The sequence below is a fragment of the Sceloporus occidentalis genome, unplaced genomic scaffold (genome assembly GCF_023333645.1).
Source record: "Sceloporus occidentalis isolate IW3139 unplaced genomic scaffold, rSceOcc1.0.p SCAF_53, whole genome shotgun sequence".
Taxonomy (NCBI): domain Eukaryota; kingdom Metazoa; phylum Chordata; class Lepidosauria; order Squamata; family Phrynosomatidae; genus Sceloporus; species Sceloporus occidentalis.
In genome coordinates, this window is record NW_028317033.1 from 5,784,619 (window position 1) to 5,856,707 (window position 72,089).

Genomic DNA, 72,089 nt, shown 5'->3' on the forward strand with positions numbered 1-72,089 from the left:
GTGAGGATACCCGTGAAGTGTACGGCCAGCCAATAAGGTCTGCAGACTGCTGCTAAGCAAAGGGGTGAGTAAAGATGGAAGGAAAGGGGGGGGTGAAGAGGTTTGTTTGTGAGTAGGGCTGCAACTAACGATTATTTTCATAATCGATTAGTTGGACGATAATTTTTTCAATTAATCGATTAATCGGGTAAAAAAAAAACCAAAATGCACATTTTTTGTTTATTTAAAATAAAAACGTATAATTTACAATGGCATTTCATGATTTGCCTTTTTATTTTACTGACATAATAATTAAAGCTATATTTTAACAAGAACCCCAAAAATACCAAAAAAAAGCTTTACTAGTAAATATTCATGTAAACTATTTTTGCCCAGTTATGCACATCTCACCCCTAGCTTGCCTCTCTGTCCCAGAAATGCCTTATACCCACTATATGCTACTCTGCCCCTATATATGCCTTATACCCTCCTATATGTCAGAGATGCCACTGTGCCCCCTTATACCTCCTATGTGCCACTCTGTCCCCTGATATGCCTTATACCCTTCCTGATATGCCTTATAGCCCCCTATATGCCACTCTGTCCCCTAATATGCCTTATACCCCCTATATGCCACTGTGCCCCCTGATATGCCTTATAGCCCCATATATGCCACGGTGCCCCCCTGATATGCCTTATAGCCCCCCTATATGCCTTTTACCCTTGATATGCCACCATGCCCCCTGATAGGCATTTTACCCTTGATATGCCACCATGCCCCCTGATATGCCTTTTACCCCTATATGCCACTGAGATGCCACCGTGCCCCCTGATATGCCTTATAGTGCCTTCACGCCACTGTGCCCCTGATACGCCTTATGGCCCCTTTATGCCACTGTGCCCCCTGATATGCCTTATAGCCCCTTTATGCCACTGTGCCCCCTGATACGCCTTATAGTGCCTTCACGCCACTGTGCCCCCTGATACGCCTTATAGCCCCTTTATGCCACTGTGCCCCTTGATACGCCTTATAGCCCATTTATGCCACTGTCCCCCCTGATATGCCTTATAGCCCCTTTATGGCACTGCCCCCCCTGATACCACTGTACCCCCTGATATGTCTTATGCCCCCCCCATATAAGAAAAACTGACATCGCTAAAATAGTTTTTTTATATTTATTAAATATAGACAAAAAAAATAAATACACAATACAATATAAATATATATAAATATATTGACAATATAAACAATAAATCAAATATTACAGACATCAAAAAATAAAAAAACACAAATTAAAGAATGCACATAATTAATAGATCCCGCAAAAATTCTACCTGCCCCAGCAAGGGTTAATATATCAACAGAAGAACACAGGGCAAATGAGCATAAAAATAAAGATAATACTCACCCAGTGCTGCTTACTTGTCCTGTTTTTCTTCTGTTGATATATTAACCCCTGGTGGGGCAGGTGGAAGTTGCAGTGAGATGAAGTAGCGGAGGTTGCGCACATCGCACACTAAAATCCAAATCCCCTGCAGCACTTCACGGGACCTGGATCCTCTCCGGCAGCCGGTAGGGGTCTGTGCGATGCGCGCAGACAGCCGCTTCTTCCCTCCGCTTCCGTTGGGGCTTCCATGATGGAAGCCGCACCGGAAGGTCACGTGACGACGGGTTCAGTAATAGAAACCCCGGCGGAAGTGGAGGGGAGAAGCGGAGGATGTCTGCGCGTTTTGCACAGACACTCACTGGGTGGCAGAGAGGATCCAGGTCTCCTGCAGCTTAGCGGGGGGTCTGGATTCTAGCGTTATAATTCCTTTATTTGGGTTCGTAGTCCCGTATTAAAAATACGAATATATTTTATACTTTTTTAAATAGTAAATAATATGATACAATCAAAACAATGTCATCTAAAGAAAGCCCTTCTTGTCCTGAAAAAAAAAATAATATATAACTTGTGTGGGTTCAGTAAACGGGAAAGAAGAAAATCACAGCTAAACACGAGCAGCGCAGAAATGTTAAAAACAGCCATTGTCACGAAGGGTACAAAAAATAAAATCAGCCTTTGTCACGAAGGGGTTAAACAACGTGAGTGTTGATTTAGCAGTATGCTTAGGGTCATTGTCCTGCTAGAAGGTGAACCTCCGTCCCAGTGTCAGATCTCTGGGAGACTGAAACAGATTTCCCTGTATTTAGCGGCATCCATCAATTCTCACTAGTTTCCCTGTTCTTGCCGAAGAAAAACACAGCATGATGCTGCTACTATGCTTCACTGTGGATGGTTTTCTCGGGGTGGTGATAGGTGTTGGGTTTGCTGCAGACAACGTAATGTTTTTCTTGATGGCCAAAAAGCTCAATTGTAGTCTCCTCTGATCAGAGTACCTTCTTCCCTATGTTCGGCAAGTCTCCCACATGCCTTTTGAGAACAGCAAATGTATTTACCTATTTTCTTTAAGCAATGGCTTTTTTTGTCCGCTTTTCCGTAAAGCCTACCTCTGTGGAGCTGTCCCCATCTTATGAGATCCCCAGGTCCCCTCTACTCTTACCTCACGTTGAGGTAAGGGGAAAGCTACGGGTGAGGGATGCTTGCTTTGAAGCGCTCCCTGTGCTGGAAATATGCCACTGCCGCTAATATATAGTGGCAGCAGGTGCGTTCATGTGTGTCCAGCAGGGAGGCGCTGCGTGTGATGTCTGCGCAGTGGCGTGGCTTAAGCTGGTGATCTGTACTTTTCTGCAAGTTTGTCGGTGACCTGTTTGGAAAGTTCCTTGGTCTTCATGGTGCCCCTTGCTCAGTGGTTTGCGGACTCTGGGGCTTTTCAGAACGGGTGTGTATATATAGTGAGATCATGTGATAGATCAAACAGGTGGTCTTTGATTATGTGACTTCTGAAGGTAATTGGTTGCACCAGAAATTTTTGGGGGGCTTCATAGCAAAGAGTTGAATTTGTATGCTGCGTGCACTACTTTTCCCTCTTTCGTGTTTTAGAATAATTTTAAAAAATATATTTTCTTCATTTCACTTACCAATTTGGGCTATTTTGTGTATGTCTGTTGCATGAAATCCAAATAAAAATCCATTTTAATTACAAGGGGGTGAACACATGAAACCCCCTCCCAAAACGCAGGTACTCCAAATCTATGTCCGAGCTCCATGGTAGTTAGTCTCTGGTAATTGGGGAAATTGGGAAGTAGTTCCAACGAAGCTTTGTACACACCACCCTGAAAATAGAACCCCTGCGAAGGCCAGGGCCTGTAGTCTGTATGGAGGAGGCCCCCCTTAGGGGCACTGAGGCTTCAGCGACAGATGCGTGCGTGTTCAGGCTGTTAAAAACAAACAGCAGAATAAAAAAAAAAAATGCATTTCTTGTTTTTATTTTCCAACCTGCCCCCCCAGTTATGCACATTTGAGAACAGGCTTGCCACACTGCCTCCCAGATATGCCACATACTCCCACATACGCCACTCTGCTCTCCCCACATATGCCACTCTGCCCCCCTGATATGCCCCCCACAAAGACATACCCCCCGTGCTCCAAACTCCTTGGTGTCTAGTAGGGGCAGCCGGTGAACGTCTGTGCGATGTGCGTAGACAACCTCTGCTTCTGGCTGGCTCTTTTGCTGGAGCTTCTAGGACTGAGCACAGGAAGGTCATGTGACACCGGTGCTCCATCATAGAAGCCCCAGTAGAAGTGCCGGCAGTAACAGAGATTGTCTCCACGCATCGCACAGACGCCCACCGGCTGCCAGAGAGAATGATCCGGCCCCTCTGCAGCACTGCAGGGGATCCTCCTTTCTGGCAGCTGGCGAACGTTGCGCAAAGCGCGCAGACCACCTCCGCTGTGCTGGCTGATACTTCTGCCGGGGCCTCTATGGAGGAGCACCGGAAGGTCATGTCAAGCTGGTGCTCCATCATATGCCCAGGCGGAAGTGGAGGACAGTAACGGAGGATGTCTGCACGCATGTATGTAGTGTGTGTGTATGTTGATGTAAGTGCGTAAGTCTGTGAAAGTATGTGTGTGTTACTGAGGGAGAGGCCAATTACAATAATGAGTATGTAGAGAGAGAGAGAAAGGAGAGATATGGGCAGGAAGTAGATACTGAGACGGGGAAATTATGAGAAAGGGGAGAGAAAGTGTGTGTTAAGGCAAGGACAAGTGTAAGCCAGGATGTCTATGTGTAAGGCAAATGTGATTGTATGTATGTGTGTTTATGGGCAGGCAGTAAGAGTAGTGCATCTGTTCCTGTTTTGGACCTAAAGGGTATGCAGTAAATCAATGGTGCACCTGAGCCAGACTAAGAGGAGACCTGAGCAGCTGAGGAGACCACTCTGCGTGCAATATAGATGCTGGGTAATTCTAGTGGATGCAGCCTGGGCAAGTGTCCTGCCTATGTGTAATCTGGTTGCTTGGGCAAGTCCTTATGTGTGTAATACGAATGAGGACCAGTCAATACACTCTAATACACAACCCTTATCAGGTGCCAAAAAAGCAGAGACCAGCTGATGGGGGACGGGGCAAGACAATTTTCACACCAGGGCTCTGTGTTTTCTAGTTACGCTTCTAATGTAGAGTCCCCATCCCTGACCACTCCCTGCTACATGATAGCTCTGTAAGAACTAATGTGCATTAAGTGTTACTTTGCAATCACGGCCACCTTCGGTCCCCACAGAGATTTGTGGGGTTTTCTTTTGGCAATTAAGAAATGGAAATGGGGTGTTCTGAGATTATCAGTAGGTATACTTTTTGATTCATCTCTGCAGGCCATTCATTTTTGCTTTGAAACCACTTTGCGCACACATGATTTTGGGGATTCTCATGGCTGTAACACTGACGTACCACACTGTGGTAGTTCTAATGTTTTTGTTCTTCTTCCAGGTTAGTTAGGATCTACTCAAATATGCCTGGAACAGGAAAAAGTTGAAAGAAAAGAATACAAAAATCACATGTTCTTACAAGATTCATGGTTGCTGCGAGCCATATAAAAATGTAAGTGGGGTGCCTTTGAAATCTTCAAGTAGCATTCTTTCAAGCAATACATAGTGGGGGTTATTTTGGTGTTTAGCCGTAGTTAAGCCCCCAAATCACAAGGCGTATGTTTCTTGGTACAGCTGCTAAAATATCTTGGCTTGAAACTACTTTGCATACTCATGATTTAGGGGCATGTTGTCTGCCAGTTTGACCATTTAATTTATCACTTGTACCCTTGTTCTAAAAAAAAAATAAAAAAATATGATGAGTTTAGTTTCCCTTATTAAGTACATACGGATAAGGGATAATTTCCTATAATGTATCTGGTGTGCCAGTGTTGGAGTATGGTGGGTGGGGGGATGTATTACTCCTGTTCTCCGCTCTCTGGCCAGTTGTGTACAGCATCGCGGCAGAGAAGCTGAAGAGGAGGCTCTACCAAGTACAGGAGTGGTTAGACACCAGCAACAGGAGCTTTCCTCTCAAGCTGAACTGCCCTTATCTGCAAAAAAAAAAAATAAAAAAAAAATGTGATTTCAGATAAGGGGTTCTCAGATAAGAATAAGATACTTAACTTGCATTACCGAATTTTAGTACATGTTTATAAAACCTACATTTAACCACATTTCATTACAATATACTCAGAGGATGTTGTACTCTTTGTTTAAATCATCCTGTAGCTCTCTGGGCTGACTTCAAATGCAAAACTGAGTGATCTGCTGCCTATGTTGCTGCTGTCGAGGAAGGGTATGTATTTTGGATATCAATCCTCTTTTGTTTGTTTTTTTCCTGGCTTGGAGTGATCGTGGGTCTTAAAGGGGAGATATATATAAAATTAACAATGGGTAGACATTGTTAATTGGAAAAGTGACAGATCTTCTTTAAACCCCTTCAGTCCCCTATGGACGTACCGGTATGTCCAAAAAATGCATCCCAAGAATCTCCTATGGACGTACCGGTACATCCTGCCCTTGCAGCGGCAGGGATGTGTCCCTGCACGGGAGAGCAGGCATCGCCAGCTTTCTGCTGTCCAATCTGATGTAACAGCTTCCGGCACAAAAGCCGGAAAACTGTTATATTTTTAAATACCGATCGCACGATCGGGCATTCCCTTCCGGGTCGCAGACCCTGCAGGGGATATCCTGTCCTCCGATGAGGCACAGACTCTGTGGGGACTTGCATAGAGATCACAGTGTGATCGGTGTAGGGGGATCGCAGAGAGGAGAGTGAGAAACCATGTTTCTCACTGTTCTCCCATGCTGAAACAGAAAACTAAGGGGAAAAAAGTTAGTGATTGGGGAAAAAAAAAACCATAAATAAATCACCAAAACAATACAATAAAAAAATAATAGTGAGCTAAGTGATGACATTGTGACATCACTGGCATTAATAACATGTTCAAGAGGTCCCTAACAATTTTTATATATATAAAATATATATATAAAAAATATAATAATTAAAAGAAACAAAAAAAAAAAAAACCCTTACATCCCATTGCCCTAACATTTACCCAGTATAACCCTCCTGGCCCCCATTCACAACCCCCAAACCCGTTAAGCCGTAAGCATAAAAATTCTACGAATCTTGTACACCTTCTAGTATGTTTCCTATAAGTACTGGAGAAGTATGGAAAATCTATATAAATTAGGTATTTCTGAAATCAGGACACCTGAATTGATAAATTTGGAGGGGATTTTCCATCACTTTTACCTAATTTTGTGAGGATTCAGAGGGGAAATGTAAAAAAAAAAAGTTTTTTTTCTAATTTTTGCTAGTTTTTACTGAATTTCTCATTCTAAATTTTCACCTAATCATCCAACTTTGGTATCAAAAGAAAGCTCTATCTCTCCTTGAAAAAAAACATTACATGGGTACACTATTCGCAGGAAAGGAGAATAATCGCTGAACCGGCATAGCGCAAAATTGCTCTGGAACTTGAGGTACCAAAAACCCCTGGGATTGAAGGGGTTAATATGGCCTTGGGTGTTGCTCATAAAAAAGTACTTAATCTCACATCTATTTTGTGGCTATGAAGGAGAGAGGTATATGTGGATAATAGGGAGACATAGCTATCTGATTACATTAATGGCAGAACATCAATCTGCTCGACACAGAAATGAAGATAAATATTTCTGAGAAGGACTGGGATAAGCTGAGTTTACATCATAGAACAAACACTGAAAAATAGTTACCTGCGCACTATCCCAAACACCTGTGCTTATTTAGACAAATGGAGGTTTTTAGTTTCACTCCAATGGCCATTAAAATGGAAGCTCGCCTGCCACGTCACGGCAAACCTCTAAAGGTAAAAATCTCTAATGAGACAAAGAGGGGTATTCTCTAAACCCCTACACATTTATTAGCCCTTAATAGGGACCACATGGGGTGGGCGGCAGCAATAGCACCCTGGCTGTGAGATACAAAATTGAAACACAAACACACAGAAGAAAGCCCTGCGCTCAAACTCCCATCATTCTTGGGCGGCAGCAACGGCTATAGTATTCATCAGCCCAAAATACATAGAAAAAACACCGAAAAATAGTTACCTGCGCACTATCCCAGGTTGAATCGTTGAATCGTTGAATCGATTTTTATAGTTTTATAATCCATTTCACTCAGTGTGACTCACAGCAGTTACTACTTACCAGTCCCTCCCTGCAGTCACTCTGACGATTGGCCCCACCCCTTCTTTCTACCAGTCCCTCCCTGCGGTCACACTGAATATTGGCCCCGCCCATTTCCTATAGTGTCCACATGGCCCAGCAATTCATCTAATTGAGTATAAAATTAATATTTGGGTTACTGAAAGTTAGGGGAGGTGGGGGTTAATTTAGGGGCAGTTATGGTTGATAGGGGGTTAGTTAGAGGTAAAGGGGGGGGCAAACTAAGGGGAAGCTAAATCCTGGGGGCAGTGAAGATTATTAATGTATTTATTTATAAAAGTATTGTCAGCTCAGTGCTGTGAGCGAGTCTGTGAATCTATGAGGGCACTATGGCATATCTGGGGGTATAAGGCATACTGGGGTGTAAGGCATATCAGGGGGCACAGTGCCATATCAGGGGGTATAAGGCATATAGGGTATATAAGGCATTTGTGGGAGGCAGTGTGGCGTATCTGGGAGGTAGTGTGGCAAGCCTGGGCTCAGATGTGCATATCTGGGGTGGTAGGTTGGGAAATAAAAACAAGAAATGCATTTTTTTTTTTATTCTGCCGTTTATTTTTAACATCCAGTTATTTTAAATAAATGGAAAATTTACATTTTTTTTTTTATTAATCGAAAAAATGATAGGCCAACTAATCGATTATGAAAATAATCGTTAGTTTCAGCCCTAATATATATATATATATATATATATATATATATATATATATATATATATATATATATATATATATACGTGGAACAATCAAAAAGTTTCCGCACTTTTATATTTTCGTTGGAAACTGTGAAAGTGGGAGGAGTAGTGATTGGTCGTGTCTTAACGTGTCATGTGACTAGTTCTGTCTGTCAAACCAGCTAATTATAAATAGAGCGTGTTTTTGTGGTCTGTAAAGATCATAATGCGGGTTTCAGACTCTTCTAGGTGGTCCCGCTCATCTAAGGCAAGTTTTACAAGCAATAATTGCTGATTGCCAACACCATAGTTTGGTAATGCAGTTTATAATTATTATTTATTGTTTTATATAGCGCCATCAAATTCCGTAGCGATGTACAATGGGTAGACAAGACATAACAAGTAGTATGTAACATAACAAATTGACTAACAGAGACAACAGGTGAGGAGGGCCCTGCTCAAACAAGCTTACAGTCTAGATAATTGGATACCTCCTAAGCACTGACTTCTAGAATAAAGGTATCTGAAGTATCAGGGCGTCTTAGAATAGGGGGCAAACTATAGACGTACCGGGACGTCCAAAAAACGCCCACTAAGAAACCCCTATGGACGTCCCGGTACGTCCAGCCCTTCGTGCAGCGTCAGGGACACATGTCGTTTGACAGCCTGGACTCCCCCCTGGCAGCAGAAGCCGGCATCGCCGGCTTTCTGCTGCCCGATCTCCTGTAACAGCTTCCGGCATGAAAGCCGGTAAGCTGTTACATTTGAACTGCTGACGTAACCCGGAAGGTCATCGGAGGACAGGATATCCCCTGCGGGGGGAAAAATTAAAACCATTTAAATAATGATATAAATAATACTAAAAAAAATTATAATGTGAGCTGTGATGTCATTGTGACATCACTGGCATGTTCAGGAGGTCCCTAGGAGGACCTTTAACCATTACTGTGTAAAAAAAAATATATAAAAAATACAAAAAAATGTAAAAAAATTAAAATATATATAAAAAAAGATAATAAAAAAATTCTTAAAAAACCCTTACTTCCCATCGCCCTAGCATAACATCTAGCCAGTATAACCCTCCTGCCCCTGTTCACAACCCCCAAACCCGTTAAACCATAGGCATAAAAAGTATACAAAATTGTACACCTTATAGTATGCTCCCTGGTGCTGGGAAAGTCTGGAAAATCTATATAAATTAGGTATTTCTGAAATTAGGACACCTGAATTGATAAACTTGGAGGGGATTTTCCATCACTTTACCTAATTTTGTGAGGATTCAGAGGGAAAATGTAAATAACAGATTCAGTAGCACTGTGTCATTTGTGGGAAAACAAAAATAAACATAAAATGAACACATGAAAGTGAAGATGTACTGTTAGAGTCCTGTTTCATGAGTTTACAGTCTATTAGTGTATAGCCCATGTAACAACTTGGGGTTCAAAAGGCGATCTTATGTCTCTATTTCCACTGGCTAGAGTTCTTAAGGCGCATTGGAAACAATGCAAGGTTTAAATTCACACAAGGATTGTTATGTGTGACTTGTTTAATTTTATTTTGCTGGCCATATTTAATATTTGTTTTGTTATCTCTAACCGTGTTGTTTTGTTCTATAAAGGGATTTGTATATCTTGTTCTGTCTGCCAATTGGAGAATGTATCAATTAATGTGGGGTTGTTCATTTGGCATGAAGCAAGGCTGTAAATTCTTACTGGAGCTTCAGGCATGTGCCATATTTGTGTTTGCTTTGCCCAAAGAAAATACTAGTCTGACAGCAATTTGGGCTGTCTAAGAGTGAGTAAGTACTGCAACACAAGTAGCCAAATACCTCAGGAGAGTGCTAAAAACCCAGCCTAAAGTCTGTGGTGACTGGGACTTAATGTGTTGCTGTAGGACAACATGCGCTCAGTTTACAATAAACATCGCTTATTGTTAAGTGGGGATGTTTATTATTACTTTTTGGTTTCTAGTCCAGTAACACATAAAGTGGGTTTAAAGAAAAGCCATGTCAATAAAAGTTTACCTTTCACATACTGTATTTGCTCAATTATAAGACAACCCCCCAAAATTTGAATATTAATTTAGAAAAAATGAAAAAAGGCTGAATAGACTATTCTATAAGAAACAAGTTTAATTAGTAAATATGACTTCACATGTAAACTATTTTTTCATATTTAGTAAAAACTGATTTGCTTTATACCCCCCCTGTATGTGTCCCCCAAGTTACTGATGCATCCCTAGACTTGTCCCCTGTGCTCCAGACTTCTGTTGTCTAGTGGGGGCAGCCGGCGGAGGTCTGTGCGATGCACGCAGACAACCTCCGCTGCTGACCGGTACTTCCGCCTTGGCTTCTATGGTGGAGCACTGGAAGGTCATGTGACGCCGGCGCTCCAACATAGAAACCCTGGCAGAAGTGCCAGCAGCAGTGTAGGTTGTGTGTGCATCGTACAGACGTCCACCGGCTGCCAGAATGACCTATCCAGGTCCCTTGCAGCGCTGCGGGGGATCTGGATCTTATTCTTTTAGTCAGACCTCTATTTGAGGTCTGATTTATAAGACGACCTTGAATATAAGACGAGGCGTATTTTTCACTGCATTTGCTCTGAAAAAAAAATTGTCTTATAATACCACAAATACAGTATTTTGTTTTTTTTATTAAAGAGAAAAAAACCTTTCCTGTATCTGCATTCTATTGCTTTTAGTTGATGCATTGATCTGCCCTACAAACGGCAGTTGGATGGCAATAAACACATGGGCATACGTACCACGTCACTAAACTGTGTACTTGGCATCCAAGACTAAAAAAAGGTGTGCCAAGAGAACACATCACTGCTTTGTTATTAAATATCTTCATGCTACCTGTCTTGATTATTCAATGATTAATCATTACTAAGTCTTACTGGTTGCCTTGACCTTGTATTGCACTGTCCCAACTGCTTTACCGTGTAACTCTTGGTACTTTGTTTCAGGAATCTGGGCCCCCATGCCCATCTCATTCTTGCCTGGGTTGCTCTGTTTCTCTTCAGAGACATTCAGCAGTAGGACTCCATCCTACAATGGTGATCCAGAAATCCACACCCAATGTCACGTATCAGTAGACTTATAATGCCAAAACTTACTGTGGTCATATTGACAATGAGAAAATCAAAACAACCACATCATATCCTCATACAAAACTTCATACATGGCATGCTGCTAATAATAGCCTGCCGGTTTGCACCGTGTGCAAGTACCTACGAAGACAGGTTAAAGGAAAGACTACGGAATAATACGCTGCCATTGAAAGCAATCGGAGGGCAAATCACAATAAAAGGAGGAACTATGCTCTTGCAAGACTGTAAAGTATATCAAGAGAACATATTAATGTCTAAAATGCTCACTAGTGATTCAATTTAGGCAGAGCATTGATCTACTTCTACAGCTGTTGATGAAATCGATCACTCGCATCATAAAATGGATTTTAACTTAGAGTACTACTGGGATTTCATACTTGGATGTGCTTAATTCCAATAATGCTTCAGATTCACTATCCAGCAATGCCTTCTGCAAACCTACAAATAGGAACACCATGCTTCATGCTACCGGTCATCATCCAGACAACACCTCTTCCCCGACTTTATAAGGTAGCAAGGAGAGTTAGTGACCGTGCAGTAATAAAAAGTACACAGTGAATAGAAATTGGTATCTTCCCTCCGTGGACACTTTTACCTACTACTTTTCATAATAAGCCTCTCTATTGCTACAAAAGGAGTCACAACTTATAGTCTTGTGAAAACTGACCCTATAAGTGCTTATGCACAGTACAAATACAGCCTAAACCCAGGATGTTTACCCACACACCAGCATATGTGCTTACACACAGTAACATACTAACCTACTTACACACATACAGTAACATTTTCACACAAAGTTAAATAATTACACATGCTAACACACACACATGCTAGTGTATACTCACACACAGTAACATACTTGCACACACATACTAACACACACAGCAACATACTTAAGCACACTAACATGTTTATTTACACACACACAGCCTACATTTGTTGTCTTATCCCAGCTCTTCTGCACCCTCAAGGTCCTCACACGCTATGTCAGAGCACGGGGAAATTATGTTACAGTAAAAATACATCATTATATATAAATGTATTAGCTCTAATACTAATATCTCAACGTTCAACAAGGTCCTTTTGAACGCATATTGTTAATTACTTACATACAGTATTTACCTCTTAATTATTTTTTTAAACTATAGCAAAAGGGGGCATTTCGAGGCTTTAAGCATTTGATTGAAGGCAACAAACTATCTGTTAAGGGGAGCTTTGCAAATTGTGTTTTCTGAAGGGTTAAAGCAACAAATCATACAAGGTCCTTCAAAAAATGAATTGCCCTTCTTGTACTCGCCTTTGGACTTTTCAATTATTGTCTAAAATATGTATACATATAAAACACTTTGCATTACCTGTAAATACCTACAAAGTAGGTAGTTGAAATCTTATTTAAAAGAACGGACAGAGTTTTCATTATCTCCTTGCTTGATAATAAAGAGCTGAGGAATATGACAGTCAACAGTCAAGATTAGGATGCTTGAGGCATATGTGGCATAAAGGTTTGGAGTATTGGAACATTCATCCTGGGTTGCTCAAGGAGTCGCTAGAATACAAGAGTTTTTTCACCAGTAAATAAAAGTGTGCAGAGAAATGTGAATACATCCAAAATTGGTTTGGGGCCACCTAATTCCCATGCACATTGTAATTAAAATTGAAAATGAATTAGTTACCCACTTGAACGAAAGGGAACAGAACTTTGCCCTTGTAGATTAGATCCTTAAATTGTCTGCAGTATAACTATCTCTGGGGCATTTAAACAAAAACATGTTCAAACACATATTTTGGGGAAATTATTGTGAAGATCAGGTTTGCCTCCAAGTTTTTAAGAACTATGCACCAGAATCCATGCGCCTGCACTGACCCGATAATGTTATTTTGCTTTGTAAAGAGCGGACACACCTGACACATTTCTATGTATATTTCCTTCATTACATACAATACATTTTATTAAAAAAAATAACCAAAAAAACATGAACGCGAGTTATGCGAGAAAAACATATTCAAAGATACCAAAGTCTATTTGAATGCAAAAAAACAGAATGTTGCAGAATCTTGTAATACCTTTTTTATTGGACTAAAAGTATTTAAAATAATAGACGAGCTTTCGGGAGTCCTCCCTTTATAAAGTCAAAAGCATTTCTGACCAAGCAAGTGAAAAACATAGTTTAAAACTGACCGGTACATGTTCTGATACAGGGTTAAAACAGGGGTTAAAACAACACGGTAGAGAATTTGCAGACAAAAAACTAAGAGGGTCGTAAATAGTAAATAGTGGCATATACTGCACAGATAGGGCTGGGGGGGAGCAGGGGTAAGCGTGTAGGAGAGAGAGAAGAAGAGAAAGAAAAAAAAAAACACAGGTTATAGGAAGTTTTGATAGTGTGCTAAGAAGCTCAAATCCACATTAAGTCCTCTGTTTTTACAATCATAAAAATGTATCATTTTGGCTTCAAATGTCTTTCTTTCTTGGGTGTTTTTGAAATTACCTCTCAGTGTTTTGATTTTAAGGTCACATATGGAGTGACCTGTTTGGGTGAAGTGGTGCCCAACTGGAGTGCAAAGGTTTTCTTCATCATGATGGTTGATGGAGTATCTGTGCAGATTCATCCTTTTATTGAGTTGCTGGCAGGTTTCACCGATGTAACACCCTATAGTACATTTGGTGCATTGAATCATGTATACAACATTTTGTGAAGTGCATGAGTACGATCCTTTAATATTGTATGTCTTGTTGTTGTGGGTGGCTGTGTTGCTGGTACAGATGTGTTGGCAAAGTTTGCATCTGGCTTTGTTGCATGGTTTGCTTCCATTATCTGTGTGTGTTGTTTCAGTATGTAGTTTGCTACTCACCAGCTTTTGTTTGAGATTAGCTGGTTGTCTGAAGGCCAAGATGGGGGGTTCAGGGAAAATTTCTTTTAACACCACATCCTCTGCTAGCATTGGCTGCAGATCCTTGATGATTTTTCGGATTTCTTCTAGGGCAGGATTGTATGTGGCTACTAGAGGTATGCGTGAGGATGTTTGTTTGTCTGTGTATTGCAACAGGTGTTCACGTGGTGTTTGTAGAGCAGAGTTAATTTTCTTATTGATGATCCTAGGTTTGTATTCCTTTTGTTTGAGTGTCTCAGACAGTGTTTTTAGATGCATGTCTCTATCATTAGTGTTGGAGCAGATGCGGTGGTACCTGGTGGCTTGGCTATGGATGATGCCTTGCTTTGTGTGGGATGGATGGAAGCTGGATTTGTGCAGGTAGTTGGATCGGTCTGTGGGTTTTCTGTATAGGGATGTATGTAGTGTGTCCTTGTTTATTGTGACAGTTGTATCCAAGAAGTTTACACTTTCTGTGGAGAAGTCCATTTTGAGTTTAATAGATGGGTGAAATGTATTAAATGCGTTATGGAACTCTCTGAGGTTTTCTTTTCCGTCCGTCCAGACAATGAAAATATCATCAATGTAGCGATAATATTTGTAGGGTTTGTGAAGTTGTGTTTCCAAGAATCGTTGTTCCAGGTCAGCCATAAATAGATTGGCATATTGTGGTGCCATTCTAGTCCCCATGGCAGTGCCCATGGTTTGCAGATATATATTGTTGTTGAAACTGAAGTAGTTGTGTGTGAGGATGAATTCTATGAGTTTAGTAATGGTTTGAGGACTGTATTTCTGGTTATGAGTATGTTCTGAGAGGAACAGAGAGCAGGCCTCAATTCCATCTACGTGTGGGATGTTGATGTATAGAGATTCCACATCCATGGTTACAAGTATAGAATTGGCAGGCAAGTTTGTAATTTTACTGAGTTTGTTAAGGAAGTCAGTGGTGTCTTGTATGAAGCTCTTGGTGTTTTTAACAAAGGGTTTTAAAATATTTTACACTAAGCCTGAAATTGGTTCGGTTAGTGTGTCCATACCTGTTATTATAGGTCTTCCTGGGTTCCCTGGTTTGTGGATTTTCGGAAGCATGTAGAATGTCCCTATGTTAGGATTGGTGGGTATGCACGTTTCCAATCCTTTTTGCTGTTCCTCTGGGACAGATCTGATCAGCTTCCTCAGTTTGGTAGTGTATTCCTTGGTGGGGTCTTTGATCAGTTTCTTATAGTATGTGCTGTCTGATAATTGTCTATATAATCTTGGGTGTTCATAATAACGACTGCTCCTCCCTTGTCCGCTGGTTTGATTGTGATGGTTTGATTATTCCTTAAATCCTTGATTGCATCTCTTTCTATTGGTGAGAGATTAGCTCTGATTTTATTATGGTGCTGCTTTGTGACTGTTCATTGAGAAAGCATTAACATAAGTTTTGTATCTTGTGTTTAGGGCTGTAGCAACTAATCGATAAAATCCATAATAATCGATAATGAAAATCGTTGCTAACGAATTTCATTATCGATTAGTTGAATAGATTTTTATCGATTATAAAATTAGGGTTTTTTCAGAGCTCTGAAAAATACCCCTCATTATATAATCCGTTACAGTGACTCACAGCAGCAGTTCCCACTTACCAGTCCCTCCCTGTAATTACTGTGACCATGGGCGTAGGAACCCCTAAAAATCTGGGGGGGATAGCATGTTTACTGGTAGGGTATATTCTTGTTCAGTAAACTGGGAATTGTTCATGGCAAATTTTATATAAATGTATGTGTGTGTGTATGTACAATTTCCTCACAAAAAAAGTATCATGTTCAGTTTTCACAGAGAAGCTCTTCATTAAACAAACAGGTCAAAGAAAATTAACCAAAAGTTTGGCCTATATTTCAGTTATTTCACTTAGAACAACTGGTAATAATACTTTAATGCACAATTGCCCAAATTTTAACAAAAGATCCTACAGAAATACAATGATGCAATTAACCCTTTCCGCATTTGTGGTCTGGGAGCAGACAACACTTAAATACTCTTATAGAAATATTTTATTAACTGCAGGCAGAGTAAGACCCTACAACCAACGCACTGTAGTGGTTATGGTGCAAAGTAGCTGTTTTGCACACTGGGGCACAGTCATGATCCCAAAAACTGCTCCCACAAAGTTAGAAGCATAGTGTTGTCCAAAATGTCTTGGTTTATCACCTTCAGCTCATAAAACGTTCTACTGGATGAATGGGAGAAAATTCCCACAGAAACTCACAAAAAAAGACAAATCTTACAACCACAGATGGACCCCACTGGACACGGCCACAGAGACTACTATGAACTACTAGGAACCATCTAAGACTCCTAACACGTCATACACACAGGAACATATCCACACGCTTAAACACTTGAATAACATACACAGGCATGAACACACTTACATACACACACACAATGGGTTAAACTTGTGTTACAGGGAATCATAATCTTCCCTTTAAGTACAACATGCCTGCTCATACACACATATGCACTGCTCTTACGCATGCCTGCCCACAAAAACACACGTATACGCTGCAATTGCCTGCACATACACACTTGCCAGTACTCACACATATGCACTACCCTTATACACGCCTGCCCAAACATACATAATCTGCTCACACACACAAACGCCTCCCCATAAATATACACTGCCCTTGCACATACTTACAAAGACGTATACACTATAAGACAAATACACTCCTTATATACACACATATACACTGCCCATACAGACGTACACATATACACTGCCCATACAGACGTACACATATACACTGCCTATGCAGACATACACATATACACTGCCTATACACACGTACACATATACACTGCCCATACAGACGTACACATATACACTGCCTATACAGACGTACACATATACACTGCCCATACAGACGTACACATATACACTGCCCATACAGACGTACACATATACACTGCCCATACAGACGTACACATATACACTGCCCATACAGACGTACACATATACACTGCCCATACAGACGTACACATATACACTGCCCATACACACGTACACATATACACTGCCCATACAGACGTACACATATACACTGCCCATACACACGTACACATATACACTGCCCATACAGACGTATGCACATACACGCACATATACACAGCTGCCCTATACACATATGCCTGCCCAAGTGCCCATACACATGCCTTACCATATGTATATGCACACACAAATCTACCATCAGACCCCCCACCTTCGTTCTCCACATCAGACCCCCCCACAACCTTTGTTCTCCACATCAGACCCCCTCCCACCCACCTTCATTCTCCACATCAGACCCCCCTAACCCACCTTTGTTTTCCACATCAGACCCCCCCCACAACCTTCGTTCTCTACATCAGACCCCCCCACAACCTTTGTTCTCCACATCAGACCCCCCCAATAATCAACCACCCACCCACCTTGGTTCTCCACAAATCTTACCTTTTCTTCCTCCTTTCTGCTTTCTCTTCCTTCTTCCTGCTTCCTCCTTTCTGATTTCTGTTCTAACTTTCCTTCTGTTTGCCGCTCGCAGTCTGTGCAGTGCGGCTGCGCACAGCTGTTTCTGCTGAGCGCCGGGGCTGGATATAATCGTCATATCCCGTCGCCCGGCGCTCAGTTACAGACAGCTGGTGAGTGTGACCTTAATGCAGCTGCAGGACTGGTTGGGGAGATCACGGATTTCCCTAACCAGTCCTGCAGCCTGCAGCTGCCGATCGGGCAGCTGTGAGCACCCTCACAGCTGCACCCGAGTGCACTCACCCTGGGGGGGATTTCTATATTATCGGTCCCCCCCGCATGATTTCCTGGGGGGGATCCGTCCCCCCCGGTTCCTACGCCCGTGACTGTGACAACTGGCCCCGCCCCTTCCTTCTCCAGAACCACATGGCTGTCACACTCATCTAACTGTAAGTATAAAATTAATATTTAGGCTGCTGAAAGTTAGGGGAGGTGGGGGTTAATTTAGGGGAAGTATATAAGGCATATACGGTATATAAGGCATATGTGGGGAGGGCAGTGTGGCATGTCTGGGGAGGACGTAGTGGTGTATCAGGGTGTATAAGGCATATCTGGGGGTAAAGTGGAGTGGCATATCTGGGGGTAGAGTGGAGTGGCATATGTGGGGAGGGCAGTGTGGCATGTCTGGGGAGGATGGAGTGGTGTATCAGGGGGTATAAGGCATATCAGGGGCCACAGTGGCATATTTGGGGGTAGAGTGGAGTGGCATATGTGGGGGTACAGTGGAGTGGCAAGCTCAAATGTGCATAAATTGGGGGGGCTAGTTAGGAAATAAAGACAAGAAATGCATTTTATCAGTTTTTTATTCTGCAGTTTGTATTTAACATCATTTGTTTATTAAATTATTTTAAATAAATGAAAAATTTACATTCATTTTTTTTATCCGATTAATCGAAAAAATTATCGGCCAACTAATCGATTAGACCCCCACCGGCTGACAGAGAATTGAGGTCTCCTGCAGAGGATCATCCTCTGTCAGCTGGTGGGGGTCTGCAAGATGCGCACAGACAGCCTCCATTACTCCCCTTTACACCCCTCTGCCTCCTCCCCCTCCCATACACCACTCTGCCTCGCTACCCGACACCCTGGTGTCTTGTGAGCCTCCGTTGCTGACAGGAGGCAGAGTGGTGTATGGAAGGGGGGAGAGAGGCAGAGTGGTGTATGGGAGGGGGGAGAGAGGCAGAGTGATGGATGGGAGGGGGAGAGAGGCAGAGTGATGGATGGGAGGGGGAGAAAGGCAGAGTGTATGGGAGGGGGAGAGAAGCAGAGTGGTGTATGGGAGGGGGGAGGCAGAGTGGTGTATGGGGAGGGAGGAGGACGCAGAGTGGTGTATGGGGAGGGAGGAGGACGCAGAGTGGTGTATGGGGAGGGGGAGGAGGCAGAGTGGTGTATGGGAGGGGGAGGAGGCAAAGTGGTGTATGGGTGAGTTATAGTGGTGTATGGGGGTATAATGAAGTTCAGGGTAGCAGAGTAGTGTATAGGGGTGTAATGTATTTCAGGGAGGCAAAGTGGCATATCTGGGGGAGTTAGAGTGGTGTATAGGTGGAGGTAGAGTGGTGTATGGGGGTATAATGAATTTCAGAATGGCATATCTGGGGGAGGCAGAGTGGTGAATCACTCAATATAATGAATTTCAGGGTGGTCCAGGGCATTTATGGGGGGCGGAGTGGCATATCAGGGTGCACAGTGGCATATTGGAAGTTATAAGGCATATCAGGGGCACAGTGGCATATAGGGGGTATAGGGCATATCGATATTAGGCATATCAGGGGGGCATGAGACATATCTGGGGGTAAAAGGTATATCAGGGGGCTCAGTTGCATATCACTGGCACATAAGGAGTATAAGGCATATCGGGGGGCACAGTGGAATCTCTGGCATATAGGAGGTATAAGGCATATCTGGGGGCAGAGTGGCAAGCTGGGGGTCAGATGTGCATAACTGGGGGCAGTTTGGTAAATAAAATATAAACAAGGCTTTTTTCTCATAGTTTTTATTAAATATAAAAAATAGTTAACATATGAATTAATATTTACTTTACTTTGTATTAAAACCTAGTTTGAGAAACACTGTGTTTGGGTTCTTGTAGCTTTTATTATGTCAGTAAAATAAGAAGGTGAATAGAGAAATGCCATTGTGATAAAGAGATGGAAGTGTAAATTGTAAGTTTTTTATTACATTATTTTAAATTAAAAAAATCGATTAATCGAAAAAATAATCAGCCAACTAATCGATTATTAAAATAAATGAATTATTAAAATAAAATGAATCCATTGAAGTAATCTCCTTATTCCATGTCAAATATTAAAGGACAAGAGCCAGACACACTTAACACATTTCACACTAGGTGTTTAATCAGTTTTTGATTATGCACATAGTGCAAACTGCAGCAGGTTCCTTATGGTACTGCTATGTCATCTTACCAGTGGATTTTTTCTTGTTTATTGCTAAAAAAAATATATATATTTTAAACATGTTAGTTTTCCAAGGTTACAAGTGTTTACATTTTTTGTTTTGAGAATTTAGATCTGGTTAATTTTGACAACACAGCCAAGGTATATTAATGTTTTTTGTTAACTTGTTGAGGTGCCTGGCTGACAAATGTCAGGTTTTGTTAAAATTGCAATTTCAGGTTTTGTATGTTTTTTGCTATGTTTGTATCCTAATTATATGTTTAAGGCTAGGTTTCCACTTGGTTTTTTTTAGCTAAAAACACCCATAAAAACGCCAATAGCGCCACCTGGCGTTTTTTTTGTGAAAAAACGCAGCAGCCAGATGTTAGCTGTTCTTCAATAGGAAATCGCAGAATGCCATATCCACTTGGCGTTTTTTTGTTTGGCGTTTTTTCAGTCCTCTTTGGCGTTTTTCTGCTTTTTTGGGGCTCTGTGGCAGTTTTTCAAAATCGCAGCATGTTGACACTGGCGTTTTTTGCAAGGAAATCTTGGCGTTTTTCTCCAATAGAAGTCTATGGGAGAGAAAAAACGCCATGAAAAAGCCATGTGGGTTTATTGCCTTGGCGTTTTTTATGGCGTTTTTTCCACAGTTACAATGCAGAGGATGGACCCAGTATCTGTGTGTCCTACGAGAAATAGGCTGGAAACAAACAGTTTCACACAAAACAAAGTTCATATTGAATTCTACACCATTTGGAACAAACATGCCATTACAAACAAACATACACGACGCATCAACTGGATCCTGCGTGCCAAAAGCAACAGCAAACAATTTGCACCATCATTTGGGGCCAATCTTCCTAGAGGAGCAGACATTCGGAATAAAGCAGGCCTTACAAACCACAGAAAAGTGACAAAAGGGTCCGCCGGGGCGTTTAAGTAGAACTCTACCAAGTAAATGACATCAGGGGGCAGATACTTGCCATTTATCCTAATCCCTTTTAGCTGGGTGAAACTTCTAACTTGTAAAGGCTGGAAAAACTGCCTAAGGTCAAAAAAAGCAATTTCCACAGAAAGGCTAAAACGCCAGAAAAAACTCCAGAAAAAAACGCCAAAACGCAGGAAAATGCAGTGGCAGTTTTCTTGGTGTTTTTCATCAAGAAAAAATACGCAGGACAAAAACCCAAGTGGAAACCTAGCCTCACTGTAATGCCTGAAAATAAGACATGTTCTAATGCAATGTGTGTGTTTTTCTCTCTCCATGAAATGTTGCAAAAATAATTGTTACAACGGCTCGGCTGGTCCTTTATTATACATAACCAAATCAATAAGATTTCTTAAAAGATGCCTGACGGATTGAACTTCTCATCCCTTCTCATGGGAAATGACACGGGGTATGCCATTCAAAATGCAATGTGAAGTGAAAACTACAATACTTGAAATCTCCATTTTAGTGAATACACCCTGGTATGGTGATCAGACTAGTGACTGGTAATATAATTCCATTAAGAATGAAACCTGTGCCTTAGTCAGAACTGATCAGCAGTGCCGTATATCCATCTTTATCTAGAGATCCCTTGTAACTGGTCAGCTAAAGACAGACTCTGTCTGTGGCCGTTTTACAATCCGACCTCAAATAAAGGTCTGACTCAAAGACTAAGATCCAGATCCCCCGCAGCGCTGCATGGGACCTGCATCCTCCTCTCCAGCAGCCAGTGAATGTCTGCACGATGCGCGCAGACAACCTCCGCTACTGCTGCCCGGGGCGTCTATGACGGAGCGCCGGCGTGACATGACCTTCCAGTGCTCCATCATAGAAAATGGAAGTGCTGGGCAGCAGCAGAGGTTGTCGGCGCACAGACGTTCACCCCGGTCCTGAAGGTTTAGACATGCATCGGTGGTACAGAGAGTAAGGGTTTTCTTAAGTTTTGTTTCTTCACAAATGCTTCTCTGTGAACACCTCTATCACTCGATAACATGCATCACATATGTAAAAAACATCCTGCCTCAGTATTAAACATCCCCACCCTTCTTTTTTAATGTTAGCGGTTGGTTGTTTGACAGTTTAGAACACATGCATTTTTGTTTCAATTTGCAGTTTTTTTCATCATCCTACAAGGTGCATAAGAGATTGGAATAAGTGCAATAGAGTTAGCTGGAACAGTTTCTCTGCAAATAAGTTTTAAAGCTTTAAAGAAGTGTAATTAAATACTGTGCTCTGTGTCCAGACAGGAAAGGTGATCATCTAATATCTTCCATTTATTATTTTATGTTTAATCCTTAATCCCATAGTCCTACCTATATACACATATAAGTAGCCTTCAGATCTGGTCTAATTTGGTAATAACTCAACGTAGTTTAAGAACAACTGGCTATATTCAACTGCTAGTATTTAACACAGATGCAGTTATTGTATTTAACCAAAAACAATATGAGGTAAAAGCGTTAGCTCAAGGTCATTGGGTTGACCTAAAAAAATACTTATTCTATTGTTACCTAGGTAGGAGTCAGGTAGGTATAAACCACCTTCAATTTCTAACCTAGTAGTAGATTATGCATTTACAATGCTGTGTCCGAGCACCTAATACTTAATCCTTCCATGACAAATTGGTTCTATTGTTTTTGTAAGTGGCAGAGTTTACCTGAATTCCATGCATATTTTGTCCAGTCTAATGGTGCAAATGATTATTATTTGATTCATATGGCACCGTCATATTCTACAATGATATATGTAAAATATATTAAATGGCGTACCTTTGCTGTCACTAGTGCTTCTACTACTGCTTCTATTTAGACTAATGGGTGGGGGTCAATTATCTACTTTTTCTTGCAAATAGATGACATCAACAAGCCTTTATTATAATCATTTTTTTTTTTGGTTCCACCTGTGCAAACATTAAACATTTCTTGCCTTCCTCCACAAATTCAAAGAGGCCCACTGGAGCAGCAGCCGGGGAGGGAGAAACAGTATGCTTTTTAGAGTAGGGTTACTTGGCTCAGAGAGCAGAAAAAATGCCTGGTAGTCAGGGGAGTGCAGCCGAAGAGGTTTTATTTCATTCTGTAGTGTTTAAGTCTGCTCTCGTTCCCTCTAGCCGATGTACTCTCCTTCACTCTGGAAGCTGCTTCTTCACAGGCAAGTCCCATTCTGGACAAATAGACCGTTTGCATGCTGCAGACTCAAGGTAGTTTACTTTAAACATGTATTGCAGCTATGGTTAGTTAAAACTCCAGCTGCTAAGTCTACATTTCCCATAACTCTTAGCCAGTCTGGTACAGGGCCGGACTGGTCCACCGGGATACCGGGAAATTTCCCGGTGGGCCGGTTGGCTCGTGGGCCGGGAGAACAAACTTTACAACCACTGAGCGGCTGCAAGCGGGATTGAAAGCGGCACCCGGGCAGCCCTGGAAACATTTTTAATTAAAGGAGGTGGCGTGCACACGCCGCCCAATGGCAGTGCCTCAGCACTTCGTTCCACGTCTTAAAAGGGGTGGGACGAAGAGCTGAGGCACGGCCATTGGGCGGCGTGTGAACACCGGCCCCTTTAACTTCATGAATGCCGGCCTCCACCCGCTGCCCTCACCAGACACCAGAAGCAGTGGTAAGTGTGTGTGTGTGTGTGTGTGTGTGTGTGTGTGGGGGGGGGTGTTATATGGGGGCTTAAGGCTTTTCTGGAGGCAGAGTGCCCCATGATATGCCTTTTAACCCCCTTTATGCCACTCTGCCTCCAGAAATGCCTTTTAACCCCCTATATGCCACTCTGTCCCATGATATGCCTTTTAACCCCTATATGTCAGAGTGGCATATAGGGGTATAAGGAATTTCTGGAGGCAGAGCGGCATAAAGGGGGATAAAAGGCATATCATGGGGCAGAGTGGCATATAGGGGGTGTAAGGCATTTCTGGGGGCAGAGTGGCAAGCCTGGGGGCAGATGTGCATAACTGGGGGGCAGGTTGGCAAATAAAAGGAAATAAAAACAAAAAAAATATTCTCAATCACAGCTTTTTTTAAATATGAAAAAATAGTTGACGAATTAATAAATAAATAATTTGTCAGGGGATCAAATTATTTTCCTTCACTGTATACATATTAAAATGTGCCAACCTTTTCTAGAAACCTTCATTAATACTGACATTTATTTTGCACTATGTTAACTGAAAGAGTAGCCATCCCTCTGTATCTACATAGTCTCATCATCATTTGTAGAGCAGTAGATATATCAGGTGTTATCTTTCAGTCCTTGAAATATGATGAATGGACAATTACCACCTCTTAGGGTTGGTCATAGTTTGTGTGACGGAAGCCTCCATCACTGGGACCACTGGAGAGGCCTGACTGCCAGCCTCCTCCCTATTGACTATGGGCCCTGGGTTTGTAAAGGCTTCTGTGGCTACCCCCAGCAGTATCATCTCATCACTGGCTGAGGGGATTATCTCCGGCAGACAGCCAGGATCTGCAACCAGGGAGTGACTGCCACTGTCTTAATTTAATATCAGACCCATCCACCCCATGGTGCATTATTATGTTGTGTAAATCAGTCCCCCCCCCCCCATTGTATTGTTAATCCCGTTACTGCCCCTGTTGTCTCTGGGAGGCAGATTAAGGGGGCGGTTTGTGTCCCAATATCTTGTTTTATGTTAATGTGTGTTTTGCTGGATATATCCAGTCCTGTGTGTGAGAAATAAATCAGTCTTCGTTTGGTTTTACCCTACACTGAGTCTCGGCTAGTGACTGGGGAACCGGGGAAAGTGTGTTGTCCCAGGCTAAGGGAGCAGACAGCGGAGGTAGTCGGTCGGACTAGCCAGCTCCGTGACAGTTTGGTTACTAGGTTGCTAATTGGCACATGACTACTTAATTTATTGTATTTTTTTTTTTTATTAAAGGTGCTCCTTTTACAGTCCTTACTTTGAAATAAAAAAACAGTATGTGAACGAAGGTATACAGAGGAAAACGATTGCTGTGGAGGAGCCCGTTGCTTTATAATGAACATTGCTGACAACACAGGCTGTGAAGTCATGAAATTAATCCGTCCGTGCAAACAATGGGTATTTTATTGGCAATGGCCACTGATGGCCCTTTCTAAGAAAGTAATAGAAAATGTGTTTGGACTCACTCACCAGGCATTATTATTATTATTTTATATAGCTCTAACATATTACACAGAGCTGTACAATGGGTTGGGAGATTAATATTGTCTGCCAAAGTGTTTTGGGCTTTTATTACTGGGTCACTGTGGTGTAATTGCCCATCAAGTTGAATGTTGCCAACCTTCTCATGGTATAAACACCCCTTTATATTACAAAAAAATGCTATACATGCTGGTACAACTACGTAAAGGTTGTTAATGCTTAACCATAAACATTATTATCAATGTGCAAAAGTTTATAAAACTCTTATATCTCAATAGGAAAAGTACTTTCACAGGCATCTACTCACTAAAGTACGAATGCTTGCGAAATTGGATAAAAGTCTAACCTCGCAAATTCACCAAATCCAAATCGCTTTAGTACTAGCAAAAAATAAAGGACTTGCATGCAAAAAAGCAGTTACTCAATAAGGTGCGAGTTGCCTGCTACTTTAAATGCAAAAACTCACAAACGTCACATTGCAACCCAAAAGAGAGGTCCCTGCCCCACTGCTACATTGATATAAAAAATGGGGGTGATAACTGCCCCACTTCCCAAACATGATGCAGTATTTAATTGTGTGTGTGTTTTTAATTCTCAAAATCTACATTTATACAGACCACTAATATCTCTTTTTTTCAGACAGCTTGAAGTGCAGGCTCCTCCAGTTGTCACAATTGGCTGTGTTGGCATATTTGCCTGACAAAGTTTACCATCCAGAAAGAGGCAAACTTGCTTCAAATCTCTGGCCCACATGTTCGTTGCAGATGTTGCAGAGATATCAACCTTGCGCTATTACATCAGCAGCTGTCTATCTGGCATCTCTTCCTGGATGGCCTCTCACCACCTCAAGATAAATATGTCTAAGACTGAGCTCCTTCCAATCCCTCCCTCTATCCCTCCCTTTTATCCCTCCCACCAAATCACTCTCTAAATCCTGCCACAACCAACTACGCAACATTTCCAAAATTTGTCCATTCCTGACTGCTAGCAGCGCAAAACAACTAGCCCACTCCCTTGTAATCTCTCGTCTAGACTACTTACCGGCCTCCCTCTTTCCCGACTACCCCCCCTCCAATCTGTCCTCAATGCATATGCCAGACTAATCCATCTCACCCGACGGTCTGCATCTGCCGCACCTCTCTGCGGCTCCCCATCCATAGCAGAATTAAAATCAAAATACTAACTCTATCCTACAAAGCTCTCACTAACGCCACTCCTCTCTACCTATCCTCCCTCATCAGCAAATATACTCCAGCCCGCCCTCTAAGCTCCAACAATGACCTGCTCCTTGCATCTTCACTTATCACCTCCTCCCATGCCCGCCTACAGGACTTCTCTCGCGCAGCACCAACCCTCTGGAACTCTCTTCCCCTGTCACCAACTCTACCCTCCTTCAAACTTCCCTAAAAACTTTTCTCTTCAGGGAAGCCTACCACTGACATAAACATCAAAACTTCCCACTCACAACCCTTATCTCGCCCTACATTAACATCATTCACTACCACGCAGTCCTTGTTACAGGGTCACCGTACCCAAGGCTGGGTACCCCTGTTTGAGGGCTGAGGAATCACCAGTCAGTCCCTCATACGGATAGCACTCAGCTATCCCCGGATCATCCAGACCACCATTCGTAGTAAACCAAGAAGAACTCTCTTTATTACAAACACACAGAACTTATATACAAGCTCAATGCAATGTGTACCGAACCCAACCCCCAATCCCATCAGCCACATCCCATCACAAATCCCATCAGTATACAGGGGATGTATCAGGTGAGGGGATTAAGGGATACAATGGTTTCCCCCACCTGTGTTATCCCCCCTGTAGTGCGGGTGCCGTCTGGGCAGACAGGGCTGTGTTGGCTGATTAAGAGCCCCAGCCAGATTATAGGATCGTCTCTTTGAAGGCTGGGGCTGAATCCACATCAGTCTCTGGGCCGGTTACACAATAAACACAATATAATATATTACCGGGTCACGGTATACGGAACCGGACACAAAAGTGCTCCGTGACCCGGCTAAACTTCATATGACACATGAGCCAGCTAGCCTGGCCCTGTCACAGATCTCCCCCTTGACCAACGGTCCGGCAGACCAGGCAGATCCACACGGGTCTGCTGCAGGCTGTCCGAGTGGACAAAGTTCAAAGGTGCAGGCCTTAGTTCATGGCCCCCTTTGTCAGAAGCATCCATTGAAGGTGGGCCAGGGCCCTGGTCGCCCAAAAGGATAGTCAATAGTCCTCTGTGAATTGGAGGACGGTCCCAGCTCAGCCGGGGGCACATGGCTATCCCCCTCACCGGGGTAACAGGGGCACGTGGAGACTCTTGCTCACTAGTCTTGGGAACTGAGTCTGGGACAGCTGCCAGGCCAGGGTGGTTGCATGGAAGGAAAACCCTGCTGATCGGGCCGGGGGCACTCGGGGAACCAGGGAAACACGTAGAGGTAGTAAGCGAGGCCTCTACCGGGACACTGGAGTGACCTAGGGGACACTCTGGGACAGGAACGGGTGCCCTTACAGGGTTATTGGGCGAGCTAAGCAGCTCTGCGGGGTACTCAGGGGACCCAGGGGAATACTCCTGGGCAGGGACAGGTGCCAATACTGGACCACCGGGAGGGTTAAGCAGACCCTCGATCTTCCTCTCTGGGACAGGTGCCTCTGCCTGGGCACGGAGAGAGTCAGAGGAACACTCTGGGACAGTGACCTGGGCTTCTACCAGGACACTTGGGGAATCAGGGATCACTTCGGAGAACACAGGGATAGGAACCAGGGCCTGCGCCAGGCTACTGAAAGGACCCAGGGAACTCGGCAGCCCCTCTGGCGTCCTCGCTAGGTCGGGGAACGGTGCCTCTACCGGGTCACCGGGGACTTCATAGGGAACCTCTGGGGCAGTGACCCGGGCTTCTTCCAGGACACTCGGGAAATCAGGGGGACAGTCTGGGGCACTGGCTTCTACGGGCATAGCTAGGGGTTTGGTGAGGGGGATTGTGCCACTTACTCGGGAGGTGGGGACAGTCATCTCTTCTGCCGGGGTAGAGCAGCCAGGGTTGTTGGTGAGGACTTGGGTCGGAGCTTTTGGCTTCCTCCTCCGCTTCTTCTTGCTGACGAGGACCTCGGTTCTTCTCGCCAGGGCAGGGGCCGCGGAGTAGGTGAAGAGGACCTCGGTCCCACTCCTGCAAGTTGTAGTACCATGCTCCCAGTCTACTTGTAACTCCTGAAGCTCCACTCTCCGCAGCAATTCTTTATAGTCCCTCTCGAGCTTCCATTCCTCTTGGACCAGGCAATCCATAACAGCCTCCAGCTCGGGGGGAAGAGCATAAACCAGGACTTCTGCACGGTTGTCCCAGATTGTATCCCTGCGGTACTGGCAGGGGCTTCCGAAGGACGAGTCAAATTGGAAGGCATCATATATCAGTCCTGGGTCGACGGGGCAATACAGCATCAGAGGGTCGCTGTGGTCTTCACCTGCTAACTGCTGGGAGAATCCCTGGTAGCGGCTCTGGAGGTCGAGCTCTGCATATATGAAACCCCTCAATTCTTCTTCCCACTCCGGCAACGGGTTCTCCCCCAGGAGTGGAACTCGTAGATCCCACATTGTCCAGTACTGTGCCCAGTATGATTCGAAGTGGGGATGGGAGAAATCATCCCTCCAGTCTGCAGGCGCAGACTCTAACTGCCATTGCTGGTGTTCCAGCTCACACACCTCGGCTGTAACCCGGTCTCTCTCATCCTCTGGTTCTCGGAAGGGTTGGATATCCTGGTATGATATTTTGGGGGTCTGTTCCCCTAGTCTGGGAGATACAGACCCACTCTGGCTCAGTTCCTGGTGACACATTTTAATCACCGCCGTCACTTGCTCCGATGTAGCCCCTCCTGGGTACAGGGATAGGTGCCATAGAATGTTCTTTTGTAGAGCACTCAGTCCGAGGCTCTCCTCTGGGGCATCCTGGTGCCGGTCCATCTCTCTGCAGTCCGCAATCAGAGTAGCCTTTCCTTTGCTACAAACCTCCAGGAGCTCTCTCGGTGTCTCTCGTCTGCAATCCCAGTTGGTGGTTTGGATTTCACCCAAGTCGTGGGATTCATCCCACCGCTGCCACCAATGTTACAGGGTCACCGTACCCAAGGCTGGGTACCCCTGTTTGAGGGCTGAGGAATCACCAGTCAGTCCCTCATACGGATAGCACTCAGCTATCCCCGGATCATCCAGACCACCATTCGTAGTAAACCAAGAAGAACTCTCTTTATTACAAACACACAGAACTTATATACAAGCTCAATGCAATGTGTACCGAACCCAACCCCCAATCCCATCAGCCACATCCCATCACAAATCCCATCAGTATACAGGGGATGTATCAGGTGAGGGGATTAAGGGATACAATGGTTTCCCCCACCTGTGTTATCCCCCCTGTAGTGCGGGTGCCGTCTGGGCAGACAGGGCTGTGTTGGCTGATTAAGAGCCCCAGCCAGATTATAGGATCGTCTCTTTGAAGGCTGGGGCTGAATCCACATCAGTCTCTGGGCCGGTTACACAATAAACACAATATAATATATTACCGGGTCACGGTATACGGAACCGGACACAAAAGTGCTCCGTGACCCGGCTAAACTTCATATGACACATGAGCCAGCTAGCCTGGCCCTGTCACAGTCCTCACCTCCTGTTTCTCACCCCTTATCCACCTAGATTGTAAGTTCCTGCAGGAACAGGGCCCTTCATTCCTCTTGCATCTCATGTCAATTGCTGTATTGTACTTGTCATTATCTGTAAAACTTTCATCTTCTACAGCGCTGCAGAATCTGTTGGCGCTATATAAATAATAATATATATCAATTCTAAAATCATATTATAATTTATTTCATAAATTGGCTTGCGATTATTATGAGTGTGCATTGTTAAGATATATTTATTTTTTAAATATTGGATTATTTATTTTATTTTTGAACGTTAGCCGACAAATTTAGATGAAACCTCTACAATTGGACAAGTTTCTAAACAGTGGACAGGCATTGTAAAGGAAGCCTTAACAGATGCAGACAACTTTGATGTTTGGTTTCCAATGGACCTTGATGTGAAAGTTAAAGCAGTCATGCTACCTGCCTGCTTTCTTATTGTAAGTTTTTAGTGACCCATTAATAGGGTACATTGTTAAAATTAAGTAAATAAGTTTGCGTTGTTTCTTCTCTTTCCCTTTTAAGGTAAATTATATTTTTATTGGTTTAAAGACACAGACAATACAGAAACATAGGGAAACGTCACAATAAAGATGCAACGACAATGACATGGTCAAGATCCATATACATAATAAGGCTCAAACGGCTGTAATAGATACATTCCAAATACAGCCCCCTCCGGTAGGTTTACAAAATATGACATGCGGTGAGAAGCAATGTGGAGTGTGAGGTAATGGAAGCTTCAAAAATCAAAACCCGATATTCAAATTGCCGCGAGACCGTGTGGTGTAGAGGTAAACATATAGACACGCACAAAAAGGAAGGAGGTGGAGGGAAGAAAAAAAAAAAAAAAAAAAAAAGGGGGAGGGAAGAAAGAGGGAAACGGAGGAGGGGAGTCGGTGGGAGAGGAGCATAAAGAGAAGAAAAAGCAAAGGGCTAGTAAGGGAAAGTCTGATACCAGGAAGCTCAAGGTTTATCACTGAAGCAATGTCACAAGCACAGGAGAGGAGAGAAAAGAGAGCCAGCACGCCCACGTCTTCGTGTATGCCTCCATCCTGTCAGAAGCCAGGTGAATCAACTCCTCCAAGGTCCGGATCTCCTCCACCCGCGAAACCCACAGACGCAGGGGGGGAGCCATAGGGCGCTTCCAATACATATACGGTATAAGGCTACGGGCCGCGTTAAGAAGATGACGGAGGATGGAGCGTTTCATACTACCCAACGACTTCTCAGAGTGGAGGAGGAGCCCAAAGCCTGGGGAAGGCCGAATCGCCTCACCTGTGATCTCCTCCAGACACCGGAAAACCCCAGTCCAGTAGGGCTGAAGTTTACTGCAACTCCACCACATGTGCAGGTAAGTGCCGCAGTCCTCCCCGCATCTTCAACAAGCGGGGTCGCTCCCCGGCACAACCCGACTAACCGCCACTGGAGTCCTGTACCACCGGGACAACAGCTTGTAGGCTGTCTCCTGATAACGAGTTGCGATAGAGCATTTGTGGGCCAAGACGCAAACCTTCAGCCACTGGGGTTCCGAGAGCGGTTCCCCCAGGTCGGCCTCCCAGCGTCCCATGAACACCAGAGGGACCAGAGAGTCTTTTGCCAACAGCATGCAGTAAAGGATGGAGATCCCCCCTCTGGGGACACAAGGCCACTGGACAAGTTATTCAAAAGGAGTAAGAGGTCTGGAAAGATGATGCTTGCCCGGTACTGACCGAACATATCGTGATATCTGTGCATACCGAAAGCGCTGCGTGAGAGTGCCCGTAGTGACAGGAGCAGCCCGTTCAAAAGGCAGGATAGCATTGCCATCCCACATGGCAGACAGAGTAGCGTCCGGAGGCAGCACAAGAGAGTCAAGGTATCCCCTCTCCAGTCCCAGAGGAAAATCCGGGTTCCCAGCAAGGGGGGTTAGCGGGGACGGAAAGGAGGAAAGCGCCCCACCGACTCGACGTCTACGCCAAGTTCCCAGTGTAGCCCATACGAAAGGGTTCGGACAAGAGGAGAGTCGGAGGGCCTCGGGGCGGACCCCCTTGCTACCAGAGAGGGAGAATGGCGTATCAGCCTGCTCCATGGCAATCCAGAGCTTAGAAGGAGGCCGAAACTTCCACTCCAGCATTCGCAATAAGTGAGTAGCACAGTAATAATTGAAGAAGTCAGGGAGTGAAAGTCCCCCATTTTCTTTCAAGCGCGTAAGCACCGCGTAACTTAGCCGAGGTCGGGATCCTCTACAGACATTTACCCTGTAGACAGAAGAGAGGTCCGTTGGAATCCAGACTCCTAAATATTTGAGACAATCATGACACCACCGGTATGGGTAGGAAGCGCCAACAGCACGGGACTCAGCTGCTGACAGAGAAACATCCATAACTTCAGATTTGTCTGTGTTGATTTTAAAGTTGGAGAGGGAGCCAAACAGCCTGAGCGTGTGTTGAAGGGAGACTACCGGTTGCGAGATCACAAAAAGCAAATCATCAGCGTATGCCGACACCTTCAGTTCGCGGCCAGAACAGGTCAGGCCGTGTATGCCAGGGTCAGCTCGAACTGCCTGTAGGAAGGGCTTCAGTGTGATGGCAAAGAGGAGGGGTGACAGGGGACACCCCTGCCTGGTGCCATTGCGGATCGAGAATGAGTCCGTGAGGGCTCCATTCAGACGAATTCGTGCAGACGGGGCAGAGTACAACGACATGACCCAATGAAGCCAAAACCGGCCGAAACCCATGGTCCGGAGAGTCTGGAACAGAAAGTCCCAAGCCACTCTGTCGAACGCCTTTTCGGTGTCCGTTGACAGAAGAAGTATTTTTTGTCCCGTCGCCTGGGCATGGTGAATCGAATTTAACGCTCTATAAGTCCCGTCTCGTCCCTCCCTGCCAATGATAAAACCTAACTGATCAGGATGAATCAAGGAGCCCATCACACCCTGCAGTCTAGAAGCTAGTACCTTAGCAAATATTTTTAAATCGGTGTTCAGGAGAGATATGGGCCGATAGCTTTGACATAGTAACGGGTCTTTCCCCTCCTTAGGCAACACAGCAATCGTCGCCATCAACGAATGGGGGTGTAAGAGGTCCCCTTGCCGTACAGCGTTAAGAAGAGTCATAAGGGGGACCTTCAACTGCTCCCAGAAGACGCGGTAATACTGCAAGGGGAGGCCGTCCGGCCCCCGGAGCCTTTCCCGCCGCCATCGACTTCACAGCCGCCCACGCTTCCTCCTCTCCAATCTCCTCCCCCAAGGCCGCCGACTGTTCCACAGTCAATTTACGACAGATATGTTTTTCTAAGTATTCGCGTATGAGAGATTCCCGACCAGCGCCCGAGGAGCCAGCAGGGAGATTGTATAAAGAGTGATAATAATGGCAAAAGGCATCAGCGATGTCAGTGGGAGAGCAGGAAACTAGACCCCTAGGAGTTTTAACCTTACTAACATAAAGAGATTGCTGCTTGGATCGGAGTGCTCTAGCTAGGAGACGACCGCTTTTGTTGCCATCCTCATAAAAGAGGGAGCGAGTGCGGAGGAACGACCTCTGAATATCGTGGTTGAGAAGAGTATTCAAGCGTTGCCGCAAGGTGAGTAGGTCAAGATAGGTACTATCGTCACAGGTGCGTTTGTGGAGGGCATCCAAATCCGCGAGACGCTGAGAGAGGTCGGAGATCTCCTGGGAGCGGAGTTTCTTAAGATAAGATGCTTTACTGATAAAGAGCCCCCGGACCGTGCACTTGTGAGCTTCCCAGACAGCGGGGCAGCACACCTCCGAATCGGCATGATCTAGGAAAAAATGGGAAAGTAGCTCCGGAGCAGCCTGAACAGCATCATCATTAGTCAGGAGAGAGTCATTAAGGCGCCATGAAGTAGTAGTAGGCTTATAAAGGGGAGCCTGAAGTCGCAAAGTCACCGGGGAATGATCTGATATTTCAGCAACACCGATAGAACACTCTTCTGCCTGGCCCAAGTGATAATATTCCATCAAGAAGAGATCAATCCGGGAGTATGACCGGTGCGGAGCAGAATAACAAGTAAAGTCACGCTCGCCCGGGTGAAACGCTCGCCAACAATCAACAAGCCTGTATCGTCGTAAAATGGAGTTAAACTGTTTGACATGTGATGGTGGAGTAGGGGATGGGCGTGTCGTTGAGTCTGCCCTGTGGTCCGGCGTTACATTAAAGTCCCCCCCCACAATTAATATGCCCTCCTTGAAACCCATAAGAGCACGGAGGATACGAGACAGGGCGGAGCACTGTCCCTTGTTGGGGAGATACACCGAAGCGAAGGTGAACACCTGATCATGAACAGTGCCCTTGACAAACGTGTATCTGCCTCCGCGGGTCCTCCTGATGAGCAGTCATAAGGAAGGGAACACGGCGGGAGAGCAGGATAGCCGTGCCGCGTGACTTAGAATCTACAAAATTACTCGTGTATATCTGCGGGAAGGCCGGGGGGCGAAACGCTGGGGCATGCCCACCGCGAAAGTGGGTCTCCTGGAGGAATACCACCGAAGGGTCAGCTTTGCAAAGGGTCCGGAAAACCCGTGACCGCTTCTCAGGCGAGTTAAGGCCCCTAACGTTGAGGCTAAGAGCAACCAAGTTCACTGCCTGAAAGGCGGAGGCCAGACGGGGCATGGTGAAATGCTAGCAAAGAGAACGTGAATGTGATAAAACGCGAGAGGAAGAAAAAGAGAGAGGAAGATGAGAGAGAAGAAGAAAAGAGAAAAAAAAACAATTAAGAGGGAAAGGGGGAGGTAAAGAGGGAGGGGGAAGTAGGTGTAAGACGTGAGAAAGAAGAGGGGTAGGCAACAAGTAACAAGGGAGAAGGGCCGGGGAGGAACGTACAGGGAAACACAGGGAGGGGAAACACACAAAACACTAATTTAAACCTGCGCAAGGAGCGCGTAACAGCAGTTGTCGGAAAGGACGGTGGCAACAAGGCCAGGCGTCCAGTCAAGACGGAGTCCGACCTGCCAGGGGGTAATAGAAGCCCCGCTCAAAGCGGCAGCAAGGTGGAGAGAGCCAAAATGAGTCGGATAAAAAAGAAAAGAACTAGAGAGAAAAAAAAAACCTCCACATTACCCCGCAGCCGTAACTCACATAGTCATAATCAATGAGCTGAACCAACCGTAAACAGAACACAACACAAACCACAATGTAGGCTCGATGAGCCGTGTCTATGTTAATTAGGACCACGACAAACACCCCCCACCTCCCGACCCGCCATTCGGCTATAGAGGAGAGAGAAAAAAGGGGGGGGGGATTGTACCCAACGTAGACCTGGGCCACAGGACAGGTGGCCGGCACCATGGGTAACAAAGTACAGGCCTAGGCACGATACAACATTGTTAGCGTGGACATGAAAGCTCAGGTGGTTGATGTGAAACAATGATGTCCCACAATGGCAGACACGTGAACAGTAAGCAAATGTAACATGGTGCTTCGAGACGTGTAGGGGGCAGTAAAAGTGCAGCAGTGTAGTGCGTGGCTGCCATATCAAGTAATTAGCCTCTAGCCCATAACCGTAGCGGCGAAAAGAAAAAAAAAACCCCAATGTAGGCCTGGGCCATAGGGCAGGCACCGACACCATGGGTAACAAAGTGTAAACCTAGGCACAATGCATCTCTGTTAGCATGAAAGTACAGGGGAATGATATATAACAATGATGTCCCATACATGGCAAACACGTGAACAGTAAGCAGTTGTAATATGGTGCTCCGAGACGTGTAGGGGGCATGAAAAGTGCCCTTATGGGTTGTAGTGTAACAATGTAACAGCTACCAGGTAACGGTCGGGAGGTGTGATCTTTTACTCCTCACGTACGTGCGCGGTGTTTCTCCCGTCATCTATGGATCCTCCACGTCTTGGGCGGGGGCGTCGCGAGGAGCCGGGGCAGGAACCGCTCGGGGCAGGAATGACGAAGCAACTTCCAAAAGGGACCAATCCGGCACCTGCGGCACGGGCATCCCGAGGGCCAAAGCCACCCCTGCAACATCGCTGTGCTTACGCACAGAAAAAGTGGAGCCAGCATGCGTGATGGTCAGTTGAAAGGGAAATCCCCAGCGGTATCTGATGTTCCGTTCCTGGAGCAGCGAAGTAAGCGGTCTCAACGCCCGCCGGTTACGTAATGTGATGGGGGAGAGATCCTGGTAGAGCGACAGAGATTGGCCTTCAAATGTAAAACTGTGTGTATTACGTGCCGCAGCCATGACCTCCTCCTTCAAAATAAAATCTTGGAAGCAGCATATTATGTCTCTGGGTGGATCTGTGGGCCTGCCGCGAGGTCTCAGCTCGCGGTGCGCTCTATCCAGGCGTCAGGATAGAGCAAGGCCCGCAGGACTTAAGGGCCCTCTGATTCCTGCAGCCCCCTCACCCTCACGTTGTCCTTCCTACCTCTGTTCTCGAGGTCTTCCACGGAGCGTTGGAGCTCAACCGCCAGGCCTGTCATGCGTTGAGTGGAGTGTTGCAGTTCCTTCAGCTGACGAGCAACCTGGGTATACGTATCTTCCAAGCGGGAAGTGCGCTGCTCCACTCCCGTAATGTCCGCACGGTGGGCCGCCACCTCCTCGTGCAGGGCGCGTTTGACCTCCACGATCAGGTTATTGAAGTCCGCTTTCGTGGGAAGAGAGCGGAGCATCTCCTGCAGGTCTGCGGCTGAGTGTGTGGCAGCTGCCGGAGGAGGTGAGTGCGGGGCCTTGTCCGAAGTCGTCGTGCTCGCGGGAGAGGGCGCCATGTTGGGCGATGGAGGCTGCGTGTCCAGGACCGCGGGGGTCTGGAAATAAGCGTGCAGCGAGGTCCCTGCTGACCTGGACTGAGCGTCCGGGGTGTCATGACGCTGGGATGAGCGTTTCTGCTTGCCCATTGTGTCCTGTGGGGTCGGATGGATGCTGATTATAGTGAGTCGGCCGCGGAGCTTAAGACTCAAGCTGCCATCTTCAAGCCAGGCAACCCACGCCTCCTCCTCTTTCCCTTTTAAAAGGTTTGAGTCAATGTGTTTGCAGATATAAAGTTATATTTATCTTGAAAATGTAATTGACCACCAGCAGTATAACCCATAGAAATGTTTTTTTATCAAAATTCTAACAGTAACTGATTACCAAGATTGATCTCTTCTAATTTTTGCCACTCATTGTGCTGCATGACTTTCTGGATGTTCAAAAAGTAAAGGCACAGTTTAAAGTCCTATAGACAGCTTGACCAGAGAATAATGCATATTAAAGTAATTTGTAAATATTTTAATATGCATTTTTTTTAAATGTAAAAAATAGAAAACAAATCAGTTACTTACTTTTTAGAGAGAAGCTGCAGCTTCCTGTCTCCTTCATGGTCTGACAATCATCCAATCAGTGAAATCAATGGGCTTACTTTCTGTGAGGCATCTCATGAGAACCCTCCTTGCAATCCTTGCCAAACTAGTGCTGGTGCTGACAGATGGTGTAGGGAAATTTGTTTGGCTGAAGAGATCTCCTGCCTAGCATCTAGCGATTGGATGGGGAAAGGGGCAATATATATATATATATATATATCCAGGTAATTCCAAATGGTTCATATGATTTCCCTGCAGCTGTACGATAGCTGCATGTTCTATTTAATTTCTACCCCTTACAAATGCAACCAGCTCCAGCACTGGGTCATGTGAAAGTTTCAGGGGTTTTAATGAGACAGAGTCCAAGGAACCATTTTCTAAAAGCTCTACTGTTCCTGCCTTTTAGTTGCCAAAAGTGTTTTAAAAATTAGACTGGTGATGGGCCATTGTGCTGTAGCAGAAAAGCTGCAGTTTCTTCTAAAACTAAGCAATTCTGCTTTTATTTTACTTCTACATGTAAATAATGCATATTCAAGTACTTGGGAACTACTTTACTATGTATTATTTGTTCGTGAGGCTGTGTGGGACTGTTAACCCAGTAATGTATTTTGTGTCATGCTGAAGATTTTGCTATATGTTGCCCTTGAGGACAGGGTCACAAAGTAAAATAGAAAAAATGTTTAATGTTTGTGAACTATACCATACAACTATTACGTTTTTCAATGGACAGTCATGGATTTCAGGCACTGTCCTTCCAAACGTCCACACTGTTCTGCTTTTAGAGAATGGGGATCATGGGCTGGGGAGATCCTGACTGGTCCAGCAAACCGTGAGATTGAGTTCTGTGATTATCTGCGATAATCAAAGCTCCCATGAGGCCACCTTGCAATATATTTTAGCTGATTGGCTAGAAGTCCCCTACTAAAGGTGTCTTGATTTGTGCACCTGAAATGTTGTTGGGCATGACCATACATTCTCAGTTAGATTAAGCTATAATATCAGTTGTGTTAAAACCTTTAAATAGCAATATAAGAAATGTCTATTTTCTTGGTTTCCTTTATATGTTTTGTGTACCGGACGTACATGGCTTCCACATATTTAGCACTACCTCTCTATATCTTAGATCTGCAGGAAATTTGACCTTGTTATTTTAGACATATCCCATCCACTCACCGTATCTCTGTTACTCATGTTATATCTTTTCTTTGTTTGTTTATACCCAAATGAATGCCACATGGGTTTTATGTTATGTTATAAACATATGCCAAATGATTGTATCTATTGGTTATTGGGCCAATGTATACAGATGACAGGAGTATTTGACGGTGCACCCAGTAAAATATTAGCAAGGTATACAATATATATTAGCAGGGTATACAATATGTTGTAAAGTAAGCATTTTCTGGTTTTTTTATATATAGGAATTGGATACCTGGGAGATCCGAATAATGGCTTGGTAGAAAAGACATCCACCCTCCAAAAAAAATCAACATAATAATAATCTAAATAAACAACCATTAACCCCTTAAGGACAGAGCTATTTGTTTATTTTTATACCCTTTGTGACAATGGCTGTTTTTTTCTGCTGTGCTCATGTTTAGCTGTAATTGTTTTCTCCCCCATTTAGTGAACCCACACTCATATATTGTGTTTTTATGACAAGAAGGGTTTTTTTTAGATATCATTATTTTGATCATTTTGCAATTTACTATAACAAATATGATGAACATTTTTATTTTTATTACATTTTTATTTTACTATTTTTATTTTACTATTTTCATATTTTTTTTAAAAACAACATTTTTTCAATTGACCTACATGTTTAGCTGCATTACCCGTAATCTACCTGCAGGATTCTCAGAAGAGTCAATGACCTGGGACAGCATGTCTCTAACAGGTGGCGATTTGAAACACTCCTAGAAAGCGATCTAAATGACTCCTTATTACACCTCCTAAATATATTTTTTAACACCTAGGTACCACCATAATTAAAAGGCATCAAGCATTTCGATAAGGTGAACACGACTGCTCTTAGAAGAGATCATACCAGGCCCCTACATTTGTTTTTGGTGTTGCTGGATGTCTCACCAGCTGAGTGAAGAAAGCAATCATTGACAGTGAGCTTAGCAGAGGCTGAGATAATAATAATAAAGTAATAATAGTTTAATTTAGTGCAGAAAATGTACTGTTTAAGGGTAATCCAGCTGTAGGGACTGCAGCAGGCAATTGTTACCAATTTTAAGGAAAACACAAAATATTTTTTATTATCTTTCTATCTTATCATATACTATTCTTTATCTTCATTGATAAATATTGGTGCCAAAACGAGGCATTCTGCTGTTCTTTCCGTTGTTTAAAATGTAAAACCTGTTCCTGTGTAGTTTGAGATAGGTGCCCATTTACCCTACCAGCCAAACCTTTAATTTGCGGACAAGTTAATTTTTTAAATTATCTTTTTATATTATATATTATTTTTCATTGATAAATATTGAGGACAAAACCAGGAATTGTAATATGTATAATATACACTCACTGGTCATATTATTAGGTACACCATGCTAGTACCGGGCTGGACTCCTTTGTGCATTCAGAACTGCCTTTATTCTTCGTGGCATAGTTTCTACAAGGTTCTGGAACATTCCTCAGACATTTTGGTCCATATGGACATGATGGCATCACGCAATTGCTGCAGATTTGTCAGCTGCACATCCTTAATGTGAATCTCCCATTCCACCACATCGCTAAGGTGCTCTATTGGATTGAGATCTTGTGACTGTGGATGCCATTGGAGTACAGTGAACTCATTGTCATGTTCTAGGAACCAGTTTGAGATGATGTGAGCTTTGTGACATGGTGCATTATCCTGCTGGAAGTAGCCATCAGAAGATGAGTACACTTTGGTCATAAAGGGATGGACATGGTCGGCAACAATACTCAGGTTGGCGTTTAAACGATGTTCAATTGGTACTAAGGGGCCCAATGTGTGCCTAGAAAATGTCCCCCACACCATGACACCACCAGTAGCCTGATACAAGGCAGGATGGATCCATGCTTTTTTTATGTTGTTTACGGCAAAGTCTGACCCTACCATCTGAATGTCGCAGCTGGAATCGAGACTCATCAGACCAGGCAACATTCCTCCAGTCTTTCATTGTCAAATTTTGGTGAGCCTGTGCGAATTGTAGCCTCAGTTTCCTATTCTTAGCTGACAGAAGTGGCACCCAGTGTGGTGGTCTGCTGCTGTAGTCCATCTGCTTTAAGGTTTGACTTGTTGTGCGTTCAGAGATGGTATTCTGCATACCTTGGTTGTAACAAGTGGTTATTTGAGTCACTGTTGCCTTTCTGTCATCTCCAACGAGTCTGCCCATTCTCCTCTGACAACAAGACATTTTCGTTCACACAACTGCCGCTCACTGGATATTTTCACTTTTTTGGACCATTCTCTGTAAACCCTAGAGATTGTTGTGTATGAAAATCCCAGTAGATCAGTAGTTTTTGAAGTACTCAGACCAGCCATCTGGCACCAACCAACATGCCACGTTCAAAGTCATTTAAATCCACTTTCTTCCCCGTTCTGATGCTCGGTTTGAAGTTCAGAAAGTTGCATTTACCATTTCTACATGCCTAAATGCATTGAGTTGCTGCCATGTTTGGCTGATTAGCTATTTGTGTTGACAAACAATTGAACAGGTGTGCGTAAGAATATTGGGGAAATTCAGTCCTGTTTCAAAGGGCTTCACCTGCCAATGCCTGTTTGCCCAGGTTCAGTGCCCTACTTCTGTTGCTGCTTCCTTACTGTGGCAAATCAATATCTTTTTCTAACATTGGGTTGTATAAAAAAAAATGTGGCAACACACTGCAAGCTTATATATTGTGAGACTAGCAGGCAAGTAAGGAAAAAACAACAGCTTAATACCTGAAACATGCGGGGATCAGTAACTGTGGAGTCACAGGACTAATAAATGTATTAAAAAAACCAGACTGGTAAGGGTTTGTGGACTAGAATGCCCATCACCCTCAGCCAGTATGATGATGAGGGTGGTCAGAGTTGTAGCTCTCAAAAGCTGGCGATCTGGGAGGAAATACTGTATTTGCTCGATTATAAGACGACCCCCCAAAATCTGAGTATTAATTTAGGAAAAAAAGAAAAAGCCTGAATATAAGACGACCATATAGGAAAAAAGTTTTACCAGTAAATGTTAATTCATGTAAACTATGTAAACTATTTTTTTTTAAATAAATTCCTTTTATTTTCCAACCTGCCCCCCAGTTATGCACATCTGCCCCCAGGCTTGTCACTCTGCCCCATAAATGCCTTAAATCCCCTATATGCCACTGTGGCCTATGATATGCCTTTTGACCCCCTATGTGCCACTCTGCCTCCAGAAATGCCTTATACCCCTATATGCCACTCTGGCATTTAGGGGGTTAAAAGGCATATTATGGGGCAGAATGGCGTATAGAGGGTTAAAAGGCATTTCTGGAGGCAGAGTGGCGTATAGAGGGTTAAAAGGCATTTCTGGAGGCAGAGTGGCATTAAGGGTGTCAAAAGGCATATCATAGAGCACTCTGGCTGCAGAAATGCTTTTTACCCTAACGAGGGGTATTTTTCAGAGCAAATACGGTAATGTCATAAAATCTGGAAATACTCTATATTTTTTTTATTTGTTTATTTTGGAACTTAACCGCCTTCTTATGTATGCATAACCTGTGTTATATTATGTACCTACACCTACATTTAATGTGTGTACACTCTTCATGCATATATGAGCACATCTATTGGATAAGAGTTAGTACACACACACTAGTTTTAACCCCTTCAATCCCCTATAGACGTACCGGGACGTCCAAAAAACGCCCACAAAGAAACCCCTATGGACGTCCCGGTACGTCCAGCCCTTCGTGCAGCGTCAGGGACACATCCCTGCCGCTGCATGGGAGACCAGGCTGTCGCATGAAAGCCGGTAAGCTGTTACCGGTAAACTGCCCGATCGCGCGATCGCGCAGTTGCAAACACGCGATCGGGCATTCCCTTCCGGGTTACGTCACTGCTGACGTAACCCGGAAGGTCATCGGAGGACAGGATATCCCCTGCGGGGATATCCTGCCCTCCGATGAGGCACAGAGACGCTGCGATCTCTATGCAGGTCTGTGAGGACCTGCATAGAGATCACAGTGTGATCGGTGCAGGGGGATCGCGGGGAGGGGAGTGAGAAACCATCTCTCTCACTCCCCCTCCCGGCCTGTAACAGAAAAGCAGAAAAAAAAAAAACGTTAGTCCATTTAAAAATAATATTAAAAAAATCATTAAAATAATATAAATAATACTAAAAAAAATTATAATATGAGCTGTGATGTCACTGTGACATCACTGGTATGTTCAGGAGGTCCCTAGGAGGACCTCTAACCATTACTGGTATATATAAAAAATAAAAAAAATGTAAAAAAAATTAAAATAAAAATATATAAAAAAAGATAATAAAAAAAATTCTTAAAAAAACCTTACTTCCCATTGCCCTAGCATAACATCTAGCCAGTATAACCCTCCTGCCCCCGTTCACAACCCCCAAACCCGTTAAGCCATAGGCATAACAATTATACAAAATTGTACACCTAATAGTTAGCTCCCTGGTGCTGGGAAAGTCTGGAAAATCTATATAAATTAGGTATTTCTGAAATCAGGACAGCTGAATTGATAAACTTGGAGGGGATTTTCCATCACTTTACCTAATTTTGTGAGGATTCAGAGGGAAAATGTAAAAAAAAATTAGTTTTTTTTTCTAATCTTCGCTAGTTTTTACTAAATTTCTCATTCTAAATTTTCAGCTAATCATCCAACTATGGTATCAAACGAAAGCTCTATCTCTCCTTGAAAAAACAATATATAGTTTACATGGGTACACTATTCACAGGAAAAGAGAATCATCGCTAAACCGACATACCCCAAAAATGGCAAAATTGCTCTGGGCTTTGAGGTACCAAAAACCACTGGGATTGAAGGGGTTAAAACCCCCCACACACCTCTTCTGGCAAGGTCTTCAACAAGATATTGTTGTGGGAATTTGTGCCCATTCACTGATGTTGCATACGAAGATCTAGCTTGCAATCAGCATTCCAATTCACCCCAAAGGTGTTCATTGGGTTTAAGGTCACGGCTCTGTGCGAGTTTCTCCCTTGCCATATTTGCAACAAACAGCTTACCTCACCATCTTTGCCACCAAATTGCTTGTTAGTGCAATATTTGTCCCCAGATTGGCTGTGACATAGTTTGCCCCAAACAAATTGTCAGTGCCCCAGACACCTTGTCTGTGTCATCTGTGCCCACAGATTGAATGTGCCATATTTTTCACCACACAGCCTGCCCTCCAGGAAAATTTTAAAAGAAGCACTCAAACGCAAACAGAACTAAGAGACTAAACAAACTTTATTATTAAGGCAACACCTGAAGACAAAAGCAAAAGATTTTTAAACAAATTGCCACCTCTGGACTCACAAAGAGTCATTCTTCAGCACGCAGGAGAGGAAAACCCCTATTTAATTGGGGAAACCTCTGGGGAACCATGTCTGAAGAATAGCCCTTCCCTCTGGGCACTAAGAGGTTGATTGATTACATGTGGAATGTTTTAGAATGCAGTTTTACGTTTAAATTTCCACATTATTACTTCATTATCTCTGTATGCTCCAAACGTCTACTGCTGGTGAAGTTTGCTTTCCTTATTTTCACTTAAGAGAAAGATATGTTGGCAGTATAAGGCTGCCCCTTCGCCTTGAGTGATCCCTGCTGATTTCCTGCAGATGAGAGAAAACTGGGGGGAAAAACAAAGTGAAAACTCGCAGACACCCCCATCTTGGTCACCTTTTGCCAGTTGTGCAGAAAGACCCCACTGTCTTCGGCCAGACTCAAATACACGATCGCCTCAGACTCCATACATGATCGCCTCAGACGCCATATGAAAAAGACACCACAGTCGCCTTCGCCCAGTCTCACATACACCCAAACCACGTTCGGTTGAGGCCGGTTATGCCAAAAGACACCACCGTCGCATTTGTCCAGTCTCACATACACCCAAACCACGTTCGGTTCAGGCCGGTTATGCCAAAAGACACCACCGTCGCATTCGACCAGTCTCACATACACCCAAACCACGTCCGGTTCAGGCCGGTTATGCCAAAAGACACCACCGTCGCCTTCGTCCAGTCTCAAATACACTCATATCTTCAGCCAAACTCACATACACCCAAACCACGTTCGGTTCAGGCCGGTTATGCCAAAAGACACCACCGTCGCATTCGTCCAGTCTCAAATACACTCATATCTTCAGCCAACCTCACATACACCCAAACCACGTTCGGTTCAGGCCGGTTATGCCAAAAGACACCACCGTCGCATTCGTCCAGTCTCAAATACACTCATATCTTCAGCTAACCTCACATACACCCAAACCACGTTCGGTTCAGGCCGGTTGTGCCAAAAGACACCACTGTCGCATTCGACCAGTCTCACATACACCCAAACCACGTTCGGTTCAGGCCGGTTATGCCAAAAGACACCACCGTCGCATTCGTCCAGTCTCAAATACACTCATATCTTCAGCTAACCTCACATACACCCAAACCACGTTCGGTTCAGGCCGGTTGTGCCAAAAAACACCACTGTCACATTCGTCCAGTCTCACACACACCCAAACCACGTTCGGTTGAGGCCGGTTATGCCAAAAGACACCACCGTCGCATTCGACCAGTCTCACATACACCCAAACCACGTTAAGTTCAGGCCGGTTATGCCAAAAGACACCACCGTCGCATTCGACCAGTCTCACATACACTCATATCTTCAGCCAACCTCACATACACCCAAACACTCAATCTTCAGCCAATCTCACATACACCCAAACCACGTTCGGTTCAGGCGGTTATGCCAAAAGATACCACCGTCGCATTCGACCAGTCTCACATACACTCATATCTTCAGCCAACCTCACATACACCCAAACAGCGTTCGGTTCAGGCCGGTTGTGCCAAGACACTACCGTCGCATTCGACCAGTCTCACATACACTCATATCTTCAGCCAATCTCACATACACCCAAACCACATTCAGTTCAGGCCAGTTGTGCCAAAAGACACCACCGTCACATTCAACCAGTCTCACATACACCAAAACCACGTTCGGTTGAGGCCGGTTATGCCGAAAGACACCACCGTCGCATTTGTCCAGTCTCACATACACCCAAACCACGTTCGGTTCAGGCCGGTTTTGCCAAAAGACACCACCGTCGCATTCGACCAGTCTCAAATACACTCATATCTTCAGCCAATCTCACATACACCCAAACCACCTTCGGTTCAGGCCGGTTATGCCAAAAGACACCACCGTCGCATTCGTCCATTCTCAAATACACATATCTTCAGCCAATCTCACATACACCCAAACACTCAATCTTCAACCAATCTCACATACACCCAAACGACGTTCGGTTCAGGCCGGTTATGCCAAAAGACACCACCGTCGCATTCGACCAGTCTCACATACACTCATATCTTCAGCCAACCTCACATACACCCAAACCACGTTCGGTTCAGGCCGGTTATGCCAAAAGACACCACCGTCACATTCGTCCAGTCTCACATACACCCAAACCACGTTCGGTTCAGGCCAGTTATGCCAAAAGACACCACCGTTGCATTCGTCCAGTCTCAAATACACTCATATCTTCAGCCAATCTCACATACACCCAAACCACGTTCGGTTCAGGCCGGTTATGCCAAAAGACACCACCGTCGCATTCGTCCAGTCTCAAATACACTCATATCTTCAGCCAATCTCACATACACCTAAACACTCAATCTTCAGTCAATCTCACATACACCCAAACCACGTTCGGTAGAGGCCGGTTATGCCAAAAGACACCACCGTCGCATTCGTCCAGTCTCAAATACACTCATATCTTCAGCCAACCTCACATACACCCAAACCACGTTCGGTTCAGGCCGGTTATGCCAAAAGACACCACCGTCACATTCGTCCAGTCTCAAATACACTCATATCTTCAGCTAACCTCACATACACCCAAACCACGTTCGGTTCAGGCCGGTTGTGCCAAAAGACACCACTGTCGCATTCGACCAGTCTCACATACACCCAAACCACGTTCGGTTCAGGCCGGTTATGCCAAAAGACACCACCGTCGCATTCGTCCAGTCTCAAATACACTCATATCTTGAGCTAACCTCACACACACCCAAACCATGTTCGGTTGAGGCCGGTTATGCCAAAAGACACCACCGTCGCATTCGACCAGTCTCACATACACCCAAACCACGTTCGGTTCAGGCCGGTTATGCCAAAAGACACCACCGTCGCATTCGACCAGTCTCAAATAGACTCATATCTTCAGCCAATCTCACATACACCCAAACACTCAATCTTCAGCCAATCTCACATACACCCAAACCACGTTCGGTTCAGGCGGTTATGCCAAAAGATACCACCGTCGCATTCGACCAGTCTCACATACACTCATATCTTCAGCCAACCTCACATACACCCAAACAGCGTTCGGTTCAGGCCGGTTGTGCCAAGACACTACCGTCGCATTCGACCAGTCTCACATACACTCATATCTTCAGCCAATCTCACATACACCCAAACCACATTCAGTTCAGGCCAGTTGTGCCAAAAGACACCACCGTCACATTCAACCAGTCTCACATACACCAAAACCACGTTCGGTTGAGGCCGGTTATGCCGAAAGACACCACCGTCGCATTTGTCCAGTCTCACATACACCCAAACCACGTTCGGTTCAGGCCGGTTTTGCCAAAAGACACCACCGTCGCATTCGACCAGTCTCACATACACCCAAACCACGTCCGGTTCGGGCCAGTTGTGCCAAAAGACACCACCGTCGCATTCGACCAGTCTCAATACACTCATATCTTCAGCCAATCTCACATACACCCAAACCACCTTCGGTTCAGGCCGGTTATGCCAAAAGACACCAGCGTCGCATTCGTCCATTCTCAAATACACATATCTTCAGCCAATCTCACATACACCCAAACCACGTTCGGTTCAGGCCGGTTATGCCAAAAGACACCACCGTCGCATTCGACCAGTCTCACATACACTCATATCTTCAGCCAACCTCACATACACCCAAACCACGTTCGGTTCAGGCCGGTTATGCCAAAAGACACCACCGTCACATTCGTCCAGTCTCACATACACCCAAACCACGTTCGGTTCAGGCCAGTTATGCCAAAAGACACCACCGTTGCATTCGTCCAGTCTCAAATACACTCATATCTTCAGCCAATCTCACATACACCCAAACACTCAATCTTCAACCAATCTCACATACACCCAAACCACGTTCGGTTCAGGCAGGTTACGCCAAAAGACACCACCGTCGCATTCGTCCAGTCTCAAATACACTCATATCTTCAGCCAATCTCACATACACCCAAACCACGTTCGGTTCAGGCCGGTTGTGCCAAAAGACACCACCGTCGCATTCGACCAGTCTCACATACACCCAAACCACGTTCGGTTCAGGCCGGTTATGCCAAAAGACACCACCGTTGCATTCAACCAGTCTCACATACACCCAAACCACGTCCGGTTCAGGCCGGTTATGCCAAAAGACACCACCGTCGCATTCGTCCAGTCTCAAATACACTCATATCTTCAGCCAATCTCACATACACCCAAACCACGTTCGGTTCAGGCCGGTTGTGCCAAAAGACACCACCGTCGCATTCGACCAGTCTCACATACACCCAAACCACGTTCGGTTCAGGCCGGTTATGCCAAAAGACACCACCGTTGCATTCAACCAGTCTCACATACACCCAAACCACGTCCGGTTCAGGCCGGTTATGCCAAAAGACACCACTGTCGCATTCGTCCAGTCTCAAATACACTCATATCTTCAGCCAACCTCACATACACACAAACCACGTTCGGTTCAGGCCGGTTATGCCAAAAGACACCACCGTCGCATTCGTCCAATCTCAAATACACCCAAACCACGTTCAGTTCAGGCCGGTTATGCCAAAAGACACCACCGTCGCATTCGACCAGTCTCACATACAACCAAACCACGTCCGGTTCAGGCCGGTTATGCCAAAAGACACCACCGTCGCATTCGTCCAGTCTCAAATACACTCATATCTTCAGCCAACCTCACATACACCCAAACCATGTTCGGTTCAGGCCGGTTATGCCAAAAGACACCACCGTCGCATTCGACCAGTCTCACATACACCCAAACCACGTTCGGTTCAGGCCGGTTATGCCAAAAGACACCACCGTCGCATTCGTCCAACCTCGAATACACTAAAATCTTCAGCCAATCTCACATACACCCAAACACTCAATCTTCAGCCAGTCTCACATACACCCAAACCACGTTCGGTTCAGGCCGGTTATGCCAAAAGACACCACCGTCGCATTCGACCAGTCTCACATACACCCAAACCACGTCCGGTTCAGCCCAGTTGTGCCAAAATACACCACCGTCGCATTCGACCAGTCTCACATACACCCAAACCACGTTCGGTTCAGGCCGGTTATGCCAAAAGACACCACCGTCGCATTCGTCCAATCTCAAATACACTCAAATCTTCAGCCAATCTCACATACACCCAAACACTCAATCTTCAGCCAATGTAACATACACCCAAACCACGTTCGGTTCATGCCGGTTATGCCAAAAGACACCACCGTCGCATTCGACCAGTCTCACATACACCCAAACCACGTTCGGTTGAGGCCGGTTATGCCAAAAGACACCACCGTCTCATTCGACCAGTCTCACATACAACCAAACCACGTCCGGTTCAGGCCGGTTATGCCAAAAGACACCACCGTCGCATTCGTCCAGTCTCAAATACACTCATATCTTCAGCCAACCTCACATACACCCAAACCACGTTCGGTTCAGGCCGGTTATGCCAAAAGACACCACCGTTGCATTCGTCCAGTCTCAAATACACTCATATCTTCAGCCAATCTCACATACACCCAAACACTCAATCTTCAACCAATCTCACATACACCCAAACCACGTTCGGTTCAGGCAGGTTACGCCAAAAGACACCACCGTCGCATTCGTCCAGTCTCAAATACACTCATATCTTCAGCCAATCTCACATACACCCAAACCACGTTCGGTTCAGGCCGGTTGTGCCAAAAGACACCACCGTCGCATTCGACCAGTCTCACATACACCCAAACCACGTTCGGTTCAGGCCGGTTATGCCAAAAGACACCACCGTTGCATTCAACCAGTCTCACATACACCCAAACCACGTCCGGTTCAGGCCGGTTATGCCAAAAGACACCACCGTCGCATTCGTCCAGTCTCAAATACACTCATATCTTCAGCCAATCTCACATACACCCAAACCACGTTCGGTTCAGGCCGGTTGTGCCAAAAGACACCACCGTCGCATTCGACCAGTCTCACATACACCCAAACCACGTTCGGTTCAGGCCGGTTATGCCAAAAGACACCACCGTTGCATTCAACCAGTCTCACATACACCCAAACCACGTCCGGTTCAGGCCGGTTATGCCAAAAGACACCACCGTCGCATTCGTCCAGTCTCAAATACACTCATATCTTCAGCCAACCTCACATACACACAAACCACGTTCGGTTCAGGCCGGTTATGCCAAAAGACACCACCGTCGCATTCGTCCAATCTCAAATACACCCAAACCACGTTCAGTTCAGGCCGGTTATGCCAAAAGACACCACCGTCGCATTCGACCAGTCTCACATACAACCAAACCACGTCCGGTTCAGGCCGGTTATGCCAAAAGACACCACCGTCGCATTCGTCCAGTCTCAAATACACTCATATCTTCAGCCAACCTCACATACACCCAAACCACGTTCGGTTCAGGCCGGTTATGCCAAAAGACACCACCGTCGCATTCGACCAGTCTCACATACACCCAAACCACGTTCGGTTCAGGCCGGTTATGCCAAAAGACACCACCGTCGCATTCGTCCAACCTCGAATACACTAAAATCTTCAGCCAATCTCACATACACCCAAACACTCAATCTTCAGCCAGTCTCACATACACCCAAACCACGTTCGGTTCAGGCCGGTTATGCCAAAAGACACCACCGTCGCATTCGACCAGTCTCACATACACCCAAACCACGTCCGGTTCAGGCCAGTTGTGCCAAAATACACCACCGTCGTATTAGACCAGTCTCACATACACCCAAACCACGTTCGGTTCAGGCCGGTTATGCCAAAAGACACCACCGTCGCATTCGTCCAATCTCAAATACACTCAAATCTTCAGCCAATCTCACATACACCCAAACACTCAATCTTCAGCCAATGTAACATACACCCAAACCACGTTCGGTTCATGCCGGTTATGCCAAAAGACACCACCGTCGCATTCGACCAGTCTCACATACACCCAAACCACGTTCGGTTGAGGCCGGTTATGCCAAAAGACACCACCGTCTCATTCGACCAGTCTCACATACAACCAAACCACGTCCGGTTCAGGCCGGTTATGCCAAAAGACACCACCGTCGCATTCGTCCAGTCTCAAATACACTCATATCTTCAGCCAACCTCACATACACCCAAACCACGTTCGGTTCAGGCCGGTTATGCCAAAAGACACCACCGTCGCATTCGTCCAATCTCAAATACACTAAAATCTTCAGCCAATCTCACATACACCCAAACACTCAATCTTCAGTCAGTCTCACATACACCCAAACCACGTTCGGTTCAGACCAGTTATGCCAAAAGACACCACCGTCGCATTCGTCCAGTCTCACATATACCCAAACCACGTCCGGTTCAGGCCGGTTATGCCAAAAGACACCACCGTCGCATTCGTCCAGTCTCAAAAAAACTCATATCTTCAGCCAACCTCACATACACCCAAACCACGTTCGGTTCAGGCCGGTTATGCCAAAAGACACCACCGTCGCATTCGACCAGTCTCACATACACCCAAACCACGTTCGGTTGAGGCCGGTTATGCCAAAAGACACCACCGTCGCATTCGTCCAGTCTCACATACACCCAAACCACGTTCGGTTCAGGCCAGTTATGCCAAAAGACACCACCGTTGCATTCGTCCAGTCTCAAATACACTCATATCTTCAGCCAATCTCACATACTCCCAAACCACGTTCGGTTCAGGCCGGTTGTGCCAAAAGACACAACCGTCGCATTCGACCAGTCTCACATACACCCAAACCACGTTCGGTTGAGGCCGGTTATGCCAAAAGACACCACCGTCGCATTCGTCCAGTCTCACATACACCCAAACCACGTTCGGTTCAGGCCGGTTATGCCAAAAGACACAACCGTCGCATTCGACCAGTCTCACATACACCCAAACCACGTCCGGTTCAGGCCGGTTATGCCAAAAGACACCACCGTCGCATTCGTCCAGTCTCAAAAAAACTCATATCTTCAGCCAAACTCACATACACCCAAACCACGTTCGGTTCAGGCCGGTTATGCCAAAAGACACCACCGTCGCATTCGTCCAATCTCAAAAACACTCATATCTTCAGCCAACCTCACATACACCCAAACCACGTTTGGTTCAGGCCGGTTATGCCAAAAGACACCACCTTCGCATTCGTCCAGTTTCAAATACACTCATATCTTCAGCCAATCTCACATACACCTAAAACACTCAATCTTCAGCCAACCTCACATACACCCAAACCACGTTCGGTTCAGGCCGGTTATGCCAAAAGACACCACCGTCGCATTCGTCCAGTCTCAAATACACTCATATCTTCAGCCAATCTCACATACACCCAAACCACGTTCGGTTCAGGCCGGTTGTGCCAAAAGACACCACCGTCGCATTCGACCAGTCTCACATACACCCAAACCACGTTCGGTTCAGGCCGGTTATGCCAAAAGACACCACCGTCGCATTCGTCCAGTCTCACATACACCCAAACCACGTTCGGTTCAGGCCGGTTATGCCAAAAGACACCACCGTCGCATTCAACCAGTCTCACATACACCCAAACCACGTCCGGTTCAGGCCGGTTATTCCAAAAGACACCACCGTCGCATTCGTCCAGTCTCAAATACACTCATATCTTCAGCCAACCTCACATACACCCAAACCACGTTCGGTTCAGGCCGGTTATGCCAAAAGACACCACCGTCGCATTCGTCCAGTCTCAAATACACTCATATTTTCAGCCAATCTCACATACACCCAAACCACGCTCGGTTCAGGCCGGTTGTGCCAAAAGACACCACCGTCGCATTCGACCAGTCTCACATAAACCCAAACCACGTTCGGTTCAGGCCGGTTATGCCAAAAGACACCACCGTCGCATTCGTCCAGTCTCACATACACCCAAACCACGTTCGGTTCAGGCCGGTTATGCCAAAAGACACCACCGTCGCATTCAACCAGTCTCACATACACCCAAACCACGTCCGGTTCAGGCCGGTTATGCCAAAAGACACCACCGTCGCATTCGTCCAGTCTCAAATACACTCATATCTTCAGCCAACCTCACATACACCCAAACCACGTTCGGTTCAGGCCGGTTATGCCAAAAGACACCACCGTCGCATTCGTCCAATCTCAAATACACCCAAACCACGTTCGGTTCAGGCCGGTTATGCCAAAAGACACCACCGTCGCATTCGACCAGTCTCACATACACCCAAACCACGTCCGGTTCAGGCCGGTTATGCCAAAAGACACCACCGTTGCATTCGTCCAGTCTCAAATACACTCATATCTTCAGCCAACCTCACATACACCCAAACCACGTTCGTTTCAGGCCGGTTATGCCAAAAGACACTGTCACACCAACTTGTGTAGTGCATACATGGACTTGCTACTTGGTAGAGATGGTATGGCCAATTTCAGTATGAGAGGGGTTAATTTGATTGTACAGTCATGTGGTGCCAAAAGGTCTTGTGAGATAAATGTGTCCTTTGAAGCTCGGACTCCAACCGGGGCCTTCTACAGGGTGTTAGGTCCTGCAGTGGAGCTGCCGTTTTGTCTAGGTTCAAATGTAGACGACCATATGCCTGTTTCCCCCTCATAATACTGGATTCTTTGATATGCTAAGTGACCACTAGCAGTCAGGAAAACCATCTCATATCCAGGTCATATCCAACACATATCAATAATAACTCATATATTCATTATCATACCTCCTTGTGTGCATACCTAGAACGGGGAAAGCGCAGCCTACAAAAAGAGTACAAACATGACAGCGCAACGTAAACGGTTTGGAAGGAATTGTGAAGTCTATGATGGTCAGTCATATGTAGCAAGTGTGACATATCTATGGACTTCACAATTTACAGGAAATTCATAAATGCATGAATTATGGCTGTGGCGAGCACAGGAGGGACGATAAAATGAAAATAAGTTATTTTGACGGATATGTTTCCACTACTCAAGGGGGAGGTCACTTATGGTACACCTTCCCTCTGCTTATACCACCTCTGGGCCGGCTTGGAAACTCGAGATGAACTGGGAAAGAGTATAAAGTGAGTGAAAGAAGATTGGTCAGTGTGCTTACTAGGGGCCAAGATCTAATTTTGAGTAAGTCGCCATCTTTCCTTGCCGGAGCCCTACGGACAGAAAACTGTTACTTGACCATTCAGTGAGTAGTTAGGTTTTCTGTAATTTTCTCCTTTTTATTTTATCTGTTGGTGTAAATAATCTGTTTATCATCTTTTTTGTATGCACTGTGATTTTTTTATTCATAATAAATATTCGTTTATTAAGTTCTGCCTTTGTCTGGTAAAGACTCACGTTACCTGAAGAGACCGTTTTATTGGTAATTTTAAATCACATAATTATTGTGTTAAAATATACTGTGTGGGTTTTTTTTAGTCTGATTCGTTTGGGGTACCAAGGCACCCCATTTCTAAATTGTCTTGGTGGTGGCAGCGTTATTTTGATATTTGTTATATCATTATAGTTAATTGCGGGTGGTATTAAGGGTGGATATTTGTATTTTTATCACTATTTCCGGTCTAGTGCAGACAGATAGTGAATTTTAACCCTTTTACCACCAGAACCAAGTCACGCGCACGCTTGGAGTAGAGTGCGTTCGTGACAGACACCACCGTCGCATTCGTCCAATCTCAAATACACTAAAATCTTCAGCCAATCTCACATACACCCAAACACTCAATCTTCAGCCAGTCTCACATACACCCAAACCACATTCGGTTCAGGCCGGTTATGCCAAAAGACACCACCGTCGCATTCGACCAGTCTCACATACACCCAAACCACGTTCGGTTCAGGCCGGTTATGCCAAAAGACACCACCGTCGCATTCGTCCAGTCTCAAATACACTCATATCTTCAGCCAATCTCACATACACCCAAACCACGTTCGGTTCAGGCCGGTTGTGCCAAAAGACACCACCGTCGCATTCGACCAGTCTCACATACACCCAAACCACGTTCGGTTCAGGCCGGTTATGCCAAAAGACACCACCGTCGCATTCGTCCAGTCTCACATACACCCAAACCACGTTCGGTTCAGGCCGGTTATGCCAAAAGACACCACCGTTGCATTCAACCAGTCTCACATACACCAAAACCACGTCCGGTTCAGGCCGGTTATGCCAAAAGACACCACCGTCGCATTCGTCCAGTCTCAAATACACTCATATCTTCAGCCAACCTCACATACACCCAAACCACGTTCGGTTCAGGCCGGTTATGCCAAAAGACACCACCGTCGCATTCGTCCAATCTCAAATACACCCAAACCACGTTCGGTTCAGGCCGGTTATGCCAAAAGACACCACCGTCGCATTCGACCAGTCTCACATACACCCAAACCACGTCCGGTTCAGGCCGGTTATGCCAAAAGACACCACCGTTGCATTCGTCCAGTCTCAAATACACTCATATCTTCAGCCAACCTCACATACACCCAAACCACGTCCGGTTCAGGCCGGTTATGCCAAAAGACACCACCGTCGCATTCGTCCAGTCTCAAATACACTCATATCTTCAGCCAACCTCACATACACCCAAACCACGTTCGGTTCAGGCCGGTTATGCCAAAAGACACCACCGTCGCATTCGTCCAATCTCAAATACACCCAAACCACGTTCGGTTCAGGCCGGTTATGCCAAAAGACACCACCGTCGCATTCGACCAGTCTCACATACACCCAAACCACGTCCGGTTCAGGCCGGTTATGCCAAAAGACACCACCGTCGCATTCGTCCAGTCTCAAATACACTCATATCTTCAGCCAACCTCACATACACCCAAACCACGTTCGGTTCAGGCCGGTTATGCCAAAAGACACCACCGTCGCATTCGTCCAATCTCAAATACACCCAAACCACGTTCGGTTCAGGCCGGTTATGCCAAAAGACACCACCGTCGCATTCGACCAGTCTCACATACACCCAAACCACATTCGGTTCAGGCCGGTTATGCCAAAAGACACCATCGTCGCATTCGACCAGTCTCACATACACCCAAACCACGTTCGGTTCAGGCCGGTTATGCCAAAAGACACCACCGTCGCATTCGTCCAGTCTCAAATACACTCATATCTTCAGCCAATCTCACATACACCCAAACCACGTTCGGTTCAGGCCGGTTGTGCCAAAAGACACCACCGTCGCATTCGACCAGTCTCACATACACCCAAACCACGTTCGGTTCAGGCCGGTTATGCCAAAAGACACCACCGTCGCATTCGTCCAGTCTCAAATACACTCATATCTTCAGCCAACCTCACAGACACCCAAACCACGTTCGGTTCAGGCCGGTTATGCCAAAAGACACCACCGTCGCATTCGTCCAATCTCAAATACACTAAAATCTTCAGCCAATCTCACATACACCCAAACACTCAATCTTCAGCCAGTCTCACATACACCCAAACCACGTTCGGTTCAGACCGGTTATGCCAAAAGACACCACCGTCGCATTCGACCAGTCTCACATACACCCAAACCACGTTCGGTTCAGGCCGGTTATGCCAAAAGACACCACCGTCGCATTCGTCCAACCTCGAATACACTAAAATCTTCAGCCAATCTCACATACACCCAAACACTCAATCTTCAGCCAGTCTCACATACACCCAAACCACGTTCGGTTCAGGCCGGTTATGCCAAAAGACACCACCGTCGCATTCGACCACTCTCACATACACCCAAACCACGTTCGGTTCAGGCCAGTTATGCCAAAAGACACCACCGTTGCATTCGTCCAGTCTCAAATACACTCATATCTTCAGCCAATCTCACATACACCCAAACCACGTTCGGTTGAGGCCGGTTATGCCAAAAGACACCACCGTCGCATTCGACCAGTCTCACATACACCCAAACCACGTTCGGTTGAGGCCGGTTATGCCAAAAGACACCACCGTCGCATTCGTCCAGTCTCACATACACCCAAACCACGTTCGGTTCAGGCCGGTTATGCCAAAAGACACAACCGTCGCATTCGACCAGTCTCACATACACCCAAACCACGTTCGGTTGAGGCCGGTTATGCCAAAAGACACCACCGTCGCATTCGTCCAATCTCAAAAACACTCATATCTTCAGCCAACCTCACATACACCCAAACCACGTTTGGTTCAGGCCGGTTATGCCAAAAGACACCACCTTCGCATTCGTCCAGTTTCAAATACACTCATATCTTCAGCCAATCTCACATACACCTAAAACACTCAATCTTCAGTCAATCTCACATACACCCAAACCACGTTCGGTAGAGGCCGGTTATGCCAAAAGACACCACCGTCACATTCGTCCAGTCTCAAATACACTCATATCTTCAGCCAACCTCACATACACCCAAACCACGTTCGGTTCAGGCCGGTTATGCCAAAAGACACCACCGTCGCATTCGACCAGTCTCACATACACCCAAACCACGTTCGGTTCAGGCCGGTTATGCCAAAAGACACCACTGTCGCATTCGTCCAGTCTCAAATACACTCATATCTTCAGCCAATCTCACATACACCTAAACACTCAATCTTCAGCCAACCTCACATACACCTAAACACTCAATCTTCAGCCAACCTCACATACACCCAAACCACGTTCGGTTCAGGCCGGTTATGCCAAAAGACACCACCGTCGCATTCGTCCAGTCTCAAATACACTCATATCTTCAGCCAATCTCACATACACCCAAACCACGTTCGGTTCAGGCCGGTTGTGCCAAAAGACACCACCGTCGCATTCGACCAGTCTCACATGCACCCAAACCACGTTCGGTTCAGGCCGGTTATGCCAAAAGACACCACCGTCGCATTCGTCCAGTCTCACATACACCCAAACCACGTTCGGTTCAGGCCGGTTATGCCAAAAGACACCACCGTTGCATTCAACCAGTCTCACATACACCCTAACCACGTCCGGTTCAGGCCGGTTATGCCAAAAGACACCACCGTCGCATTCGTCCAGTCTCAAATACACTCATATCTTCAGCCAACCTCACATTCACACAAACCACGTTCGGTTCAGGCCGGTTATGCCAAAAGACACCACCGTCGCATTCGTCCAATCTCAAATACACCCAAACCACGTTCAGTTCAGGCCGGTTATGCCAAAAGACACCACCGTCGCATTCGACCAGTCTCACATACAACCAAACCACGTCCGGTTCAGGCCGGTTATGCCAAAAGACACCACCGTCGCATTCGTCCAGTCTCAAATACACTCATATCTTCAGCCAACCTCACATACACCCAAACCACGTTCGGTTCAGGCCGGTTATGCCAAAAGACACCACCGTCGCATTCGTCCAATCTCAAATACACTAAAATCTTCAGCCAATCTCACATACACCCAAACACTCAATCTTCAGCCAGTCTCACATACACCCAAACCACGTTCGGTTCAGACCGGTTATGCCAAAAGACACCACCGTCGCATTCGACCAGTCTCACATACACCCAAACCACGTTCGGTTCAGGCCGGTTATGCCAAAAGACACCACCGTCGCATTCGTCCAACCTCGAATACACTAAAATCTTCAGCCAATCTCACATACACCCAAACACTCAATCTTCAGCCAGTCTCACATACACCCAAACCACGTTCGGTTCAGGCCGGTTATGCCAAAAGACACCACCGTCGCATTCGACCAGTCTCACATACACCCAAACCACGTTCGGTTGAGGCCGGTTATGCCAAAAGACACCACCGTCGCATTCGACCAGTCTCACATACAACCAAACCACGTCCGGTTCAGGCCGGTTATGCCAAAAGACACCACCGTCGCATTCGTCCAGTCTCAAATACACTCATATCTTCAGCCAACCTCACATACACCCAAACCACGTTCGGTTCAGGCCGGTTATGCCAAAAGACACCACCGTCGCATTCGTCCAATCTCAAAAACACTCATATCTTCAGCCAGTCTCACATACACCCAAACCACGTTCGGTTCAGACCGGTTATGCCAAAAGACACCACCGTCGCATTCGACCAGTCTCACATACACCCAAACCACGTTCGGTTCAGGCCGGTTATGCCAAAAGACACCACCGTCGCATTCGTCCAACCTCGAATACACTAAAATCTTCAGCCAATCTCACATACACCCAAACTACGTTCGGTTCAGGCCGGTTATGCCAAAAGACACCACCATCGCATTCGTCCAGTCTCACATACACCCAAACCACGTTCGGTTCAGGCCGGTTATGCCAAAAGACACCACCGTCGCATTCGACCAGTCTCACATACACCCAAACCACGTTCGGTTGAGGCCGGTTATGCCAAAAGACACCACCGTCGCATTCGACCAGTCTCACATACAACCAAACCACGTCCGGTTCAGGCCGGTTATGCCAAAAGACACCACCGTCGCATTCGTCCAGTCTCAAATACACTCATATCTTCAGCCAACCTCACATACACCCAAACCACGTTCGGTTCAGGCCGGTTATGCCAAAAGACACCACCGTCGCATTCGTCCAATCTCAAAAACACTCATATCTTCAGCCAACCTCACATACACCCAAACCACGTTCGGTTCAGGCCGGTTATGCCAAAAGACACCACCGTCGCATTCGTCCAGTCTCAAATACACTCATATCTTCAGCCAATCTCACATACACCCAAACCACGTTCGGTTCAGGCCGGTTGTGCCAAAAGACACCACCGTCGCATTCGACCAGTCTCACATACACCCAAACCACGTTCGGTTCAGGCCGGTTATGCCAAAAGACACCACCGTCGCATTCGTCCAGTCTCACATACACCCAAACCACGTTCAGTTCAGGCCGGTTATGCCAAAAGACACCACCGTCGCATTCGACCAGTCTCACATACAACCAAACCACGTCCGGTTCAGGCCGGTTATGCCAAAAGACACCACCGTCGCATTCGTCCAGTCTCAAATACACTCATATCTTCAGCCAACCTCACACACACCCAAACCACGTTCGGTTCAGGCCGGTTATGCCAAAAGACACCACCGTCGCATTCGTGCAATCTCAAATACACTAAAATCTTCAGCCAATCTCACATACACCCAAACACTCAATCTTCAGCCAGTCTCACATACACCCAAACCACGTTCGGTTCAGACCGGTTATGCCAAAAGACACCACCGTCGCATTCGACCAGTCTCACATACACCCAAACCACGTTCGGTTCAGGCCGGTTATGCCAAAAGACACCACCGTCGCATTCGTCCAACCTCGAATACACTAAAATCTTCAGCCAATCTCACATACACCCAAACTACGTTCGGTTCATGCCGGTTATGCCAAAAGACACCACCATCGCATTCGTCCAGTCTCACATACACCCAAACCACGTTCGGTTCAGGCCGGTTATGCCAAAAGACACCACCGTCGCATTCGACCAGTCTCACATACATCCAAACCACGTCCGGTTCAGGCCAGTTGTGCCAAAAGACACCACCGTCGCATTCGACCAGTCTCACATACACCCAAACCACGTTCGGTTCAGGCCGGTTATGCCAAAAGACACCACCGTCGCATTCGACCAGTCTCACATACACCCAAACCACGTTCGGTTCAGGCCGGTTATGCCAAAAGACACCACCGTCGCATTCGACCAGTCTCACATACACCCAAACCACGTCCGGTTCAGGCCAGTTGTGCCAAAAGACACCACCGTCGCATTCGACTAGTCTCACATACACCCAAACCACGTCCGGTTCAGGCCAGTTGTGCCAAAAGACACCACCGTCGCATTCGACCAGTCTCACATACACCCAAACCACGTCCGGTTCAGGCCAGTTGTGCCAAAAGACACCACCGTCGCATTCGACCAGTCTCACATACACCCAAACCACGTTCGGTTCAGGCCGGTTATGCCAAAAGACACCACCGTCGCATTCGTCCAATCTCAAATACACTCAAATCTTCAGCCAATCTCACATACACCCAAACACTCAATCTTCAGCCAATGTAACATACACCCAAACCACGTTCGGTTCAGGCCGGTTATGCCAAAAGACACCACCGTCGCATTCGACCAGTCTCACATACACCCAAACCACGTTCGGTTGAGGCCGGTTATGCCAAAAGACACCACCGTCGCATTCGACCAGTCTCACATACAACCAAACCACGTCCGGTTCAGGCCGGTTATGCCAAAAGACACCACCGTCGCATTCGTCCAGTCTCAAATACACTCATATCTTCAGCCAACCTCACATACACCCAAACCACGTTCGGTTCAGGCCGGTTATGCCAAAAGACACCACCGTCGCATTCGTCCAATCTCAAATACACTAAAATCTTCAGCCAATCTCACATACACCCAAACCACGTTCGGTTCAGACCAGTTATGCCAAAAGACACCACCGTCGCATTCGACCAGTCTCACATACACCCAAACCACGTCCGGTTCAGGCCGGTTATGCCAAAAGACACGACCGTCGCATTCGTCCAGTCTCAAAAAAACTCATATCTTCAGCCAACCTCACATACACCCAAACCACGTTCGGTTCAGGCCGGTTATGCCAAAAGACACCACCGTCGCATTCGACCAGTCTCAAATACACCCAAACCACGTTCGGTTGAGGCCGGTTATGCCAAAAGACACCACCGTCGCATTCGTCCAGTCTCACATACACCCAAACCACGTTCGGTTCAGGCCAGTTATGCCAAAAGACACCACCGTTGCATTCGTCCAGTCTCAAATACACTCATATCTTCAGCCAATCTCACATACACCCAAACCACGTTCGGTTCAGGCCGGTTATGCCAAAAGACACCACCGTCGCATTCGACCAGTCTCACATACACCCAAACCACGTTCGGTTGAGGCCGGTTATGCCAAAAGACACCACCGTCGCATTCGTCCAGTCTCACATACACCCAAACCACGTTCGGTTCAGGCCGGTTATGCCAAAAGACACAACCGTCGCATTCGACCAGTCTCACATACACCCAAACCACGTCCGGTTCAGGCCGGTTATGCCAAAAGACACCACCGTCGCATTCGTCCAGTCTCAAAAAAACTCATATCTTCAGCCAAACTCACATACACCCAAACCACGTTCGGTTGAGGCCGGTTATGCCAAAAGACACCACCGTCGCATTCGTCCAATCTCAAAAACACTCATATCTTCAGCCAACCTCACATACACCCAAACCACGTTTGGTTCAGGCCGGTAATGCCAAAAGACACCACCGTCGCATTCGTCCAGTCTCAAATACACTCATATCTTCAGCCAATCTCACATACACCCAAACCACGTTCGGTTCAGGCCGGTTGTGCCAAAAGACACCACCGTCGCATTCAACCAGTCTCGCATACACCCCAAACCACGTTCGGTTGAGGCCGGTTATGCCAAAAGACACCACCGTCGCATTCGTCCAGTCTCACATACACCCAAACCACGTTCGGTTCAGGCCAGTTATGCCAAAAGACACCACCGTTGCATTCGTCCAGTCTCAAATACACTCATATCTTCAGCCAATCTCACATACACCCAAACCACGTTCGGTTGAGGCCGGTTATGCCAAAAGACACCACCGTCGCATTCGTCCAGTCTCACATACACCCAAACCACGTTCGGTTCAGGCCGGTTATGCCAAAAGACACCACCGTCGCATTCGTCCAGTCTCAAAAAAACTCATATCATCAGCCAAACTCACATACACCCAAACCACGTTCGGTTGAGGCCGGTTATGCCAAAAGACACCACCGTCGCATTCGTCCAATCTCAAAAACACTCATATCTTCAGCCAACCTCACATACACCCAAACCACGTTTGGTTCAGGCCGGTTGTGCCAAAAGACACCACCGTCGCATTCGTCCAGTCTCAAATACACTCATATCTTCAGCCAATCTCACATACACCCAAACCACGTTCGGTTCAGGCCGGTTGTGCCAAAAGACACCACCGTCGCATTCAACCAGTCTCGCATACACCCAAACCACGTTCGGTTCAGGCCGGTTATGCCAAAAGACACCACCGTCGCATTCGTCCAGTCTCACATACACCCAAACCACGTTCGGTTCAGGCCGGTTATGCCAAAAGACACCACCGTCGCATTCGACCAGTCTCACATACACCCAAACCACGTCCGTTTCAGGCCGGTTATGCCAAAAGACACCACCGTCGCATTCGTCCAGTCTCAAATACACGCATATCTTCAGTCAACCTCACATACACCTAAACACTCAATCTTCAGTCAATCTCACATACACCCAAACCACGTTCGGTAGAGGCCGGTTATGCCAAATGACACCACCGTCACATTCGTCCAATCTCAAATACACCCAAACCACGTTCGGTTCAGGCCGGTTATGCCAAAAGACACCACCGTCGCATTCGACCAGTCTCACATACACCCAAACCACGTTCGGTTCAGGCCGGTTGTGCCAAAAGACACCACCGTCGCATTCGACCAGTCTCACATACACCCAAACCACGTCCGGTTGAGGCCGGTTATGCCAAAAGACACCACCGTCGCATTCGACCAGTCTCACATACAACCAAACCACGTCCGGTTCAGGCCGGTTATGCCAAAAGACACCACCGTCGCATTCGTCCAGTCTCAAATACACTCATATCTTCAGCCAACCTCACATACACCCAAACCACGTTCGGTTCAGGCCGGTTATGCCAAAAGACACCACCGTCGCATTCGACCAGTCTCACATACACCCAAACCACGTTCGGTTGAGGCCGGTTATGCCAAAAGACACCACCGTCGCATTCGACCAGTCTCACATACAACCAAACCACGTCCGGTTCAGGCCGGTTATGCCAAAAGACACCACCGTCGCATTCGTCCAGTCTCAAATACACTCATATCTTCAGCCAACCTCACATACACCCAAACCACGTTCGGTTCAGGCCGGTTATGCCAAAAGACACCACCGTCGCATTCGTCCAATCTCAAAAACACTCATATCTTCAGCCAACCTCACATACACCCAAACCACGTTCGGTTCAGGCCGGTTATGCCAAAAGACACCACCGTCGCATTCGTCCAGTCTCAAATACACTCATATCTTCAGCCAATCTCACATACACCCAAACCACGTTCGGTTCAGGCCGGTTGTGCCAAAAGACACCACCGTCGCATTCGACCAGTCTCACATACACCCAAACCACGTTCGGTTCAGGCCGGTTATGCCAAAAGACACCACCGTCGCATTCGTCCAGTCTCACATACACCCAAACCACGTTCGGTTCAGGCCGGTTATGCCAAAAGACACCACCGTTGCATTCAACCAGTCTCACATACACCAAAACCACGTCCGGTTCAGGCCGGTTATGCCAAAAGACACCACCGTCGCATTCGTCCAGTCTCAAATACACTCATATCTTCAGCCAACCTCACATACACACAAACCACGTTCGGTTCAGGCCGGTTATGCCAAAAGACACCACCGTCGCATTCGTCCAATCTCAAATACACCCAAACCACGTTCAGTTCAGGCCGGTTATGCCAAAAGACACCACCGTCGCATTCGACCAGTCTCACATACAACCAAACCACGTCCGGTTCAGGCCGGTTATGCCAAAAGACACCACCGTCGCATTCGTCCAGTCTCAAATACACTCATATCTTCAGCCAACCTCACACACACCCAAACCACGTTCGGTTCAGGCCGGTTATGCCAAAAGACACCACCGTCGCATTCGTCCAATCTCAAATACACTAAAATCTTCAGCCAATCTCACATACACCCAAACTACGTTCGGTTCAGGCCGGTTATGCCAAAAGACACCACCATCGCATTCGTCCAGTCTCACATACACCCAAACACTCAATCTTCAGCCAGTCTCACATACACCCAAACCACGTTCGGTTCAGACCGGTTATGCCAAAAGACACCACCGTCGCATTCGACCAACCTCGAATACACTAAAATCTTCAGCCAATCTCACATACACCCAAACACTCAATCTTCAGCCAGTCTCACATACACCCAAACCACGTTCGGTTCAGGCCGGTTATGCCAAAAGACACCACCGTCGCATTCGACCAGTCTCACATACACCCAAACCACGTTCGGTTCAGGCCGGTTATGCCAAAAGACACCACCATCGCGTTCGTCCAATCTCAAATACACTCAAATCTTCAGCCAACCTCACATACACCCAAACCACGTTCGGTTCAGGCCGGATATGCCAAAAGACACCACCGTCGCATTCGACCAGTCTCACATACACCCAAACCACGTTCGGTTCAGGCCGGTTATGCCAAAAGACACCACCGTCGCATTCGTCCAATCTCAAATACACTCAAATCTTCAGCCAATCTCACATACACCCAAACACTCAATCTTCAGCCAATCTAACATACACCGAAACCACGTCCGGTTCAGGCCAGTTGTGCCAAAAGACACCACCGTCGCATTCGACTAGTCTCACATACACCCAAACCACGTCCGGTTCAGGCCAGTTGTGCCACAAGACACCACCGTCGCATTCGACCAGTCTCACATACACCCAAACCACGTCCGGTTCAGGCCGGTTATGCCAAAAGACACCACCGTCGCATTCGTCCAGTCTCAAATACACTCATAGCTTCAGCCAACCTCACATACACCCAAACCACGTTCGGTTCAGGCCAGTTGTGCCAAAAGACACCACCGTCGCGTTCAACCAGTCTCACATACACCCAAACCATTTTCGGGTTCAGGACGGTTATGCCAAAAGACACCACCGTTGCATTCGTCCAGTCTCAAATACACTTTCCCTGTTAGTTTTGCTGAAATAGAAATTAAATGTGAAGGCAGAGAATCCCTTACTGACAGCCCATTAAAACATACTGCAATAAACTGGATAAAATCCTTATTGCTTCAAAAAGCAGGTGTAGCAATAAGTACAGTATTTGCTCGATTATAAGACGACCCTGATTATAAGACAACCCCCCAAAATCTGAATATTAATTTTTGAAAAAAAGAAAAGGCCTGAATATAAGACGACCCTATAAGAAAAAAGTTTTACCAGTAAATGTTAATTCATGTAAACTATGTGAACAATTTTTTTTTTAAATAAAAGCTATGATTGAGAAAAATATTTTGTTTTTATTTCCTTTTTTTTTCAACCTGCCCCCCCAGATATGCACATCTGCCACTCTGCCCCAGAAATGCCTGGGGGTTAAAAGGCATTTCACAGAGCACTCTGCCTCCAGAAATGCCTTATGCCCCCCATTTAACACTTCCTCCCTCCTCCGAACTTACCGGTGCTTCTGAGTCCCCGGTGCGTAGTCCGGGCAGCGTGTAGACCTCTACGCAATTCGCGTAGACAACTTCCGCTTCAGCCGGGAGGAGGTGCGGTTAGCAGCGGGGGTTGTTTGCGCAGACCTTCCCCGGCTGTCAGAGATCACGAGGAACTCTGATCTCTGACAGCCACTGAAGGTCTGCACGATGGACGCAGAAACCCCCCACTGCTAACCGCACCTCCTCCCGGCTGCAGCGGAAGTTGTGTACGCGATTCGCGTAGAGCTCTACACGCTGCCCGGACTAAGCACTCAGAAGTACCGGTAAGTTGGGGGGGGGGGGGGGAGACAGAAGGATTCAGGTCCCCTGCATCGCTGCGGGGGATCTGGATCTTAGTCTCATAGTCAGACCTAGTTGTGGTCTGATTATAAGACGAGGGGTATTTTTCAGAGCATTTGCTCTGGAAAAAAACCTTGTCTTATAATCGAGCAAATACGGTATCTTGCACTAACAGCCATATCTAGAAACATGAAATGCTAAAATAGTTTCTGTTACAAATGATTATCATATTTCTCACTTAAATTAAAGTATTGTTGCACAGAACCCCCCCCCCCTCATTGCCTAATCAGGTGAGCCCAAAGAGAAAGTCCAACGTTACAGCAGACAACCGTCTGCGACTCAACAGAGCAAAACCTGTCTGCCTCCAGCTGAGTGCTAAGCCCGATCCTGCTCCCACACAGGGAGTCGAACCTGAGCCAGCAACCGCGTGGCTGACAGTCTCCATTGCTGTTATCCCTTTAAAACAGAAAGTTCCCATGAAGAAAATAAAATGTCAGACCTGTATTTGTTTGAGACCACCAGTTCTTCATCCTGTAGAAGAAGCGACCTTCACGTATACCAACTGGAACCCTGATACACTGCCAGGTAGCTAGCAACATCTATGTCTCCATCCAGGCGCATCTGAGGGAGCTGACTGTGCAGAGAAGATTTTCAGAATGCAAGTGCCTATTGTTATAATACAAAAGAATTCAACCACACATTCCATATATAACATAATGTTATGAATACTACGGTGTATATAAGGATCTCATCCTCAAATCAGGGAAACTCCCATAAACTTGTATACCTTACATGAAATAGAGTTCTACACAAGCCCTTGTTTTTTATAAAAATAAATAATTTTATTGTACAGAAAATCAATCAAGTTATAAAAACATATAGTATATCTCATAATATAGACAACAGAGGTTTTCAAAGGACTAATCTGAGCATATGGAGGGATTATGGTAGCATAAATATAAAGTGTCTTGAGTGCATGTAAATAGAGAATCAATTGTAAAGTGCTTAGTCATTTCTGAACTATTTACTTGTAACTCACCATGGAGTGCACATATTAATCATATACATATTTATTGGACTAATTACATTTTCAGTAGGAACATAAGTAGTAATCAAGAAAAAGGTCCTCAAAATATCAAAAATGCTTACCCATGTTTAACCACTGGTCATGCCATCAGACGCTTTTTCTTTAGATTAGCAAAAGGTGCATTAGACCTGGAAATGTGATAATAATCATATAATGTTACAATTTTTAGTGGATTTTGCAGAGTTCTCACACAAATATATCTCCCTACAAAATTGGATACGTTTATTAAACAAATTAAAGGTAAATATCCGCTCATATCTAGCAAATTACCTTTTATAACATTTCTGCATATATTACAAAATTCCACCGTTGGACCAACACATTTACACTGCACATATCTCACACACACACCCCTATATAATGTCTTACAATATGGGGCATGTTTACTGTGGAAATTTAAAGATATAGCACCCCAAATAGCAGCGCAGTACTTGATAAATGTCATATTTCAACATTCTACATGGGGTTAAAACAAATTCCCCCGTTGGACCAATACAGTTACACTGCACATATCTCAAACACAACCCCCTCTATTATTTCTGAGAATATGGTGCATTTTTACTGTGGAAATTTAAAGCTATAGTGACCCAAATATCAGCCCAGTACTTGATAAATGTCATATTTCAACATTCTACATGGGGTTAAAAAAAATTCCCCCATTGGACCAATACAGTTACACTGCAGATATCTCAAACACATGCCCCTCTATTATTTCGGAGAATATGGTGCATTTTTACTGTGGATATGTAAAGCTATAGCGCCCCAAATATCAGCCCAGTAGACAGCAACCGTCATTTTTCAACATTCTACATGTGGTTAAAAAAAATTCCCCCATTGGACCAATACAGTTACACTGCAGATATCTCAAACACATGCCCCTCTATTGTTTCTGAGAATATAGTGTGTTTTTACTGTGGAAATTTAAAGATACAGTGCCCCAAATATCAGCCCAATATATAGCAAATGGGATTTTTCAACATTCTACAGGGGGTTAAAAAAAATTCCCCCAATGGACCAATACAGTTACACTGCACATATCTCAAACATACACCTCTCTATTATTTCTGAGATTATGGTGCATTTTTACTGTGGAAATTTAAAGCTATAGCGCCCCAAATATCAGCCCAGTTGACAGCAACCGGCATTTTTCAACATTCTACATGTTGTTAAAAAAGTTCCCCGAATGGACCAATACAGTTACACTGTATATATCTCAAACACAACTGCTTCTATTATTTTTGAGAATATAGTGCATTTTCACTGTGGAAATTTAAAGCTATAGCGCCCCAAATATTAGGCCAATACATAGCAAATGGGATTTTTAAAAAATCTACAGGGGTTAAAAAAAAATTCCCCCATTGGACCAATACAGTTACACTGCAGATATCTCAAACACATGCCCCTCTATTATTTCGGAGAATATGGTGCATTTTTACTGTGGATATGTAAAGCTATAGTGCCCCAAATATCAGCCCAGTAGACAGCAACCGTCATTTTTCAACATTCTACATGGGGTTAAAAAAGTTCCCCGAATGGACCAATACAGTTACACTGTATATATCTCAAACACAACTGCTTCTATTATTTTTGAGAATATAGTGCATTTTTACTGTGGACATTTAAAGATACAGTGCCCCAAATATCAGCCCAATATATAGCAAATGGGATTTTTCAACATTCTACAGGGGGTTAAAAAAAATTCCCCCAATGGACCAATACAGTTACACTGCAGATATCTCAAACACATGCCCCTCTATTATTTCGGAGAATATGGTGCATTTTTACTGTGCAAATGTAAAGCTATAGCGCCCCAAATATCAGCCTAGTAGACAGCAACCGTCATTTTTCAATATTCTACAAGGGGTTAAAAAAAATTCCCCCATTGAACCAATACAGTTACACTGCAGATATCTCAAACACATGCCCCTCTATTATTTCTGAGAATATGGTGCATTTTTACTGTGGAAATTTAAAGCTATAGTTCCAAAATATCAGCGCAGTAGACAGCAACTGGCATTTTTCAACATTATACAGGGGGTTAAAAAAAATTCCCCCATTGGACCAATACAGTTACACTGCAGATATCTCAAACACATGCCCCTCTATTATTTCTGAGAATATGGTGCATTTTTACTGTGGAAATTTAACGCTATAGCGCCCCAAATATCAGCCCAGTAGACAGCAACCGTCATTTTTCAACATTCTACATGGGGTTAAAAAAAATTCCCCCATTGGACCAATACAGTTACACTGCAGATATCTCAAACACAACCCCCTTTGTTATTTTTGAGAATATAGTGCATTTCTAGTGTGGACATTTAAAGATACAGTGCCCCAAATATCAATCGGAAATTACGTGTTGAAGCCTAAATTGGCACAGAAACACCCCCCCTCATTGCCTAATCAGGTGAGCCCAAAGGGAAAGTCCAAGGTTACAGCAGACAGCCGTCTGCAACTCAACAGAGCAAAACCTGTCTGCCTCCAGCTGAGTGCTAAGCCCGATCCTGCTCCCACACAGGGAGTCAAACCTGAGCCGGCACCCTCGTGGCTGACAGTCTCCATTGCTGTTATCCCTTTAAAACAGAAAGTTCCCATGAAGAAAATAAAATGTCAGACCTGTATTTGTTTGAGACCACCAGTTCTTCATCCTGTACAAGAAGCGACCTTCCAGTATACCAACTGGAACCCTGATACACTGCCAGGTAGCTAGCAACATCTATGTCTCCATCCAGGCGCATCTGAGGGAGCTGACTGTGCAGAGAAGATTTTCAGAATGCAAGTGCCTATTGTTGCATCACACTGACATCATCAGTGTCTATGACATCATTCACTGTTCTCAGCATCTGAAAATGATGGATAACACAGATATTTAAATTAAACTATATTCTTTATCTATTCTAGACAGAGATAATTTACTTCCAATGTTAGAGATACTGCTTGAAGTCAATACACTTTATCAGAGAGTACGAGACTTTAGAAAATCAAGGCTTAAAACATATATCTACAGGATTTTCCTGATAGCCGATAATTTGTTGCGTTATACTGCTTGGTTGCTGCTGAGATTAATAATATTTTGAATAAAGCATTCACCAATTCATCATTATGTTTGTGGATTTTTGGGTTACACTACCGCTCAGCTTATCAGACCATATTAAAACGGCTGCATATCCATACATCGAGCAAGCTACCGGACTCTGAAACTTATATATATATATAATTGCATGGATGCTCTGTTTTCCATATTGTAAACAGCCAGTTGGGGTAACCAGAGAACTCATCTTAACCATCCCATTACGCAGCAGCTCTTCTGGGAGCTTCAACATTATGTTTCTCAATCAACGAGCTGAAGCTAATGTGAATATGAATATAAAAATCACCACAAAATCACACACAAACAAAGACATGCTAATTCCTGCCATAATTCTTCGTGATGACTTCATGGCGTCTGGGATGGATCGCAGACATCAAAAACACTGGCGCACAGGTCCAGCACAACAGACACACAAGATGGCCGACGGCCTAGAGAGCACTCAGCCTGGGGGAGGGGCTCCTCCGCGGCGGGCTAGCCCGCCCACTGCTGGAGGAGAAGAGCCGAAGTCACTGATGGATCCGGTAAACATAAAGAGGTAAGTCCCGATACTCGGTTTTATCTCTTTAATTTTCTGGAGGAGGCGGGTCTACCGGGTCACGCAGCGTCATTGCGTGACCCCGAGGGAGCTGCAGTAAGCGCCTGCTAGGTCAACACGGTGAGTTAACCCCTTCAATCCCCTATAGACGTACCGGGACGTCTAGCCTTTCGTGCAGCGTCAGGAACACATCCCTGCCGCTGCACGGGAGAACAGGCTGTCGTTTGACAGCCTGGACCCCCCCCTGCAGCCCGATCCCCTGTAACAACTTGGTGTGTCATTAGCCTTGGGGGACTGAACCACATCCAGGTCAGTGACATTACTGCCGGATGTGCGACACTGGGGGAGAGAGAGAGAGAGAGAGAGAGATAGAGACAGAGAGAGTTCGTTTTGCAGAGCTGCAGTGCTTAGTGCAAAACCACATTATATATTGGGGATAGTGTAGTGTTTTAGAAATTGGCCAGGTAGGTACAATGGCGCAACATGTCTTCAGCGCTGAGGAGGCTCATGACTGCCTCACTCAGTCTGATGACGATGCCACTCTGACCGCGTCAGACGCCGAGGCCACTCTGACGGCGTCAGACGCCGAGGCCACTCTGACTGCATCAGATATTGATCCAATATCTGAGGAATCCTGCTGTGCGTCAGATAATGACGAGTCAGAGGAAGACGATGATGGCCAGGGTCCATCTGGCAAAGCCAGGCGTGGAGAGCCTGACTCTAAATATAATTGGGTGCCCCCAAATATGATAGACCCAGTAATCCCTGCTTTTACTGCGACTCCTGGCATCAGATGTGACATCGATGCTAGCGAGCCAAAGTCATTTTTCCATTTAATGTTTGCCCCCGAGTTTTTTGAGCTGCTAGCAGCTCAAACAAACCTCTATGCAGCCCAGTGTCAGGCAGCTGACCAAGGAGACAGAAGCCAGACCTGGTACCCCACTGACTCCCATGAAATTAAAAGATTTTGGGCCCTGACCCTTATGATGGGCATTGTGAAAAAGCCCACGATACGCTCCTATTGGAGCACAGATCCCGTAATATCCACCCCTGCTTTTTCCCAAATAATG